We start from the raw sequence: 72,089 nt of genomic DNA, 5'->3' as shown, positions 1-72,089 counted from the left end.
AACCAGCCGTGAACTCAGCCTTGGACTTGTCTCGCTGTTGGATTATGGCAATAATAATTGTGTTTGTATTATTGCAACTCGTCAGGGGTTGGGGGGGGGGCTATATGCAGGCAGGCAGTCCGGCCGGCGCGCGGGCCGTGTTCACCCATCCGATGCTGCTCGCGAGGAGCGGAATTGATTTTCCCTTTGTAACAGCCGCGACAACAATCGGCCCGATGACAAAACACTATCCAAACAAGCATGTCGATACGGGGACAAGTGCTGCCAACTTAAGAGAGCGAGATCGCTTTTGCCACTCACTCTCCATCCCCACATTTAGCAAACATAAGACGGGGAGGATCCCGCATTGCTTCACTAATCCTGCCTCAAGTTTTCGTAAGGGGACCCGGCTGTTAAAACGGCGGATTATACGCGTTTATAAAATGTTATTGTATCTAATGAAAATATTTACATAATATTATCAAACTTCGGATTCATACGAGTACATAGTGTCAGAGACTCTGATGTTGGTATTAAACTGAGATTTTTTTCTATAGTTTTCACAATACGGACGTAACGAAATTACTAATAGAATTTCAAAAGTAAGTACAAAAAGTACATAAATAATAATAATAATAATAATAATAATAATAATAATAATAATAATAATAATAATAAGATATATACAAATTAACAGACACTTTAAATTGGATTCAATTTCTTTGCAGATGATTTGTTATTATTAGCACTTTCAGAAGACGACCTCCAAACGTCAATATATAATTTGCAGCAAGAAGCAGCCACATACAATATGGAAATTTCAACAGATAAAACAAAAATTATGGCATTCTGTGGGAAATACCCAATACAAAGTAAAATTTGTCTCGATAATAAAATATTAGAAAGATGTAATTGTTTCCCATATTTAGGTTACAATCTTTCCATTTTTGAAGAATTGGACATATCACAGAAAATTAATAAATACACAAGAGCTATGGGCATTATAAATAGTGTGATGAAACCATCCTTGGTTCAGAAACACACCTGCATAAGTCTCTACAACACATTGGCACGACCGATGCTCAGCTATGGCAGCGAAGCATGGACACTGAGGAAAGCAGATAAAAGCAGAATAACGGCTTGTGAAATGCGAAGAACAGCGGGCTATACTAGATGGGATCTGAAGAGAAATTGTGAAATTTTAAAGGAACTAAAAACTCAACCAGTTTTAGATTACATTGTTCAATATCAGTCTAATTGGAAACATCATTTGGAAAGAATGAGTAATAGTAGACTCCCAAAGGCAATTTATGATTATGTACCACATGGCCAAAGATCTGTGGGTCGTCCTGCTAAGAGAGGCGTGAAAATTTTATGCGAGACCGTAACAGGCCTTGTGGCCTAACACTTGTCAGGCAGAGAAGAAGAAGAAGAAGAAGAAGAAGAAGAAGAAAAAGAAGAAGAAGAAGAAGAAGGAGAAGGAGAAGGAGAAGGAGAAGGAGAAGAATAATAATGATTTATTTTAGCTGGCAGAGTTAAGGCCGTAAGGCCTTCTCTTCCACTCAACCAGCAAAAAGTATACATACATATGAATGAACTTACAAGCTACAGTACAATGAATAGCCTACAATTTGATTTAGATAAGAGACAAGAGTTATTTATGAATTAAACAGCAAAATACTATGAACGATTAATTAAACAATGAAATATAAACTGTGTACCAGAATTGAGCTAAAATACATAGAATTTTAATATATTTCAAATAATGTTAGATCACAGTCTATTATATACAGTCGCGAAGCTTGAGGTGTTTTTTTGCAAATCTCGTGATAAAGCGCTCCAAGCGGTTAGCAACTAGAAACAATAGACTGTACATGGTCGACTTTGGACTGTGTCGTATTTCTATCGAGTGCTAGCTCGTTGCGTATTTCACATTGATGCTTGTGAAATGTTCGTTATTGGTTATAATGAAAATGTTAATGGCTAAAATATAATAATTGGAATAATAATATGGGACAAGGAGGAGACGTTTGTAGTGCTATAAATTGTAGCAACAGTAAGAGAAAGAGGCCAGAGTTATCCTTTTTCCGATTTCCGAAAGATTCAGAAAGGTTTCTGGGTTTCCACAAGAATACTGTGCAGAAACAAAACTGTTAATTTGAAGTTCTTTGTGACTGTTAGAATACATTATATCCTTAAATTTCACTACGAAATGTTTCAGTCTAACCGAAAGGACATTAGATATCGGTTAAAGTTCTGTCACTTAGGCTGCTAAATTTCCAGAGAAATAAAGGTTAGGTCTACTTTTTTTTTCAGAGGATATATTTTTAATTGTAGCGATTAATTTTGTTATTATTTTTATGTGTTATTTTACTAATGATGTAGAAAAATTAAGTCTGTTTTAATGAAATTTATAGATCACGTTTTATTTTCAATTCTAGTGGGATTATTATTGCTTAGGCCTACTTTTTTTTTTCAAAGGATATGTTTTTAATTATAGCTGTTAATTTTGTTGTTATTTTTATTTGTTGCTTTACTAGAGACGTAGAAAAAGTCTGTTAGAATAAAATTTATTGATCACGTTTTATTTCCAATTCCGGTGTGATTATTATTGTTTAACCTCATCCCACTTTGTTAACTACGTAAGCCTACACTACAAGTACCGGTACACGTAAGTTACTCCATTAATTCATATTTCCATTATTATTGTTGTAAAGAGAAATGCAAATTAATATTTATTGGTTTCATAGTTAATTATCGCTATAATCTTGAATGAGTGAAGCTATTATAGTTAATTTCAGTTCGTTTTGCACAAACAAAAATAATATTAACCTATTTCTTGCAGGTATCTTCGAGTTTATGGTGGAATTTAATATACTTCATTAAAATAATAATAAATTAACTTTATGCATTTAATATTTCAATAATGGAAGGAAGGTATTAATTTTTCCAAAAGAACACGACAACGAAAGTGTAACATATTTTGTCGGCTGCTAGGAGAGATCTGCGATGATGAGGCGATAGTAGCGATCCTAGTGGTGGGCAACTACCCAAGTTTGCATTTTTACTACATATTGAGCTTCGCGACTGTATATAGTAGACTGTGGTTAGATAACAGAAAGAGATTTACGTTTCCAATTCACTGTGGGCTAAAGCAAGGAGATGCACTATCACCTTTACTTTTTAACTTTGCTTTAGAGTATGCCATTAAGAAAGTCCAGGATAACAGAGAGGGTTTGGAATTGAAGGGTTACATCAGCATCTCGTCTATGCGGATGACGTGAATATGTTAGGAGAAAATCCACAAACGATTAGGGAAAATACGGGAATTTTACTTGAAGCAAGTAAAGGAATAGGTTTGGAAGTAAATCCCGAAAAGATAAAAAGTATATGATTATGTCTCGTGACCAGAATATTGTACGAAATGGAAATATAAAAATTGGAAATTTATCCTTTGAAGAGGTGGAAAAATTGAAATATCTGGGAGCAACAGTAACAAATATAAATGATACTCGGGAGGAAATTAAACACAGAATAAATATGGGAAATGCCTGTTATTATTCGGTTGAGAAGCTTTTATCATCCAGTCTGTTGTCAAAAAATCAGAAAGTTAGGATTTATAAAACAGTTATATTACCAGTTGTTATTTATGGTTGTGAAACTTGGACTCTTACTTTGAGAGAGGAACATAGCTTAAGGGTGTTTCAGAATAAGGTGTTTAGGAAAATATTTTGGGCTAACAGGAAAATGGAGAAAGTTACACAACACAGAACTGCACGCATTGTATTCTCCACCTGATATAATAATTAGGAACATTAAATCCAGACGTTTGAGATGGACAGGGCATGTAGCACGTATGGGCGAGTCCAGAAATGCATATAGAGTGTTAGTTGGGAGGCCGGAGGGAAAAAGAACTTTGGAGAGGCCGAGACGTAGATGGGAAGATAATATTAAAATTGATTTGAGGGAGGTAGGATATGATGACAGAGACTGGATTAATCTTGCTCAGGACAGGGACCGATGGCGGGCTTATGTGAGGGCGGCAATGAACCTCCGGGTTTCTTAAAAGCCAGTAAGTAAGTAAGTACTCCTTACATCTATTTTTCATGATAGTGATATTATGTTGTATTATACATTTTTAAAAGCCTAAAATATTATTTTTACAATCTATTTTATAGTTTTTGAAGCATATTTTAAGTGCCTAAATCTACATTTTAGAGCCTAAAAATCCGAAGCCTACTCATGAGGCAACTAAGCCAGGAGATAATGGGGTAGTGTGGCCAGTTCCTTTCCCCCTCCATTGCATACATCGGTAACTAGTAACATATTACACTAATCAGACTTCAGGTTATACAAACAATAATTGTTCTTCCTCCGACACTTATAAAGTTAGTCAAGTGAGATTGCTGATGTAACAATGAAATTAATGTTCAGTTCATTAAATTTGTCAAACTATTATTTAGGAACTGTAGTCTGGACTTCACAGAACAAATCGCATCTAACGCACTCCGCTGTTCTTAGACAATAGCAGAGCAGTCAGTTATCTCCGACAGGTTGGAATTTGGTATGGCTTACTCTAAAAAAATCGGGGTGGGCTCTATCAGAGAATAGGCTACAACACTGGTACAATTGTTTCCAGATAATCTCAAAAACTAGATAGGCCTATATCTTCACTGTGCTGGGACTTCTGGGGCTAGCCATCTTATACCCACAGAGAATAAACATGTCGGTTGCTATAGTAACCGTCGTTCTCTATCGTTTGCTACACGTTACTTATACAACCGTCCTCATTTGCGTTGCATACCTTTGTCTCGATAGCTATTGTGAATTTTCTCTCTTCACTCAAATTCACTCGCGAATTTTTCCAATTTAACTTGTCGACTGCTGATCGTTGCTCAATTGGGTTTGTAGTCTGGTTCGTTACGAATACTTTGACACCAATTCGAAAGTTCTGTCGCTGCGCATTCTATAATTACACTGCCTCGGCTGTCGCGCGACCTGCTAATTTGAGACTTATTACTCCTCCCGCGTAACGTTAGATGACGTCATCCGTCCCAACTCAAGGTCACGTTGGATACATTGATCCTTCGTCTGTGGCTCGCAGTTTACTTCATTGGAATATGTCACGTAGTTTAGAAATTATAGGCGGTACTAAACTGACTTGAAAATGTGTCGATCGACTTTCTGGGATGGCGCCCTAGAACTGGACCAAACTTAAAGACGTAATCATGTCAAAAGGTAAGTAGGCTACACAGACTGTGATCGGTGGATCGTGCACAACACAGGTCTCGGTAAATCTGAACAAGAAACATGGCACGCTATACAGGGGCGGACGCAGGATTTTTTTTCGGGGAGGGATTTGAGGAGATAGTAAAAATGGAGTAATGAGAAATAAGTTTATATACTCACAATTTGTTTCTGAGTCACAAACATTTACAAGTTGGCCTGAGTAGCGTAGTCGGTATAGCCTTCTGTGCTCGAAGTTGCGGGTTCTACCCCAACCCAGCTCGATGGCATTTAAGTGTGTTTAAATGCGACAGGCCTCATAGCAGTCGATTTACTGGCATGTAAAAGAAGTCCTCTGGGAAAAAATTCCGGCATAACGGCGACGCTGATAGAAGTTAACCTCGGCAATTGCGAGCGTTGTTAAATAAACCACAATTTTTTTAATTTTAACATTTACAATGACTGCAATGCAAAACCAATGACAGAATATTTACAGAAGAAGCCGACGAGGCTTCTTAGACATTTCATCCAGTACTTCATGAGCTTTTACTTCTACATTTATATATATATATATATATATATATATATATATATATATATATATATATATATACATCAAGGCCAGTCCATTTAATCTGTCTGTTCCCATCGTGCTCCTCAAGTAAGTCTTCAAACACCGCAATGTTGAGAACGACCGTTCTGGTGTTGCTGTAGTTACAGGCAACGTGCAGAAAAGTTTCAGCGCCTTGCGAGTGCAGGGAAAAATAATTTCATTGCGCCTGTTCAAGATGATATAAAATCAGTAGGTATTAGGTGAAGATTTTTCTAATCGAGGAAATTTCTTCTCCACATCTTCAATTCATTGAAGAAAGACTCTGGTGATGCATCAACATCATTGGGCCACTGATTTACTATAGCCTCAACAGCAGTTTCTAAATCTTCATCTGATGCTCGCACTATGTTTTTAGGCAGCAAAGTTTGTAGGATTTCCTTATGATTTAAAAACCTGTCCTTGAGCTGACTAATGAAATAGTCTAATAAGAGAAGGAAAATTAAAAGCCTAAAATATTCTTCATGACTCTCTGACTTGAAGTAAGAACGCTGTGTTTGTCTTCCTGCAGTTCTTGGAATTTAACACTTTAGCAAAGAGAATTTAGGTGGAAAACTCTCTAATTCCTCTGTACATTCACGAATTAAAATTAATATTATTTTTGTTTCTTGTTTCGTATTTTTCTCAAAATTTCGGGAGGGGATATATCCCCTTAATCCCCCCCCCCTTGCATCCGCCCCTGACGCTATATTACAATCTAATTTTTGCGTCTTACAGTTTGTGTCAACAGGTCAGTTTTATTCGTAAATTTTTAAAGACAGTTTCAGTTTGTAATTCTTTAAATCTACCTACTATTTAACAATGCTATATCAACTTCATAGCTATCTAGCGTTGCTGGAATTAATGACGGCAACATTATATTTTCGAGATGTGGTTGAAGACTCGCCATTCCCCTTACAGCTGGGGAAAATCTCAGAGCGAATTTTCATTGCGCAAACGCAATAGCTTGCTTATAGCGCGTACGATACAACGAAGCTGGGTTAATAGTGCGTTCTGTATGCGAATCATCCCTCGTCTCCTTCTATCTATCTCTTTCTTTCTTTGGTAGGACTAATCACTTTCTTGTACCTCGTCTCTATCATTGACGCATTACAAACATACATACATACAGTATTATGGAAATGTAAATGTACTTTGCCACTGGAGTCAGTAGAATTGGACCGCTTCTGTTGTAACGCACTGGACTTCCGTCAAGGCGACCCGGTTTCGATTCCCGGCCAGGTCGTGGTGGACAAAGCAGACGTTACAGATAGTTTTCCTTGGGGCAGGCTGTATTCTCCACTTCTCCCTCATTTGATCTATCATCTGCAATAGTTTAAAATAAGCAAAGATGAATTCTGGGGAGTCATACGGGGTTTCAACGCTGATATAAGAAGGGCATAGAGATCCGAACCCTCGGATTTATGGGGTACTCTTCTGGGGATAGATCCTGCCTTTCTTTTATCCTTCATTTTTACGACGCTGTATCAACATCTCAGGTTATTTAGTGTCTGAATGAAATGAAGGTGATAATGCCGGTGAAATGAGTCCGCGGTCGAGCACCGATAGTTACCCAGCATTTGCTCGTATTGGGTTGAGGGAAAACCCCGGAAAAAACCTCAACCAGGTAACTTGCCCCGATCGGGAATCGAACCCGGGCCACCTGGTTTCGCGGCCAGATCCGCTAGCCGTAACTCCACAGTGTGGACCTTCATCCTTTATTTGCAGCACGTTCCATTACATCTTAAGTGTATAATATTGCAAGCTAAGTAGGCTATTACATTTATTTATTCATTTTAGTAATCTTCAGACTAATACATTAGTTGCACGACTTATATTTTTCTTACTTTTTAAAGTGGCATTGGATTTTCGTGTGTTTATTTTGTAGACTCCTATTAATAAAACTGTATTATAAGCATCTGTATTCCAATGAATATAGCCTATATTTTTCACTTGGTTATTTTATGACGCTGTATCAACTACTGGGTTACTTAACGTCGATAGAATATGGCGAGATGAGGCCTAGGATTCGCCATAGATTATCTGACATTCGCCTTACGATTGGAGAAAGCCTAAAAAAAAAAAAACCCAACCATGTAATCAGCCCAAGCGGGAATCGAACCCACACCCGAGCGCAATCCCGGATCAGAAGGCAAACGCAGAACCGCCTGAGCTATGACGGTGGATTGCTATGGATATTGCCATGTTTATTATTATTATTATTATTATTATTATTATTATTATTATTATTATTATTATTATTATTATTATTAAATGTACCGCCCAAGGTTGCGGGTTCGATCCCGGGCCAGGTCGATGGCATTTAAGTGTGCTTAAATGTGACAGGCTCATGTCAGTAGATTTACTGGCATATAAAAGAACTCCTGTGGGACAAAATTCCGGCACATCCGGCGACGCTGATATAACCTCTGCAGTTGCGAGCGTCGTTAAATAAAACATAACATTTAAATGTACCATTAGTATTAACTACATTGGCTTTCATATTAAAAGTTTAGGCTTTTGGTATATCTTGGAAGAAAGGGCACATTCTTAGACAATTGTGAGCATATGCAACGCGTAACAAAAGCCTAAACTAACCTAACCTAATCCGTCACTGATTCCACCAAAGAGCGTTTTTATGAGGTTGAATCACTGTCAAGTTTTGTTAGGTTAGTTTAGGCTTTTGGTGTATCTACCTTGGAAGAAATTGTACATTCTTAGACAGTTGTGAGTATATGCAAGGTACGGAAAAAAACCTAAACTAATGTAACCTAATCTTTCATTGATTCGATCTTCAAAAACTCGCTTTTTCTCTGCGATTAGTAGGGAAATGCAAGGAAATGAGATATAGGCCTACGTATGTGCTGCCCCTCACTGCTTCCTGCCCCATTCCACCTGGAAGGAGTGATCCCTCCTGCCCGCATTTCTCTGTACCTCCCCCAACCTTCACAGCATCTTTCGACCTTTATTTTCAATGTAAAATTTTTGTCGGCATTCAATTTTTTTCGGTGAATCTAGCGCTGAGATAGTTCCGGTGATTTCGGAAGTGAAAATTCTTGACTTTATAAGGGATTTTTTTTTTGTGAAGATGTAGTTGATCGTATATCCAAGGCATAAAAAATCCTATACTAACCAAATCTAAACTGTCACAGATTCGTATACGCAAGATGTATAAGCTGGGCCGGTGCGTCGCGTCGTACCGTCTAAAATAAAAACTCGTTGTTACCGTACCGGAAAAAATATAGGCCTACTTGTAGACTCGAAAACATTCATTATGTTCAACTATTCTTTACTACACTTTGAAATGGAGGATGTAAAGACCCTCTTCCACTTAGTGGAATCGAATCGAACAGACTTTCTCTTCGCGAAAGAAGATAGCAGAAAGCGGCCCGTCGAATTGAACCGAATCGAATAGAATATTTATTCCACTGATGGAACAGAACTTTTTGTTTCGGCTAAGATCGTATGTTCTTGTGAAGCATTAATGGAAAAGCAAATGAGTCATATCCATATTTGATAGTGCAATTTATTTATTGAAAGTTATTGCCAAAATAGTATGTATACAGAAAATTAAAATTCATCCTGCCTAAGGTTTTTCCGTGGTTTTCCTAAGGCGCTAAGACAAATGTCGGGATGAGCCCTAAAAGTAATGGGCCACGGACCTGCACTCATATCCCCATTAATCTCCCTAATTACTTAAATTAATCAACTAATTACATCTCTCCCCCTCTTCGTAATTGAGCCATCATATAGCCAAATGGCTTGTCTCAAAATTGAGACGATTCAACAAGGCTCATGACAACAATCACCTCCTACATAATAGCCAAATTGGCTAGTCTCTTATACATGAGACAACTCATCTCGCCTAAGGTATTCCGTGGTTTTCCTCAGGCGTAAGACAAATGTCGGGATGAGCCCTATAAGAAATGGGCCACGGACCTATATGCCCTTCCCCATACATATTCCACCCTTATTATAAACGATGTATGCCCTAGTTCAGATACTATAAATAGTCTATTAAATATACGAGGTCACTTAATAAGTCGCAAATTGAAAGGACAGGGACCTCTCAAATTGCAGATTAGATATCACGGCGCTTCTTCCGACGGCCTTCACATGCTTTGTCATCGAACAACAGATGACGGCGTCTTGCCATTCTAACGGCAAACACCAGCCAACTCCTCCTCGCCCCGTTCCGTGATCAATTGATCAATGTCAGCCCCCTCGCGTATGTGGTACCTAAGAGGTAACGTCCAATTTCGGCTTCCCCTTCAAAATTTTCTAGAGCTCCTTCAGGGGAGCAGCGTAACCCGGAGTGAGACTAGTGGCCAACAGGCTTGGAGCTCACATATTTAGTTTTGTACAGCTCCCAAACCCACTTGCAAGGACGCGTTTTGCGTATCTTTTAAATTTTCCTCCCAATTCTCCTTCGATTTTTCGATTCAATAATATGAACGAAGAACAATTGAAGCGTCGGCTGGAACAAGGTTGTAAGTTTCAAAATTTTCATTCGGCGTATTTCCGTGTAATAATGTTGTATGTCATGTTACCTTGCTATACTCCTTGGCTTGCAACTGTCCGTTAATGCAGTACGTGAAATTTGTCCACTCAAAAGTTTGCTACCCTATAAGAACAACGTTGTACGTGTACACATTTTTGCAGCTCCTGTAAATTTTACCTAATGTAACTTATAACGTTGTTCCAGCCGACGCTTCAATTAATAAATGTTTTTCAAAATTATTCTCTATTTTATGACAAAACACAAAAGTATTACCGCAATAATCATTCCCGTGATAATGCTTAAACCGAAATAGTAAATTATTAACGGGAATATCAGGTAAAAATTAAAATCCAAAGCAGCGCTAAAGAACGAAATTTTGCTTCACCTCTCATGATATAGTCAAAGAAAGTGAGCATTCTCCATGTATCCAGTATTTACTTTTCTTGTTTTGGATATTTATTTCTTTTCTTTCCGCGTTTTCACATAACTATACTAAAGCCATTATGCGATACATTTTAATCTGTACAAGCTTCAGTTCGATTCGATTCGATTCCACTAGATGTGAGCCGGCAGACGTTTCATTTCGATTCTGTTCGATTCCACTAAGTGGGAGCGAGCCTTAAGATGTCTGAAAACATTTTATTTTATATCTGGCATAAAAGTAACGGCTGGCATCTAATATTCTCTGCTTAAACGCTTGTAAATTCGTTGTTTTATCGAAAACCATGGTCCGACACCTCAAGAATAGTTATGATCTGCTAATTTCAAGCTTGCAGACCGTCGTGGTATTTCTAATTATTAGGCTTACTAACCTGATGACACGGCGCCTCAAGACTGAAGCCTCCAATTATAAATAAAGACCTAAATAGCCTACGCAAGTTTAGCTAAAATTACGATATCTGTTGATTTTGTTCGGTATATGGTAGTAGTCTGTGATGACCTTATTATGAGAGATCTAATAATTCCAGAAGTTTAAAAGCATACTGTATTGTTAAGGTCTTTGAATCTATGGTACATTCGCCAGGATCTTATGTTGAGGAAGTATTCTCTGCTTCAAAACAGAAAGTTTTCAAAGATGTCAGCTACACAGCAGGACAAAGATAGGTAGTTGAAATAATCCCTAGTCAATTTTACAGAAGCCTGGCAGAAAATTTCAAGCACAAACATCCTCCTTACATTGACAACCTAAGATTAGTAGCTAATACAAAATGGAAGACAGGTAAAAAAAAGAGACTGTTGAAAGATTTTAATTGTAAATACAAACATACAACTTGTAGTGATACATGCATCTCAAACTTGTATGAACATTTCCATCTTGAAGACAACTGAAAGTAGCCTACATTCAGGTCTTCAGGAAATATACTAACTTCAATGTGAAACCACCAGAGCTTTGTAGTTTGTTACATATAATAGATTATACTCAAATTTCAACGTCAGAATGCAAAAGCACATTAGTGTAATGAACTGTATCTGGATTAAGAAAAGGAATACTCTTCTAGTAAAATTTCTAGGCTTTGTTCCCAAAAATGTGTTGGGTCACCAGTGTCAGCATTTAACCCCATCCCTTATGTGAAATTGTGGCTGCGATCTAGAATGACGTCTGCAGAGGAGACTGCATGCCGATTAATTAACCTTAAAAAAGAAGTGCAGTACGAGCCCGTATGGAGTCTATTCTAGCCAAGGAGATATCAACAGTACCTCCTAAAATATTTTTCCGACTACAGCACTATGTATAAGCGGAGTACGAAGGGAACTACCTCAGCGCTAGTTTAGCCTTTTTTGTTCTTTAAGATATCTATGTCTCGGCTAGAACCCACCAATGTAATACATTTATACCTTAACGTAGTAACGATATAGTAAAGAAATACCATGATTTTTTTTGTTTTAGTTTTTCTTTTCTCAGACCTATAATTTAATTTATTATTGATTTTAACTATTTATAATAGTTGGTAGAGCAGCTGGCTACGGACTGGAAGGTCCGGGGTTCGATCTCAGGTGGTGATAGGATTTTTTCTCGTTGCCAAACTTTCAGAATGGCCCCGAGGTTCACTCAGCCTCCTATAAAATTGAGTACCGGGTCTTTCCCGGGGGTAAAAGGCGGTTAGAGCGTGGTGCCGACCACACCACCTCATTCTAGTGCCGAGGTCATGGAAAGCATGGGGCTCTACCTCCATGCCCCCCCCCCCCAAGTGCTTTCATGGCACGTTACGGGGATACCTTTAGCTTTTTTATCTTTACTCAACCTGCTTTATTTCTGCCCTGCATCCTATAATAGATTTAATTTTCCAATGCTATTAATTGCCAAATATTCTGATTTTTTAAATTAACTGTGAAGCCACGTGATTCATATAGGTCTACATGTTTCAATCTCTTTACCATGAACTCTAAACCAAAATAACCTTGTACAATTACCATTCGGTCATCTGTGAAATTTATGGTAAACAGAAAAAAATGTCATCTTTCTTACCTGTAATACTTATTTCTGTACATTCCAGAAATTACAACGCAGCAACTTCATCTCAGACTTTTGTTTCAAAACTTCTGTCATGTTATTTTCCACTGTTTATGTCATCAAAAAGAATCACTTTCCCACTTCACATAATTCACTACCTACATAAAATAGATCTATGACACTGCCAACTACAGAAACAAAACAATACACATCACGTAACTCTTCTGGATTATAAAAAAAAAAAAAAAAAAAAAACACTGAAGTAAACTGCACCAATTTGCGTTTTAGAACGGGTGATCTTGACTAAGCATGGCCGGAAACAGCATGTCCATCTTATTCATGTCCACATGGCCAGGTCCATTAATTTTCGTATTCAATGCATTTCCCAACCTTCCGAACATGTAGTTGTATTTAGAATGGACCAAAAATGTCGGTTTATTATGCTAGGATTTATGTGATTATAGGTGGAGCTGAGGAATCGGAATGAGTGGTTTTATGCGATCCTGGTGACGTGATTAATTACGCCATCTCCCTGTCTCTACATGCCTAGCCACGGTGGCTCAGTGCAAGCGCGTACGGCTTATAAGCCAGTGCGTCCGGGTTCAAAACCCGATCTATCCTAAATTTATAATTTGTGTTGAGCAAGCCGTGGTCCAGGCAACTCAGAGTCTTTCTCCAGGTACTCCGATTCCCCTGTGACTTCTAAAAAATTCTCCATCATCTTCATCCATTGTTACTAGAAAAAAGATGGCGTAATTTAGATAAACAAATGGTTTCATAAGGGTGAATGACGAATAGTTAAGTAGCCGCTATTAGTAAAAAAATAATTATTGAAAGAGAATAAATAAATAAATAAATAAATAAATAAATAAATAAATAAATAAATAAATAAATAAATAAATAAATAAATAAATAAATGAATAAATAAATATTAATAATTGTAATTTGTATTCTTCACCTGCCATAATTAGGAACATTAAATCCAGACGTTTGAGATGGGCAGGGCATGTAGCACGTATGGGCGAATCCAGAAATCCATATAGAGTGTTAGTTGGGAGGCCGGAGGGAAAAAGACCTTTAGGGAGGCCGAGACGTAGATGGGAAGATAATATTAAAATGGATTTGAGGGAGGTGGGATATGATGATAGAGACTGGATTAATCTTGCTCAGGATAGGGACCGATGGCGGGCTTATGTGAGGGTGGCAATGAACCTCCGGGTTCCTTAAAAGCCAGTAAGTAAGTAAGTAAGTAAGTAAGTAAGTAAGTAAGTAAGTAAGTAATAATTGTAATATATATTTTTTTATTTATATAGGTTATTTTACGACGCTTTTCCAACATCTTAGGTTATTCAGCGTCTGAATGAGATGAAGGTGATAATGCCGATGAAATGAGTCCGGGGTCCAGCACCGAAAGTTACCAAGCATTTGCTCATATTGGGTTGAGGGAAAACCCTGGAAAAAACTTCAACCAGGTAACTTGCCCCGACCGGCAATGGAACCCGGGCCACCTGGTTTCGCGGCCATACGCGCTGGCCGTTACTCCACAGGTGTGGACTTAATTATAATATAACCACAGTCTAGTATATACAGTCGCGAAGCAATACGTAGTAAATATGCAAACATTAGATAGTTGCTCACCACTAGGATCGCTAATATCGCCTCATTACTGGCAATGCGAAATAGAACCGTCACAGTCTATTGTTTCTAGCACCCTCAAAACTCAAGCTTCGTGACTGTATATAGTAGACTGTGATATAACTATGAACGTTTGCAAGATACATATTATAATCCTATCTTTCCAATCTAGGTACGACACGTCATGATAATTAAAAACAGCTGTTACTTGGAATCAATCAATAACTGATTTTACTTATATCAAGTAAAGCCAATGCGGTCTAGTGGCTAGAGCGCTGAACTCTTAACTCTGTAGACCCAGATTCGATCCCCGGTGTACCCCGAATTTATAACATGTGTTGGGCAATCCCGTGGTCCACATAACACAGGGGTTTCCTCTGGGAGCTCCAGATCCCCTGTGGCATCCCAACAAATCTCAATCATCATCTCATCTTTTTTTTATTAGGTTATTTTACGACGCTTTAACAACATCTTAGGTTATTCAGCGTCTGAATGAGATGAAGGTGATAATGTCGGTGAAAAGAGTCCGGGGTCCAGCATCGATAGTTATCCAGCATTTGCTCATATTGGGTTGAGGGGAAAACCCCGGAAAAAACCTCAACCAGGTAACTTACCCCGATCGGGAATCGAACCCGGTCCACCTGGTTTCGCGACCAGACGCCCTAACCGTTACTCCACAGGTGTGGACTCATCTCATCTCTTCGCGAGGATAACGTACAACAGCCTTCTATGATGCACCCTGGGCAACGACTCTGTCGGTAAATTGGTAAATTTCTTAGCAATTGAAAAAATTTCAGACACCCATTACCATGGTGCATTAGTTTGTTTAATAGCATCGGTTATCGTGAAAATAATGAAACTGATTTTCTCAGCACCGTCTATCTACCTATTAGTTCCCCTAGAGAAGAGGGCATGAACTGGAGACTGTCCTCGCACATAGGCCGCTTGGGTAGGTACATTGTACTATCTGGAATTAAATGATGTGCCTTTCCTAATGTCCCCCGCGTTACATGTTCCCTGAGGGCCGTCCCCGAGCTCCCCCTACAGCTTACATGATAGCTATGACCGCGGTCCCTTAACTCCGGTCCCACGAGTTACAATGTACATAGCACTACCACCAGCAACTAATTGCCACATACCACGCGGTCCAAGTTCGGCGGCTGCCCGCAAGCGACTCTACATCGGAGGAAACCAGACGAAATATGGGAAAGAAACGGAGATGCTGATGAGGAGAAGTGTAGGCTTAATTATGGTCACGAAATGAGTCCGAGGTCCAACGCTGAAAGTTATCTAGAAATTCTGCTTCAATTGGTAGAAAGAAAACCTCGAAAAAAAAAACTTGAATCAGGTACCTTGTCCCAACCAGGATTTGAACCCGTGCCCGCTCGTTTCATGATCAGGTATGCTAACCGTTGCTCCAGCATCATAGAACGAATCTCATCTTTTGTAAAATCTATATATATAATTTGAACTGGTAATGGAAATTACGGGAAAACGGCTGAACGGATTTTAATAAATGACCCCTCATTTTTAATCTTGGAACCCAAAGTTTTTCAGAAAAATAGTAGTTTTCAGTGAAATGTCAATTTTTCAACATAATTTTCCTATTTTCCAAAATCCATCTGTCGTCACTAACTGCATTTAGAATAAAACAAAACACACACTACAGTAAACAATATTACACGAAGGCCATGATCTGCAAGAATGCTGACATATTAAAGCTCAAATTAAATTGGTTATTAAAAACTTCAAGACTAAAAATAATTTACAGGTCTGATTCTGTGGTGTGTAATTTTCTGAGTACAGCTGTGTATTGGATATTAAAAACTACAAAACTTGAGGTGGTTTGATGACATTATTACCATTAGACATGAAATATTATTGTAGTTAATGCCATGATGTGACTATTTTTCATTAATTATACATATTAATGCTATATTGATATGAAAGTGAAATGTTTTAGGGTTATATAAGTAGATGTAGAGAATATCTTAAATTAGATCTTGATTTCTATAGTTTACTGAGTGGCGGCTATATAGTGTATGTTACTGAAAACTATAAAACTTACGTAAGATAATATTTTTTATTAAAAATCAAATAATTTTATAGTTATTAATCAAGTGGGGTTGGGTCTTTTTCATATATTTAATGGCGGTGTGGTGTAAATATTTTTATATGAGCAAAAATTAGAGTTCCTAAGGAAAGACCAAGAGGTATTACTTAATGATAAAATAAGAGGCCTACAAGATTTTGTAGTCTCCCGATCATTTCTGCAAGACCTCTTAGCAGGATAAAATGATTCTACCCTCTACATTTCAACGTAGTTCACGAAACATGCAGCAGCTATACAAAGATGCTATGTCTATTGTTTGAAAGCATAGCAAACCTGACATTTTTTTTTAACTTTCACCTACAATCCACAATGACTTGAAATAGCTACTGATTTACTCTCATATGAAAAACCCACTGATCATCCTGACATTGTTACTTGCGTTTTCGCTTTGAAACTGAAAAACTGAAGGTAGATACATTCAAGAAAAAGTATTTGGCATAAAAAGACCACTGAGAGGGAGTAAGTTTCATTATTATGGAAGTAAATAACTTTCAAAATGTCTGGTATTTTTCATTGAAAATAAATCTGAAAAATTTTTATTTGAAGGTCTAATGAACTCAGTTTGCAGCATTTGCTGGACAAGCCACTAGTCAATTAGGCCTATATAAGAGTGTTTCAAATTCCTTTCAGCACGACTTTTTAAGAGTAACTGCAGTCTTTTGTTTGTCTTGCAGTTGGCGTAGCAACGGTAGCCGAGTGCTTGTTAATTGGACGTGTAATTGAGATGCTTGCAAATGCCTTCAGCCGGGGTTAAGTGGGGCCGCTCTCCAGGGGCGCGGCCTAACTCGATTTGCAGGCCGTGGTAATCTCGTTAAAGCCCTCCGTATTTAATTCAAGCCTCCCCAGCACCAGCCCATTTGCATCGAACCTCAATCAAACAACCAGACGTATCCGTCAACTCAGAGAAGATTTTGATGTGACTCTCAACTCTGAGAACATTTTTGTAAGACTCTCAACTCTGAGAACATTTTTGTAAGACTCTCAACTCTGAGAACATTTTTGTAAGACTCTCAACTCTGAGAACATTTTTGTAAGACTCTCAACTCTGAGAACATTTTTGTAAGACTCTCAACTCTGAGAACATTTTTGTAAGACTCTCAACTCTGAGAACATTTTTGTAAGACTCTCAACTCTGAGAACATTTTTGTAAGACTCTCAACTCTGAGAACATTTTTGTAAAACTCTCAACTCTGAGAACAATTTTGTAAAACTCTCAACTCTGAGAACAATTTTGTAAGACTCTCAACTCTGAGAACATTTTTGTAAGAATCTCAACTCTGAGAACATTTTTGTAAGACTCTCAACTCTGAGAACAATTTTGTAAAACTCTCAACTCTGAGAACATTTTTGTAAGAATCTCAACTCTGAGAACATTTTTGTAAAACTCTCAACTCTGAGAACAATTTTGTAAAACTCTCAACTCTGAGAACAATTTTGTAAGACTCTCAACTCTGAGAACATTTTTGTAAGAATCTCAACTCTGAGAACATTTTTGTAAGACTCTCAACTCTGAGAACATTTTTGTAAGACTCTCAACTCTGAGAACATTTTTGTAAGACTCTCAACTCTGAGAACATTTTTGTAAGACTCTCAACTCTGACAACATTTTTACAAACTCTCAACTCTGACAACATTTTTGTAAGACTCTCGACTCTGAGAACATTTTTGTAAGACTCTCAACTCTGAGAACATTTTTGTAAGACTCTCAACTCTGAGAACATTTTTGTAAGACTCTCAACTCTGAGAACATTTTTGTAAGACTCTCAACTCAGAAAAGTTGCTGTTGTAACTCCCAGCTCAGCAAAGTTTTACTTACGATTTCTGACTCAAAATCAACGAAGTTCCTGACTACGACTTCCAAATAAGTCAAGTTTTTATTATTTCCGAGACAGCAAAGATTTTTATAGGTGCGACTCACAACTTAGTAAAGATGACCGCAAGTTTAGCAAAGTTTTCAAGTAACTCAATAAAGTTTGTTACTTTCAAATCAGTGAAGTTTTTATGGCGTCCAACTGAGCAATATTTTAACGTGAAAAGTTTATGCTCGAGGGCCGAAGGCTAAATGAATAAAATGTTACGGAAATTTCAATATCTGACGTCGGTTCATTAGCAACGGACATGAGTTAGTGACACTAATCTGATGTCATGTTAGTAACAAATATAAATGATACTCGAGAGGAAATTAAACATAAATATGGGAAATGACTGTTATTATTCGGTTGAGAAGCTTTTATCATCTAGTCTGCTGTCAAAAAAATCTGAAAGTTAGAATTCATAAAACAGTTATATTACCGGTTGTTCTGTATGGTTGTGAAACTTGGACTCTCACTTTGAGAGAGGAACAGAGATTAAGGGTGTTTGAGAATAAGGTGCTTAGGAAAATATTTGGGGCTAAGAGGGATGAAGTTACAGGAGAATGGAGAAAGTTACACAACACAGAACTGCACGCATTCTATTCTTCACCTGACATAATTAGGAACATTAAATCCAGACGTTTGAGATGGGCAGGGTATGTAGCACGTATAAGCGAATCCAGAAATGCATATAGAGTGTTAGTTGGGAGGCCGGAGGGAAAAAGACCTTTGGGGAGGCCGAGACGTAGGTGGGAAGATAATATTAAAATGGATTTGAGGGAAATGGGATATGATGATAGAGACTGGATTAATCTTGCTCAAGATAGGGACCAATGGCGGGCTTATGTGAGGGCGGCAATGAACCTCCGGGTTCCTTAAAAGCCAGTAAGTAAGTAATCTGATGTCATTTGCTTAGTAATACATGAAACTGTTGCATTGATATGGTATTTTCTACAGGAACAGAGTTATTTATCTTATCATAGACACAAACTAACACAGTAATTCCATTATAAATACTTGTAAAGATGTATGGCATAACTTATATTTAATGAAGAAATAAAGAAAAATAATTAATAATAAAACACATACATTTTATTTAATTTATTTCACTCTCAATCCTCACAAATATAAACCATTTTTTTTAATCTAACATCTAATCGAGCCAACGGCGTAGCTCAGGCGGTAGCGCGTTTTCCTGCTGATCCGGAGTTGCGCTCGGGCGTGTGTTCGATTCCCGCTTAGGTTGATTATTTGGTTGAGTTTTTTCCGATGTTTTTCCCAACCATAAGGTGAATGTCAGGTAATCTATGGCGAATCCTCTGCCTCATCTCCCCAAATAATATCTCGCTATCACCAATTCCATCGAAGCTAAATAACCCAGTAGTTGATACAGCGTCGTTAAATAATCACGTAAGAAATCCAATCGAGAGTAAAACCGTTTCACACAATTACATGGTCCCATCACTTTTTAATACGATTCCAGATAAAACACTTTTTCTCTATTCTCAGTTCAGTAATATTTTACTTCAGATTTGCACTTCAGCGAAGTTTAAATTACTAATTTCCTAACGCCGCGAAGTTCCTGTTGTGAAGTTCTTGCAAAGTTTTAGGTACGACATTCAACTCAGGAATTCTTTTGTTATTTCCACGTCAGTAACATTTCACTTGCGGTTTTCAACCCAGTAAAGTTTTGTTGCTGATTTCTAACTCAACGAAGCTTCTGTTAATGTCTTCCAACCGGTGACGTTTCTCGTGCGACTCCTGAGCAAAGTTTCTGTTACAACTTCCAACTCAGCGAAGTTTAATTAAGACTTCAACGCAGTCAAATTTACTATAATTTCGTAATTCGGCGTAGGTATTGTTGCGACTTCTAAATCAATTAATTTTTATTATTTCCAAATCAGCAAAATTTTTATACAACTCACAATACAACAATGATTTTTAAGACCACTATTTCAGTAAACTTTTACTTACAACTTCGTAACTCAACAACTTCCAAATCGGTTAATTTTTATTATTTCCAAATCATCAACATTTTTATACAGTTCACAGTACAACAATGATTTTTAAGACCACTATTTCAGTAAAGTTTTACTTACAACTTCGTAACTCAACAACTTCCAAATCAGTTAATTTTTATTATTTCCAAATCATCAACATTTTTATACAGTTCACAGTACAACAATGATTTTTAAGACCACTATTTCAGTAAACTTTTACTTACAACTTCGTAACTCAACAACTTCCAAATCGGTTAATTTTTATTATTTCCAAATCATCAACATTTTTATACAGTTCACAGTACAACAATGATTTTTAAGACCACTGTTTCAGTAAACTTTTACTTACAACTTCGTAACTCAACAACTTCCAAATCGGTTAATTTTTATTATTTCCAAATCATCAACATTTTTATACAGTTCACAGTACAACAATGATTTTTAAGACCACTGTTTCAGTAAACTTTTACTTACAACTTCGTAACTCAACAACTTCCAAATCGGTTAATTTTTATTATTTCCAAATCATCAACATTTTTATACAGTTCACAGTACAACAATGATTTTTAAGACCACTATTTCAGTAAAGTTTTACTTACAACTTCGTAACTCAACAACTTCCAAATCAGTTAATTTTTATTGCTTCCAAATCATCAACATTTTTATATAACTCACAACACAAGAATGATTTTTAAGACCACTATTTCAGTAAAGGTTTACTTACAACTTCGTAACTCAACAACTTCCAAATCGGTTAATTTTTGCTGCTGCTGCTATGGCACTACAGCCCAATTTGAGCCTTGGCCTCCTCAATGCGTCTCTTCCAATATTCTCTATCTCTGGCCTTCGTTTTCCATGCTCTTATCCCTAGAATATTCACGGCGTCCTTTCTGACTTCATCCTTCCATATTTTCCTGGGCTTTCCAACTATTCTTTTCCCATGCATTTGTTGGGTGAGGGTTAATTTTTATTACTTCCAAATCAGCAACATTTTTATACAGCTCACAACACAACAATGCTTTTTAAGACCACTATTTCAGTGATATTTTACTTTTACATTACTGTTGAAACTTCCAAGTTGACGAAGTTTTTGTTACAATTGCCATATTAGCCAAGTTTTTATTTAGTTGTAATCAATCCAGTGATTAAGTTTCCAAGGCAGTGGAAAGCACTTAAATTCTCTTCCTTCTTCTTATTAGGTATGTCCCTTAAGTTGCAATGGGTTTATTTAAGTTAAGGCTAGGTTATGAATATATAACTTCATATTCATTTATTTATAAATATATTTCTTAGTTCTTGACGATATAAAATTCTGTTTCGGAGTGATTGAGAAAATGTAACGCCAAAACGCGGGTAAGACCATCAGTACATTTTCTCAAATCTCCCTTTTCATCTCCAGAACTCCTCAGTTTTGTCACGCAATATCTGTACCAGGCGTGGGATCTTCATAACAACTGAGCAGATGGCGATACACACGGGCTGCGAATCAATTGAGAGATGACACTGATGCCAGTTGCGGAATGACGTCATAACTGACAACTGAAGGTAAATGTCAACTCTCGCCAGTCATAAAACGAGATCTAATTTGTATTACGGAATTATAAAGCAATATAATACAATAATTTTGAATATAGGGACATTTGTTAAAGACTTGGACGCCAATATTTCGCGGAGTGCCGGAGGTAAGACTGAATTGCTAATGCTCCTTGTGCCGGTGTTGCGCTCAGCAGCCCTCGCTGGCGCCGGCCGGGTTGATGGGGTCGGGGGGGCCAAAAAGACGAATGTGGCTCCAAAACTCGGCGCCGGGCGGGCGCCTACTTAAAGCGTGTCCGAAATTCAGGGGCTTGGGGCGCAACTGGCGTCACACGGTGCCGAGTTCCAAATCTGAAATATTGTTTTCTCTGAGGTCCGGAACAAGACTAAATTGCTATCTAAATCTGAGGATTACATATTATTCAATAAATTGCATAATTTATTAATTCATAGTTTTCTGTCCAAGGGGAAATAAATAAACTACTACTTCACAGGGCTTCAGCAGCTGGGTACCTGGTTCTAATGAGAGCACTGATGTATAATTAACATGGAGGCATGAGATAATTACTCTGCCTGTCATAATTCACGCTGGCTCTTCACCTATTTGATTTCATTTTTTACAAGAATAAATGATTCGATATGGTATAGAAGTGAAGAAATTTGCCATTAGTTTCTAAAACATGCTAGTCCTCATAAAGAGTTTCTATTTATAATTCTTTGTGAGAGATTTCCAGAAACGAGACGTCTGATACGTGATTTTGTAATTAGTTATTTGAATGGATGAATGAATGAATGAATGAATGAATAGACAAATGAACGAATGGACGAATGAATGAACGAATGGACAAATGAACGAATGAACGAATGTGCGAATGAACGAACGAAGGAATTAACGAATGGACGAATGAGCGAATGAATGAACGAACGAACGAATGAAGGAATGGGCGAATGAATGAACGAACGAATGAATGAATGAATTTATGAACGAACGAATGGACAAAAGAACGAATGTGCGAATGAACGAACGAAGGAATTAACGAATAGACGAATGAGCGAATGAATGAACGAACGAACAAATGAAGGAATGGACGAATGGGCGAATGAATGAACGAACGAATGAATGAATGAATTTATGAACGAACGAATGGACAAATGAACGAATGAACGAATGTGCGAATGAACGAACGAAGGAATTAACGAATGGACGAATGAGCGAATGAATGAACGAACGAACAAATGAAGGAATGGGTGAATGAATGAACGAACGAATGAATGAATTTATGAACGAACGAATGGACAAAAAAACGAATGGACAAATGAACGAATGAACGAATATGCGAATGAACGAACGAAGGAATTAACGAATGGACGAATGAGCGAATGAATGAACGAACGAATGAATGAATGAATGAATTTATGAACGAACGAATGGACAAATGAACGAATGAACGAATGAACGAATGTGCGAATGAACGAACGAAGGAATTAACGAATGGACGAATGAGCGAATGAATGAACGAACGAATGAATGAATGAATTTATGAACGAACGAATGGACAAATGAACGAATGAACGAATGTGCGAATGAACGAACGAAGGAATTAACGAATGGACGAATGAGCGAATGAATGAACGAACGAATGAATGAATGAATTTATGAACGAACGAATGGACAAATGAACGAATGAACGAATGTGCGAATGAACGAACGAAGGAATTAACGAATGGACGAATGAGCGAATGAATGAACGAACGAACAAATGAAGGAATGGGTGAATGAATGAACGAACGAATGAATGAATTTATGAACGAACGAATGGACAAAAAAACGAATGGACAAATGAACGAATGAACGAATATGCGAATGAACGAACGAAGGAATTAACGAATGGACGAATGAGCGAATGAATGAACGAACGAATGAATGAATGAATTTATGAACGAACGAATGGACAAATGAACGAATGAACGAATGTGCGAATGAACGAACGAAGGAATTAACGAATGGACGAATGAGCGAATGAATGAACGAACGAACAAATGAAGGAATGGGTGAATGAATGAACGAACGAATGAATGAATTTATGAACGAACGAATGGACAAAAAAACGAATGGACAAATGAACGAATGAACGAATATGCGAATGAACGAACGAAGGAATTAACGAATGGACGAATGAGCGAATGAATGAACGAACGAACAAATGAAGGAATGGACGAATGGGCGAATGAATGAACGAACGAATGAATGAATGAATTTATGAACGAACGAATGGACAAAAAAAAACGAATGGACAAATGAACGAAGGAACGAACAAATGAAGGAATGGACGAATGGGCGAATGAATGAACGAACGAATGAATGAATGAATTTATGAACGAACGAATGGACGAACGAATGGACAAATGAACGAATGAACGAATATGCGAATGAACGAACGAAGGAATTAACGAATGGACGAATGAGCGAATGAATGAACGAAAGAACAAATGAAGGAATGGGCGAATGAATGAACGAACGAATGAATGAATGAATGAATTTATGAACGAACGAATGGACGAACGAACGAATGAATGAATGAAAGAATGTACGAATCGAGGAATGAACGAACGAATGAATTAATGAACGAATGGATGAACGAAAATGAACGAACGATGATGACAATAATTATGATGATAATAATATTCGTATAGTAATGTATTATTATTATTATTATTATTATTATTATTATTATTATCATTATTATTATTATTATCATTTCAGATTTTTGGGCAGCTTCGTCTTTGGGGTGAAGTAATCAATAGAATTGTTGAATTGTCAGTTGTTTAGTCACCTGTCCGAAGTCGGGATTGAACCTCATAAGTGACACCAATAAGGAATCAGTCATAAGGCAACTAAGCCAGGAGATAATGGGTAGGGTGGCCAGTTCCTTTCCCCCTCCATTGCATACAGCGCCGATTAGCTACATATTACACTAGTATACAAACAATTTTGTTCTTCCTCCGACACATATTGTCACGTGAGATGTACTGCCTGATAATAGATGTAGGCATATCAGCCAGAACCTCAATCAGAGGAAGCTATTACAGAAAAAAGGATCTTTGAATAAACTATGAAATTGCCCAATTTTAATGTATATAGGGTAATTGAAAAATGAAATATATAGGCTATAGACATTATTTTGTTACAAATTTGATCAGACTTTTGAGGAGACAGTTTATATTCTTCGACGGTAAAGCTGGTCTCCTCAAGGAGACTGTACAAGCGAAATTTTGAATTTAGATAACGTTTCTGTTGTCTAAGAGATAAGTTTCTGTTAAGTCAATCGGCTGAATGGACACTGTAAACCTAGTTCCGCGAGTCCGTAAATTTTAACGGCTCTGCACGAGTCTTCAGAACCTTTGCAACAGTGCAAGGATATGATTTATATTTGAATGATTTAAGAGTGCAGCAGATTCATGGAAATGAAAATACATCTTTCCGAAAAGAGCGGAAAATTTAGCAAGAAACGGCAATTGCTAATTTTGCCCGGACTTCATTCAGGAACAGGCATCTTTCAAATGTCGTTAATCTATGACATGAGACTCCCGGTTTTACTTTCTGTTCGAAGATAGGTCTGCTAAATATTATATCGTCCTTAAAAATACATCGATCTTGGTCGGAACTAAAGCCGAGACCTTAAGCAAGCACGGCAACAATCAGACGGTTGCCTCCTCGTTTTGTTGACTCAATTCAGCCAATATAGTGAAGTAGAATTGGACAAAGTAAATACTGTATTTCAATATTATAATATACAAATAATTACATTTGGGAAAATATTAATGTTGAAAAACGTTAGATTCGCATTACTTTTAATTGTCTCTACGTAATGTTTACCTTCCCATCTAAGAAAAACAACGGAACTTCGGAAGTTTCATACATTGTCTGTATTACTTGTTAATTATGCGAATGATTTCAATTTAGTCTATTTTTTTTCAGCTAAAAATTAAGTAGAAATCAGTTCAAAGATGTAGAGATTCAGCTCTCACAGATGCTAAATGTTCACTGTCTTCAGATTGCTTTCCGCCATGCTGACTGTGACCAAGGAGATGTTAACATATTTTTGAGGGAAGGAAAAGAGAAAGAATAAAAATTAAAAGCAGAAAAAGCAGAGCCTGTATCTCCACGAGGGTACAAATATTTGAGAAGAGTAAAATAGAAGGGTAATCCTATGCTACATCCAAGTGGGTTGAAAATATATGGAAGGGCAAGGTATAGGAGAAAGGAAAGATGGAAAACCAGAGAAAGAAAAAGAAATAAAAAATTGAACCTATATGTTCATGAGAAATGAGGATATTTTATAGGTAGAAGGATAGACGAAAGAAGAACGAGAAGAAAAGAATCAAAGGAAAAATTCAGCCTATATTTAAGAGAAGGATGGAAATATTTGAAAAGACTATGAGAAGACAAAAAAAAATTTAAAAATTGTTTTATTTAACGACGCTCGCAACTGCCGAGGTTATATCAGCGTCGCCGGTGTGCCGGAATTTTGTCCCGCAGGAGTTCTTTTACATGCCAGTAAATCTACTGACATGAGCCTGTCATATTTAAATGCCGCCGACCTGGGCCGGGATAGAAGCCGCAACCTCGGGCACACTCTACCGACTGCGACACCCAAGTCGACTAAGAGACAAAGAAGAACCAGGGAAAAAAAAAAAAAAAAAAAAAAAAAAAAAAAAAAAAAAAAAAAAAAAAAAAAAAGGAAAGTTGGGTCTGTATCTTCAAGAATAGTGGAGATATTTGACCAAGATTAGAACAGAAAGAAGAAATAGCTAAAGAAGTAGAGAAAGAAATAAAAATGTTGGCTTTATTGTATATCTGGTAGGGATGAAAATATTTAAAAGAGATTGTAGGAGAGAAATAAGAACTATAAAAAGAAAAAATTGAAAAAAAAAAAAGAAATTGTCAGTTTATATATTTATAAGAGGTGGAAAATATGAGTCCCTTGGGCTGATTACCTGGTTGGGTTTCTTTCGAGGTTTACCCCAACTGTAATGCGAATGTCAAGTAATTTCTGAAAAATCCTCGGACTCATCTCGCCAAATACCATCTCGCTCTCCAATGCCATCGAAGCCAAATACCATACTAGTTGATACAGCGTCGTTAAAAATAACAATAAAAATATATTAGAGTGAAGAGAATTGAAAGAAGAAAACCAGAAGAAGAAAAATAAAAAGGTGCTCCTATAAAAGGGTTGGAAATTGTTGAAAGATATTGGAGAAAAGAAAGTAGAAGAAGAAAAAAGGGAAGAAGAAGAAAAGGCGAGCCTATATGTCTAAGAAGAAAGAGGATATCTGAGAGGGAGTACGAGAAAAGAAATATCAAGAGGACAAAAAAGTGACAGGCGATTCAGAGGTTTGCTGTAGTTTCGTGAAAAGTTTATGATCTCGGTTGGATATTATTGTGATACTGTATTTAGACTTTTAACGAATTCGCTCTTATTGATAAGGATTGTGTATATAATTGAGAATGAAATGAATTTAATGCAGTTTATGAGTTGCACTATTAGAAATAATTATTTCTTTATTTCTTTATTGATTAGGCTATCATATATCTATACAAGTATTTACAATGGAATTAGGCCTACTGTGTTTTATCTGAATGACCCGTTGCTAAGCAACTGACGTAAGAATAGTGTGATGCAGCTCATTGCCGTTGCTAAGCAACTGAAGTCAGAATAGTGTGACATAACTCATTGCCGTAGGTAAGCAACTGAAGTCAGATTTAAAATTTTCGTAATATTTTGTTAATTTGATAATCGAGCGTAAACGTTTCACGTTAGAAAGATGGCGCTATATCTCCACGAAGGATGAATGTATTTGGAAGGAAGAAAAGGGGAGAAAGAATAAAAAAGAAGAAAAGAGTTTAACAAATGTCAAATAACATCATATCCGACCTTTATTCACTTTTACTGTAATATTAATTTCTACTAAGATAGCGGATTAACTCAAGTTAATTTCGAAACATTTCCGGGTGTTGTTTCCGTGGTTGGATGTCGCCATGGGGAGGGGGGGGGCCAAAGAGTGATTAAGATGAAGAACGCGAACATCACAAGATGAAACTCGTGACGTAATGGTCATTATGCTCCTCTTCGCTAGGATGCGAGGGCTCGGCAGAGGTTAGTGTGTTGCGGGATGTACTATATCGCAGGGGCAGGAAGCGCCAGGCGTCTCGGGTCTTACAGGAAATGACGTCCGCACAAACACATAAAATGGAGTACGCATTTCTTTTTTTTCAAATTCAAAGTGGAAACTTTCATTGTGCCTGCCATAGGACTAGGATCGCGTAGCCACTGCGGTTTGCGCAACTTACAATTTTATTTTAGACCCTTTAGTTGTATATACAACCCTTTCACCAAATTCTAAACAGACCTATTGTAATTTTAATTTAAAAGTGGATAATTTAAAGAATTATCAAGACCAAAATCGTAGTCTTCTTTGCAAACGTATGTAGTCCTTGAAACTGGTACGTTATAATAATAATAACAATAATAATAATAATAATAATAATAATAATAATAATAATAATAATAATAATAATAATTTATTTAACCTGGCAGAGTTAAGGCCATACCGCCTTGTCTAACACCCAACCAGGAGTAAAACTGCGTTACAAAAAAACACTACAAATTTACAAAGTACACTACAATTTTACACACAAAACTGAATAAGATAATAATAATAATAATAAAATGTAAGCAACAAGTAAGTAGAAATCAGACATAATATATAACATACAGAAAGAGAGGAAAAAGCACAATAAAATGTGAAGAGCAGGTCAAAAATAAATGAGGCATACAAAGTATAAAAAAATAAGACAATTATTGATAATAATAATAATAATAATAATAATAATAAAATAATAATAATAATAATAATAATAATAATAATAATAATAATAATAATAATAATAATAATAATAATAGTAGTAGTAGGGAAAACACGGAAATTTTACTTGAAGCAAGTTAAGCGATCGGTTTGGCAGTAAATCCTGAAAAGACGAAGTATATGATTATGTCTCGTGACCAGAATATTGTACGAAATGGAAATATAAAAATTGGAGATTTATCCTTCGAAGAGGTGGAAAAATTCAAATATCTTGGAGCAACAGTAACAAATACAAATGACACTCGGGAGGAACTTAAACGCAGAATAAATATGGGAAATGCCTGTTATTATTCGGTTGAGAAGCTCTTATCATCCAGTCTGCTGTCCAAAAATCTGAAAGTTAGAATTTATAAAACAGCTATATTACCGGTTGTTCTGTATGGTTGTGAAACTTGGACTCTCACTCTGAGAGAGGAACATAGGTTAGGGTGTTTGAGAATAAGGTGCTTAGGAAAATATTTGGGGCTAAGCGGGATGAAGTTACAGGAGAATGGAGAAAGTTACACAACACAGAACTGCACGCATTGTATTCTTCACCTGACATAATTAGGAACATTAAATCCAGACGTTTGAGATGGGCAGAGCATGTAGCACATATGGGCGAATCCAGAAATGCATATAGAGTGTTAGTTGGGAGACCGGAGGGAAAAAGACCTTTAGGGAGGCCGAGACGTAGATGGGAGGATAATATTAAATTGGATTTGGGGGAGGTGGGGTATGATGATAGAGACTGGATTAATCTTGCACAGGATAGGGACCGATGGCGGGCTTATGTGAGGGCGGCAATGAACCTTAGGGTTCCTTAAAAGCCATTTGTAAGTAAGTAAGTAAGTATTAAAATAGTGCAGTACAAAGCATACAATGAATACAATATTTTTAAGTACACACAGTAAGGAAAATTATGATTATATATAGCTCAACGTATCACATTATAGATATACCATTATCGGAAAATATGGAAACAAATATATAAAATAGGTTAAATATCACTAGAACATAAAAAAAAATGTGAATACGTGGAAACATGCAATACAACACTTGTCATAATAGTAAGTTAGTTTGGCAACTCGTCATAAGATAATTTTCTAACTTGGATTTGAAAGATTTCAATGTTCGGCAGCCCTTGACTTCAGGCGGCAGAGAGTTCCAGTGACGAGACCATTATTATGGTTATAAAACACTTCATATTCGCATACCTTATCATTAATCTAAACATAACTCTATTCCCTTCTCCAACACAAAGATTTACTGTTAGTTTTACTGAGGAAAGGAATGATAATAGAGGGTTTTTGCCACAACTTGTTTCTTGTTACCGTAAATTATGTCACGTGACCGAATACGGTAAGTATGTACAACAGCGGGCTTTGCCATAAAAATAGTTTTTGACAAGCCATCTGTCAATGAATACAATAACGACAAGGAAAGTGGAAGAAACACATACATTTCGCATTTTGTATTCAATTTCAGATTTTATTTATTATTTATTTATTTAATCTGACAGGATTAAGTCCATTAGGCCTTCTCTTCCATCCCACCAGATAGCACATATAGATGCAAAAAAGAAATACAGACGCTGATGAAAAAATACAAATAAAATTAAAGCCCTATAGAGGGTCAGCAGGGTCAAAAGAACACTACGTCGCTTATCTGTCGAAGTGACGTAAGCGCCAAAACAAAAAATTTGGAGATACTTCGCCAGCACACTTCGTTGGACCATATCTATATTCTGACGAACTGGCGTACATCCATCTCTAATGGTTACTTGGCAGTGAACATCGTGTTTTCGTCGTAAACGCCATTGCTCTTTCATTCTTTTTCAGACGAACTGGCGTATCAGACTCGCAAGTCGCTTACGTCTCTTCGTTAGGTATTACCATTTTTAAAATTGGTCGTTACGTCTATGTGTGCAGTGTATTGCTAGGCTCCCTATAATCCATGGATTGCCACGTGATGCCAAAAATGAACATTTATTTATAAATTCGAGCAAACTAACTATTTCAACATTATTAAGATGTCTAGAGTATGAAATTGGCACAAAAAGAAACAGATTGAATGGACTACAGTCAGAGAAGTCAGAGTGACCAAAGACGACCCTAACTGCGTTTTTGTAAAAACCAGTCATTTGGACGAACATTATGAGCAGCTATCTCTGAAATCACGGAATATTTCTGAAATTTTGAAGCTTCCTCTGCCTCTTCTTAATGTCATCTCTCCAAAGATTTCGGTTGAGAAGTACAACGATTTGCAGCAGCTATGCAAAGGGTCAACACCAGTAATAAGAGATGTTGTTTATAAAACGTTCTACAAGGAACTCCACATTAATTCTAGGGTACAATAATTATTATTAACCCATGAACATTTTCAATACTTGTTTGTGTTTCTTAATATTGTTTTTAAACAAATAAATACATTGAATAATTTCAAGGGAAAAATTGTTCCGGGGCCGGGTATCAATCCGGGGATCTCTGTTCAACGTACCAGCGCTCTGCCAACTGAGCTACCCGGGAACTCCACCCGACACCGTCTCAACTTTTCCCTTTATATCCACATAACTCGCGTGGGCTGACGAAACGCCAGAGATCCACATCGAGTGCACACAATCTCTGTGTGACTTGGAATTGTGGTTTTCTGTTAACGTACACAGTAACGTATATATTATGCAAATCTAATCTTTCAGGTAAAGCTCGCTGTAAAGCCGATTTGAATAATTTCAAGGGAAAAATTGTTCCGGGGCCGGGTATCGATCCCGGGACCTCTGGTTGAACGTACCAGCGCTCTGCCAACTGAGCTACCCGGGAACCCCACCCGACACCGTCTCAACTTCTCCCTTTATATCCATATCGAGTCCACACAATCTCTGTGATTGTGTGCACTCGATGTGGGTCTCTGGCGTTTCGTCAGCCCATGCGAGTTATGTGGATATAAAGGGAAAAGTTGAGACGGTGTCGGGTGGAGTTCCCGGGTAGCTCAGTTGGCAGAGCGCTGGTACGTTCAACAGAGGTCCCGGGATCGATACCTGGCCCCGGAACAATTTTTCCCTTGAAATTATTCAAATCGGCTTTACAGGGAGCTTTACCTGAAAGATTAGTTTTGCAAATAAATACATTATTCATTAATTTTATGTAATTTAAAAAAAAATCTTGATTTTGCTTTATTAAAATAAGTTTATAATCCTCTTTATTTCCTAGACTTTCAAATAATTATAATGTATAATAAAAATAAAATAAATAAATAAAATTAGTCAAAAAATAAATAAAGAATAATAAAACTCAAAGAATAGCATAAATTAGTATTATACGATCAGTCATGTGTATGGCGTAAGTGCCTTCCTATTATGAGTGAAATCTTTCGAACAGACTTATCTCCAATTAAGGCCTTCTTGGCCTATAAGGTATCAAAGTTTTAGAGTTTGCCATTAGTCCTTATTAAGAGAAACAATAAACGAACTGAATCAATGTATTATCTTTGACGTGTCAATTTATTACTTTGAGTTGTAGGTCCGCATATAAATACACTTTTCTTTCAACCGCTCTCCTGTAAAATTACACATTTGTCGCTTACGCCACTTCGTCTTTTTAGCGACGACTATAGAGCTCTCATCGAGCTAATACAAGAAAAAGAGAAAGAAAAGCAGAGGTAGCAATGATGATAGTGATAACTGATAACTGATAACTGACAATAATAATAATAATAATAATAATAATAATAATAATAATAATAATAATAATAATAACAACAATAATAATAATAAATGCATTACATGTTAATTGTCAATTTTACAACAGCATAGTCATACTTTCGAGCAGTCAGTGGACGCAAGCCATTAAGATGAACTGTAATACAATACCTGTACGTACTCTCCCTGGTAGAACTCTTGACTCAACCCGTTGCAGAAGATGCGACGAGCAAGAAACGCTTCCTCATGTCTTGGGTTCCTGCCATCATGGAGAATTGCTCCGAATCAACAGACATAATACGGTTCGTTCTCTCATCGCAGCTTCAATCCGTCAGAATGCTTCCTATGAGGTTTATGAGGAGGTTGGTTGCGTCTCTTCTGATGGCTCTACTAGACGTGCTGATATCATCATAATTGATCGGCAGAAGGATAAGGGTGTCATTCTTGATCCCACAATCCGTTTCGAGATGCATGAGCAACAGCCACAAGAGGTGTGTCGTGAAAAACAAGTCATATATGAGCCTTGTTGTCAGCATCTTGGAGCACAATACCACATCACACATTGGACAGTTTTTGGGCTCATGTTCGGTGCCCGTGGCACGATCCCACGAGAAACTTTAAATCAACTTAAACAATTTAAAATTTCTGATGCAACGATTGATGCCATAGGATCTCACGTGTTAAAATCATCCTTAGCTATAATTAGTAATCATTTGTACCCAACAAAATTTTTATTGTAAATGATTTCCTACGTTTTCTTATCTTAATGTTTTTTTTTTCCTTTCCAAGTGTCAAAATTGTTTTGTTTACTTATTATTCTTTATGAATTGATTAGTAGGCCGATCTATCGAACCCTTATTTAGGGCGGCTTTTGTTTATACAAATTATCTCTTATTTACTATATGTCATGGGTTAAGCCGAAGTTGCGCAACCTGACAGGTGTTCAACAAGCAATTCCATGAACCAGAATGTGATTTTTTATCGCGGGATTTAAAACTACACTAATATACTTAACGTGCTTTTAAACATAAATTACTTATTTTGGCAGAATTTGAGTACACTTCGCATTAATTCAGTTCCTATTTTGTTTTATTTTATTTATTTATTTTTTATTATTTTCTATATTGCTCTTATATTGTTATTGTATTATATAATTTCTGTAACTGTGATTTTTTAAATTTTATTTCCTATTTTATTTTATTTTATATTCTCTTATAGGCCTATTAATATTATATCTGAACTGCGACCGAACACGAGCGCTGCTCATTCGATCTCAAATTTCGTTAATACTACTGTATCTCCTTTTTTATGTTGATTGTATTATTTTATTTCTATTTCTCTTGTTTGTAATTATATTCTTTATTCTGTATATTTAAATTTAAATAAATAAATAAATATTGCGAAAATCTACCATCCCTGATAATAAAATTATGCAAGTCGATACGAATAAGCTCGCTCGTGTAACAAGTGAGGTGTTCGAAAGCTAGGCAAGACCGTCGGGATGGTAAGTTTTTACAGTGAAAGGTACCCCGGTTAAAATCGCTGGTAGGCCCTACTTATGAAACAAGCTATATTGGCTATCTTAGAACCCTACTAGGAGGTGCGTTTGAAAAGTTCGTGGCCTGATACATAGATGACATTGAAAACGTGTCAACAACAGAGTCCGTGATATCCTCGGATGATCAACAATACCACTACTGTTAGTGGCCATTTTACATTAGTTCAAGCACGAAAAATTATAATTTTCTGTTGACTATATTTTGTGTAGTTTCATTTTGAAGTTAGTGCGCTGATCAGATTGGCAACAATGGAAAATATCGAGCTTCGTGCTGACATTACATATTTCGTAAAAAAGGAATGAGTCCTACAAAAATTAAAACAGACATGGATGCTCACTGGGGGAATCCCCTCCAGTGTTTTCGAGCGTAAAAATGAGTGGAATTATTTAAAACACATGGTCGAGAGAGTGTGCAAGACGCCCCAATAGTTGACGTCCTGCAACAACAATAAGTGAAGAAATCCACAATATGGTATTGAATGACCGTCGAATGAAAGTGAGGGAAATTAGCGAGGTTATGCGTATCTCAACTGAACGGGTGCGCCACATCTTAGTCAATGTCTTGGGCATGTCCAAGGTCTCCGCAATGTGAGTTCCGCGTTTATTAACACTGGAACAAAAGCACGTTCGATGTCAAATTTCGAGGGATTGTCTGGCCCGATTCGAGAAAAATACGCCCGATTTTTGGGGTGGTTTGTGACCACTGATGAAACCTGGAGCCACTACTACATACCAGAGGCAAAACAGCAATCGAAACAATGGAAGCACAGTGATTCTCCGCCTCCAAAGAAAGCAAAAACTGTTAAATCGGCTGGGAAAGTCCCATGACTTTTCGTGTTCTGGGATTCTAAGGGAATAATCATGATTGACTGTCTAGCAAAGGGGAGAACAATAACCGGAGAATATTATTTAGATCTTCTGCAGCAACTGAAAGGGAAAATTCTCAAGAAGAGGCCGGGTATGGCCAAGAGGAAAGTTGTTTCATTACAATTTAACCTGCTCTCACGTCTGCAATCGCGGTTGCTGAACTACACAGACTACGGTTCGAATTGCTGCCTCCCCTACTCACCAGATCTCACCCTAAGACTTCTTTTTCCAAAGCTCAAAACTCACTTGGCTGGAAAGAAATTTTCGTCAAATGAAGAAGTTCTCAAATAGTACAATAGTTTCCAGTGGTAATTGTACGAGTGCTGTTTCATTTTATTGATAATTTCACGAGCCCGGACCCCGAAGGGCGAATGAAATTATGCTAGCCTAAGATGAAACCACGAATGTAATTTAATAATAAAAATAAAATTATTCAACGAATAAAATTAAATAACTTGCAAAACCGAATTACTTACGTAAATAATAATAATTATTATGAAACACAGCAACAAGACATTATTACGTTTCCTTGTAATGAAGTTCAAAAACAAACGCTATCTATCACGGCATACTAAATACTATTGCTAACTATTCAGAGCGGAAATACGAAACAACAATACTTAACCTCAAAAGTTGTTGTTATCTAATTCCGGGCTTTGGCAACGAAGAGTTCTTGCTCTCCAATATTTCTCTGTGGTGGATCCATCAGGTAGAACTTCACAGGTTATGAGCTGATCTTCAGTCATTTCTTCTTCTTTGTTGCATAGAGGGCAATTTGGATTTGTGTAAATTCCTATTTTATTCAAGTGTTTGGCCAAATAATCGTGTTCTGTAAGCAGTCTGAATTTTGCTACCTCAAAAGTAAGATAAGCTGAAATGTTACATTAACAGAATAAAAACACGAAAAGTTTTTACAGACATTTATTACTTAGTTATTGAAAACACAATTTTCGAAGTCAAATTTTGTTGACATTTCTTGATTTCCTGCTATTGAAACTGAAGTATTGTACGAGGCGTCTTATCATATAAGATACTTCCTTACAAAGCGTGTTATCAAGAAACACAACTGTGATTGGTTGATTTTAAGATGATTCTGAAACGTTATTGGCCAATATCTCAAATTCATCCTACAAGTTAAGGCTGGTTCACAGTAAACCGGGAACGTAAATGGAAATATTGTTAAAATAAATGTATTTAAATGTGAGCATTCACAGTTAACGAGAAGCTTGCCGGAGCCCGGGAACGGGAACGTGAAAGTTAATTATGAATGCTCACATTTAAATACATTTTTAACAATATTTCCGTTCCCGGTTTATTGTGAAACAGTCTTTAATCTTAACAGAGGGAAGGGGTGTTTAGTGTTGTTGTTGTTGTTTTCTAATGCCAGGCGTTTGACAATAAAGTCATTTGACCTCTTGCACTCCAATATTTTTCAAAGATATTATCATGGTCAGCCACTGAAGTACAGATTTTGAGGTGTTCCGAATCCATTTCTTGGTTTGAGGGGATGTTTAGTGTATACATACTCTTTATCGAATTTAAACTAAGCCTACCAGAAATTATTAAGAGCAAATATAATTTGAATCCAAGGAAAAAAATAATAAGTCCGAATCAAACTTGAACCACCCAGGTATGTCACATAAATTGTAAATCAATTTGCATTCCTCCATCCATATTTCAAGCCTGTCAATTCCGCCGCCTTGTATGGGAGTCACTCGCATTTTAAATAAGTCGCCTGCCAGCAGCGGCGCCGGCGTTTTCAATGTGGTCGGACCATTCGCTTGGGCACGACGTATCCAAAGCAGGCAAGACTCCATTAGTTTGCCTCATACCAACGAAACAGTTATGCGAGGGGATTGTTACTAATAGAGGACAATACTAATAATAAATCTGTAAGCGAAATTTTTCTGGTAATTTTCGCTTTTCAAAAAATAATTGGTGTTAACATGTATAATTAATCATCCTGAAACCGAAAATCGCTTTTTTGAAATTTTTGTTTGTATGTCTGTCTGTCTGGATGTTTGTTACCTTTTCACGCGATAATGGCTGAACGGATTTCGATGAAAATTGGAACATACATTAAGTTCGTTGTAACTTAGATTTTAGGCTATATAGCATTCAAAATACTTTATTTAAAAGGGGGGTTATAAGGGGGTCTGAATGAAATAAACCGAAATATCTCGCTTATTATTGATTTTTGTGAAAAATGTTAAATAACAAACGTCTCTTTAAAAACGATTTCCGATAAATTTTATTCCAGGCAAAATTTTGATAGGACTGATATTTAAGGATATACAAGAGTTTTAAAATAACAATGCAATACATTTCCACCGCCGCCTCAGATTATAGTGTCGTTGTTCCGTAACTGCTATGTGCAAAATATTAAATTTTTTAGTAGGAAGAAAAACAAATTTATTCATTCTAGGGCAGTAGTGCATAGGAGATCGTGAATTCTTACATTTTTACACAATCAACTCTATTAATTTGGAGTGATTTATTAAAGGATGCATTCAAGACTAATTTAGTAAAGTGTTAAACGAATTATATTTGCACCAAATGAGTGGTCTCTGGACCAAAATGATAGCATTTAAATACAATTTAAATTAAGTAGCATATTAAACGATTTATTCTTCTATCAAACACGAATGTTCCCTGGACTCAATGTTCTATTTTAATTAGGAATTACTTTATATTTATTTCTAATAAGTGCAGCGGAGCGCACGGGTACAGCTAGTATTAAATATTAGTACTGATTACATAGATTCATTTTCATTTATGCGCCACATAAACGTAAAAAAGTATGGTGAATAAAATTAGGCCTACGCTAAAATTCAAAGAAGAACTGATAAATTAAAATGTGCACATTGTTATACTCAGCGGTAAGAGGACGTGTGAAGTAATTATAATAATTATATTTTATTATTAATGAGCTCATAACTTCCCCTCAAGCTGCATGCAAATATACAAAGAATTAGCTGCCCAAAATAACTGTGAAAACTTACTTTGAATGTTGTATCTATTAGTCTCCCTTAATGGGCCGAACTCGGAACTACCCTCGCAAGTAGGCCGCTTGAGTGGGCCACTGAACTACCCGGAAAGGAATAGTGTGCATGCCCTATGGATTCCCGGGAGGGCCGCGTCGCAACTCCCTTACAGCCTACAGAACCCTTTTACCTTTCCGCGTAGGCATCAACCCCGGGTCCATGAGCACAGGGGAGAGCCCACGGTTCATAGCACTACCACCAGTAACTAATGACCACATACCACGGAGTAAAAGTTCAGTGGCGGCCCGCAGCCGACTCTACACCGGAGCGAGTCCGAAATAAGAGAAAGAAACGGAGATGATGATGAAAGAGGGGAAGTGTAATGTGATAGCGAAATGACTTTAAAGTTCAACGCCGAAAGTTACCCAGCAATTCTGCTTCAATTGGTTGAGGAAAAATCTCGGAAAAAACCGCAACCAGGTAACTTATCCCAAGGTCACGGCCAGACATGCTGTTACTCCACAGCCGTGGACCAATGTTACATTAAGAAACAACGACGCGCACTTGAAAAGTTTGGCTTCTGATCAAGAGCTGCGCTCGGACGTAGTTTCGATTCTCGCTTATGCTGATTACCTGTTTGGGATTTTTCCGAAGTCTTGCCCAACCGTAAGGCGAATGTTAGATAATCTATGACGAATCTTGGGCCTCATCTCGCCAAATACCATCTCGCTATCACCTATTCCATCCAAAAATAATCTAGTACTTGATACAGCGTCGTTAAATAGAAATAAACTTGGAGAAAGAAATTTGGTTGTCATCCCCGTACGCCCAACCGGTCACATAACATTCGAGATAAGCGAGTGCACTCAATACGTTTGGCCAGCTGAGTGAGCACTATCCATTCAAGGCTGGGGCTACTCAAATTTTCTGTAATGTTTTTTTTTACTAGGTTATTTTATGACGCTTTATCAACATCTTGGGTTATTTAGCGTCTGAATGATATGAAGGTGATAATGACGGTGAAATAAGTCCGGGGTCCAGCACCGAAAATTACCCAGCATTTGCTCATATTGGGTTGAGGGAAAACTCCGGAAAAAACCTCAACCAGGTAACTTGTCCCGACCGGGAATCGAACCCGGGCCACCTGGTTTCGCGGCCAGACGTGCTAGCCGTTACTCCACAGGTGTGGACTTCTGTAATGTTTTACTTAACGCTGGCAACAAGAGTTCGAATCCCGGCAAGTCCAAATGGAATTTCTGGTGGACGAAGAAGGTGCTTGGTGATAGATTTTCTCGGGGCACTTCCGTTTGCCCTACCAGTATTTCACTACTGTTCCATTAATATACGAGGGGGATCCAGGAAATAACGACCGTTTTGTTGTAATAATTAAAAATATATATATATTTATTTGAAAAAACAAAGTCTGTTACATAACTGAAGCTTCCTTTACTTCTCTACATAATCACCACCTACATTTAAACATTTGTCGTATCTGTTCACTAGCTTTAGAATTCCCGTGTTACACTCCTCTGCCGCCAGTTCATTAAGCCAGGTGTTCACTGTCTTCTTCAACTCTTCATCACTTCCAAAACGCGTACCACCCAGAAAGTCTTTCAGCTTAGTGAAAAGGTGAAAATCGCTAGGAGCAAGGTCTGGACTATAGGGCGGATGATCAAAGATTTCCCAACCGAATTGATCCAGCAATTCTCGAGTTGAAGCAGCAGTGTGCGGGCGGGCACAGATTTTGTGGTAGCCAAGATGTTGCGACACAATTTCACCAAGCAAAGAACGAGAAATGTCAGGAAAGGCAATATGCAATTCGTCGAGTGATGTGCGCCTGTCTTGCAAGATTCTGTCGTTCACTTTAGTCTTCAGGCCTTCTGTGATGAGTGATGGGCGTCCGGGTCGAGTTTCATCGTGGACATTTGTTCGCCCATTGTTGAACATTTCGCACCATTTTCTCACATTTCTTTCATTCATTACAGTATCACCATACACTTCTTTCAATTGCTGGTAAATTTCTGCAGGTTTCAAATGTCGGGCATTCAAAAATCGAATCACACTCCTCACCTCACAGTCGGCGGGATTATCAATCACGTCGTTCATTTTGAAGTAACACAAAATGCACAATGGCGACTTGTTGCAACCAGTACTCACAACATTATGAGAACACATGTTAAGGAAGCCAGTTGACCTTCAAACAAGGAAGGGGAGTCAGCTGCGCTGCGGGTATGCGCGAACGGTCGTTATTTCCTGGATCCCCCTCGTATGTGGTGCTATGTAGTTTGATGGCAACGTCTATGGCGGCAAAAAAAGCTGCAGCTTCAGTACCGCTTACATGCAGATTGAGACGCTTGGATGAATCATGCAATGTCAAGTACCTGCCACTGGATAGAAACATAATCTCGAATACTTCACTATGTTTATTTTTATTTTATGAGGTAAATTTTATGTAACTACCTCTTTTGATCTCATTATGTATCAGTATGTAATTGCTTAATTCCGATCAAATTTTATGTTCAACTGTGTAAGCACGTTTTAATCCTGGTTGAGTGTAAGAGAAGGCCTTACGGCCTTAACTCTGCCAGGTTAAATAAAGCCATTATTATTATTATTATTATTACTTCCAATCAGCAATCAGTGACGTGAAAAGACCGATCAACTAACTGACTGTACATGTCTCAGCAAAGGTGAACGATCATCCAGCCAGACCGGAGGTATAGAATTGTGTGGTTAGCACTATGATCCCCCAGTCCCCCAGCTGTTATGGCTGGTTTTCGTAACCGGATTTCGCTACCTATTGCAGCTCTTCAAATTCATCATGATGCTGGGTGAATAGCCTACTGGTCTCATACACTGACCGAAATTTCATGAGAAAATTCCTTTCTCCATGAGGATTCGAACCAGCGTGCATTCCAGAACGCAAGTCCAGGCATGCTGTCTCAGACCACGATGCCACGGTGCGGGTCCTTCCAGTTAGTGGGGACAGCTAATTTTTGGTATTCATCTCTCTGCTGTGGAGATCTAACAATGTGTGAAGTTTGAGCGGAGGTTTCGACTTGAAGCTATTAAAAGTTCCCTTGTATGGAAAAACAAATCAAGGAAATTATTTTGTGTGGTTATGGTAGGGCAGTGAAACGGGGAACTACAAAGAAACGTTAGGTACTGGGCCAGTTGAAGACAGTCGCAGGGAATAATTGTCCCAACCCATCTGGGGTGAGCAGCACATTCCTTTTAGGCATCAGAAATCGAGTGCCATAGCAACATGAGTGACAGTTCTGATCTGGTAACAACTTTTACTACAAAGTCTGCTGTACAGTGGCGGCTTTCGAAGAGGGGCTGCGGAGCTGCAGCACCCCCAGATATTTGTGGCTCGTCTCGTTTTATGTTGTGAAATACATTTATTATACAGTCTCTATTTAGCGGCTCGAATTTTTTTAAAATTTCGCTCTCATTGACGTGCACGCAATCGTTAGTGAAGTCATTTCCTCCCCTGGTGCTGCCAGAGCGAAGACAGAGACAAGGACTATGGGTGAAGCCACTTCCTCCCCTGGAGCTGCCAGTCTCATCTCGGATGCTTTGCGCGTTAGTTTTACCCCTCCCCGCGAAACCAGAGTTTCCAGGCGCTGCAAAATTTGCAGCAGTTTGTCAGTAGCGCGCAGTTTTAAATACATTTTCTTTAACGTTGTGAGTATAACAAGTGCGACAATGTTTAATTCTGTACAATATTTACAGTCTATTCAGTTCAGTGCCTTAACAATTCAGGAGAAATGTGAAATTAAGTGCCCATCAGTTGAATTTCATAATGGAAAGTGCCCCTAAACAAAATACAAAGGCTCGCATATTTTTTGCTAATTTATCCAGTATCCCTGCTTTCTTCTCTCGATCTCCACACAGTCTGTATTAAATTAATGTGTTTCAAAGACAATTCCATCAGCTGGGGCAACAAGATGGAGTTTTAAAATAAGAACAGTAAATGTTGTTCATGAGAAGGAGCCATTGCTAGAATGTTTTCAAACCATAATGGAATCTGAAACATCTAACAACATCTCAATAAATGAGGCAAGCACGGAACAGTGCATAGTTGAGCAGCGAGATCTGTGAAGATGAAAACCCTAAAAAGCGTCGTAAGGTGGAAGGGATTCAGATAAGGGTTGCGGCAGGCAAGGAAGTGTGTGACCTCATTATCACACAAGCTAACACCCGATTCCAGTTCATAGATCATCTGATATTATCTTCTCTTCTGTGTCAAGAAAAATTTGAATGCTACAAAAGCTCATTTCCTGAAAATGACCTAAATGTATGTGTGAAGCTTTTTCCAATGTTCGATAAAGACAAACTAAAAACGGAACTCACTGTGTTGTATCAGAGACAAGAATTCAGAAATATCAATGACGCAGTCAAGCTCTTGCAGTTTCTTCTATCTGAGAACTTGCAGGCCTCATTTTCACAAGTTGTGAAACTACTACGCATAGCTATCACCATAACAATGACAACTTCCGAACCAGGACGTTGCTTTTCGAGTTTGAAGAGAGTAAAATCCTATCTTAGAAATATGATGAAGCAGAGAGACTGACCGCATTAGCTATGTTTTCCATTGTAAAGATTATGTTAAACAACATACCGGATTTTAATAAGATGATGATTCAAAAGTTTGCAACCTACAAGACAAGGCGCATGGAACTAATCTTTAAATAAAATAAGTTGCTTGGTTTGTTTTTGTATGCAGCCTCCCTTAATTCAATACCCACGAACCGCCACTGCTGCTGTACCAAAACAATGGAGCCAGCCGAAGTTCACACTACACTGAAATGAAACAAGGGGAACACAAGGATAACAAGGGAAATACAAGGAGAACAAGGAAGACACAAACAGAACAAGGGAATAAAATGTAGGTATGGAATGAATGATTATGATTAAGATGAGGAAGAGAGAAGGGGAAACCCAGTGCCGGGACGTAGCCTACTCCTGTCGAATAGCACCAAGGGGGGCCGCCGGGTTTAAAGTCCCCAACAGACTGACGAATCGCTATCAACAGTGACATATACCTTCTCTTCATATGCACTGCGGAGAGATTTGGGGTTTAACCAGGCATATTGGTGCACAATCTAGTGACTAAAAGTTGTGCACCGCCATCTCTCCTAGTCCCGAGGTAGAAATTTTACATGAAAATTTCTGATCTCGCAGGGCATCGAACCTGGGCTGGCTGTCTAGAGGCAGACACTTACCACAGAGCTAACTCGGTGGACTCCATTTGCAAAGTTTCACTTATAACCCAAGTAAGACTCAAGCTATAATTATTGGACATAAGCGTTTACTTAACTCCCTTAATAACAGTAATCTTTCAGTTGTTACCCTTAACAACACGCTAATCCCTTATTCATCTGTCGTAAAAAATCTTGGCTTCTTTTTTGATAATAATCTAAGTTGGAATTTTCAAGTTAAAGAAACGATAAAAAAAATCTGTTCCTCCATTCACTGTTTGAGTCGCTTGAGAAACTTCTTGCCCCAGCAACTAAAACTTACCCTAGTGCAAACCCTAGTAACGCCACACTTCGATTATTGTGACGTTTTGTTAAGTGACCTAAGTTCTGAATTGTCAGTCAAGTTACAGCGAGCTCAGAATATGTGCGTCAGATACGTGTGCAACATCCGACGATATGATCACATATCACCGTCCTTCACAAGTCTTTCGTGGCTCCGACTTAAAGAACGCAGAACTTTACACTCTTTGTCTTTACTCATTCGAATTCTGCACTCCTCAACACCAAATTACCTTTCTTCTCGTTTCTCTTATTTATACTCTAACCACGACGCAAATACCAGATCACTTATCTGTGGCACGCTAAGTATACCTCTTCATAGAACATCTCGTTATTCATCATCTTTTACAGTATCCACCTCGCGTCAATGGAATTCCTTGTCACAAAGTATTAGGGGCTGCAAGACAATAAACACCTTTAAGAACAGCTTAAAAGATAACCTTATTAGCATTTCACTCCAATCATATTGATTTAAACTATCACTGACTACATTCTTACTTCTTTCTTTAGACATCATCCTGATAGTGCTGTATTTTCAAAATTGTCTCATAATAATCTCTTTCTATTATCTAATATTATTTAAAATATATTAACATTCTATGTATTTTAGTTTAATTCTGCTACACAGTTTATTTCAGTGTTTAATTAATAGTTCATAGTATTTTGTTGTTTAATTCGTATATAACTCTTGTATACATGTAACTCTCACTTAATCAAATTGTTGAATTCTTTGTAAGTTCATGCATATGTATATACACTTTCTGCTGGTTGAGTGGAAGAGAAGGCCTTACGGCCTTAACTCTGCCAGCTAAAATAAATCATTATTATTATTATTATTATTATTATTATTATTATTATTATTATTATTATACTGAAGTTGGCTGGGGTTACTGTCAAGTCAGGGGCTAGCAACCCCTAGTCAGGAGAAAGGGTTAATAAATATTAAAATTCAACAGCAACATGGAGTATTTAATCTTTCAGCAATTGTAACAAGGTAACAATCACAGCGTTCAGACACATGCCGTGTTGCACATGGCCTGGAAGATCAGGAGAGGGCCCGTGCGCTCGGCAGCATACAGCTGCAGGGGCTGGTGGGCGGGCAGGAACACCACGCTGCCCCGTCGCAGATGTAGGTCATTTGAGGTTTTGGCATGCCCGTTCACCATCAGGACAATTGATGCGCTGTCTCGTGGCTTCAGCAAGTAGTCTTCCACTGAATTTGGCACCTTTGACAAAGAAACAACTTGCTTTCACTGTACATGATTCTTTACTAACATGTGTATGTTCAAATGAAACTTAGAAAAATTAGTGCCTTCTCCCACCCCATGGTAGGTAATAATTTTTGTGCGAGATCGTGCATATTTGCTTGTTTTCCGCACAGAACCAATACGCGGTAAGTGTGAAATACCACATTCAGTATTCCCAACGTAACACACATAACAATTTCCCTCATCTTATCGCTTAAGCGCGACATTCATTTTACTGCTTTAGGCTTTTAACATATTATTTTTAGAGACGTTTAACATAGTAATAATTATAAATTGGAAACTTACCACTGCAATTTCACCTAAATTGCAATGTTAATTATTGTTTTTAAATATTTGCAAAAATTAAGTAAACTTATTGCATTCCTGATACAAGTAACATTAAGAAAGCCGTGAAAAAATCAACAAGATTCCAGATGCCGATGTTATTACTGCAATATGTTATATAAATAATATTGTTAAAATATTAAAATGAAAAATAAATCATTACATAACCTTACCGTTTGTTTTAAGTTCGCATTTATAGACTGGAGGAAAAAAAAGACAGACGTATATCACGGCCTGCTGGAATATAGTAAACACAGAAAACATTTTATAGCAACAATGTTGAAGATAGATATTTTAGTTTTTAAAAGTTGCCGTCATTGAACAGAAACCAAGATGGAGATTTCATTGCAACTAATTAGAAATTCCTCTTTCAGGTATGTAATAAACGATCTTCGCACAAAATAATGTACGATACACGAGCGGTATGTTTGTTTTCATGTTCTCGGAAATTAAAAAAGCTCAACTACGTTTCGCTTTTTCAATCTTTTCCTCGACCATGAAAACATCAACATAACGCTCTTGTAACGCATATTACAATTATGATACTAATGTTGTAACATTTCATTTTACAATGCAAGATTGGAAATTTGTCAAACGAAGCCGGAGGCCAAGTTTCATAACCAATTGAGTATTATAATTAAGGAGCAGATTTCTATGTAATTAAATATTATTTTTGCGTGTGATAAAACACAATTAACAAAGTTAAAAATTCCGAACATGAAGTTTCAAGTTTAAAACCCGAATTTTATATGACATAAAAACATATATTTTCACAAAAAAATTATGTAAATACATATTTTCAGGAAATCTATTATAAACACATAAATCTTGGAGTTTTTTTACTTAAATAATTTTTTTACAAGAACTTTTAAACATTTTAAAACTAAATCAATTATGTTACTCAGAAGTGCATTATCTTTTTAAGAATTCTTGGTTGCTTCGTGTTTCTAAGCGCTGTGTGGTGTATCCGTGATCCATTTTTGTAATAGTATCGCCTCAAGTTCTGAGAACTGCTAGGCAGCATATCAGTGTTATTATATGAGAATAAATTAACATGGACAAGGAGGAGAGATCTTGCAACACATAATTATGAATGTTTATTGTTGCAGAAGATGATTTAATTCCACACTTTGTTTGTGAAACACAACAGATAAGAGCTCGGGTATGAACATTATTTAATTTAAACAAATCTCTCGACTCTTGCTCATGTCCATCAAGTAAGGCAATTCGTCATGTTGTAATCCCCTGTTATCGGGCTTCATCAATCGATATCCTTCAAGATATATTGAAAGATGGTTGTTTAAAAAACGATTTGGCCTTCCTATTAGCAAATCTAAGCTTTTTGTGTGACACCATAAAAAAAACTCGAAACATCCAAAAGCCTGTTGTCTGAAACAGGGAGGTGCGTGCCGTGAAAATTAAACTAGACTCGCTACCAGGTTCAGAAGCACAATTACTAAGGGACAAATTCCAGAATGTGTTTGGGAAAGAACAGTGGATATAAAAAAATATGTAAAGTTGCTCAAGTATTGGAGGGTGTGACTGTAGGTGAAATTGACGGTGTTTGTGTTTGTGACATGCCTCTCTTTAAATATGCACGTCTGACGTCCTGTGATGTGGAAAGATCGTTTTCACAGTATAAGTCGTTGTTCAGAGATAATCAGCATGCATTTGTGATGGAGAATTTGGAGATGACCTTTGTTGTTCACTGCAATTCTCGGCCAACTACTAGCACTCAAGTGTGATTGGTGAATACCTAGTAACATTTTTTTTCCAAGCTAAGTAAGGTATTTTTGTCATATTTAAAAAAAAAAAAAATTTTTATTTTTAGCAAATATTTTCGTACTTTTAGCACATAAAAATAAATATATTTAAATTTTTTAGCACATAAAAATCCGCTCCCTAATTATAATATGAAGTGACAACATGTATATCGTACAAATTTTTATCCACTCTGATAAAAAAAATTAATATAAAATTAAATATTGTCTAAATGTACATTTTTATGGCTGGCTGTATACATCTGCTTTTGTAGCTGTTTGATTCATGTAGAAGGCCTTGTACGACAATCATTTGGAGAATGTTATTATTGTCGGTATTGTTACCGTGGCTAGAGCCGACGGCAATTGGGAAGGTGGTCATCTGCTAGCGTTGCGTCAAGACAGCAACACAGTGTACAACATTGCCACATCGTACTTCACGCACAAGGGAAAATAACAGTTCACAACCTGCCTGAAAAGCTATCCAACACAGAATTAGTGCTCTGCAATCTCTCTAAACTACACAATACACTTACATTGATCCTGGCCACAGCGAAGTCTGGAACAGGAGGTCGGAATATGTGCGTGTATGCATTTTCACGAATGCCTGGGAAGCGCTTGGCTGACGCAGACTCACAGATGTACGTCAGCATGTTGCACAGTGTGGAGACGTCTTTAGGCTTAGGAGTCAAACCAGCACGCACAACGTTGTCAGAGCAGGCCATGCATTCTACGCAGTCTGCAATAACAGACAGACAGAAATACTAACTAAGTTGCTGTTATGTTACCCCAGTTTTAGAAATATAATATGTCTTTTTCAGCTGCAGTACATGAACTCCTCTAGAATAGGTAGAAAATATGGAGTCAAACTAGTCTAGAGCATACCTGCACAAACAGTGCTCAATGAGCGCGGCGCTCCTTTGGAGCGGGAGAGCCATGTTTACCACTCACCGAAACGGAAAGGAAGATACGTCAGAATGACATAGACTTGCTATTGGTAGAGGAGAGGGAAACGACCACTCAGCTATCTAGTGGAGTGCAGTGTGTAGGCCTATTCTCAGTAACTGTTTCACGTTGCTTACCTACTGCTACAGTACAGTATGGAGGAATCTAAAAGACGGAACATAATATTTAACATTTAACGTTTTACAGCTCGAACTTATTGATCTTCAATGTGACCTAAGAGCTGAAGATCGTTTGAATAATACTACTAGCCTGGTTGAGTTTTACAAGACTAAACATTAGCAATAATATCCACGACTATACAGGCTGGCTGTGAAAATGATTGCTATGTTTGGCTCAACATTTATATTTGTGAGCAACTGTTTTCTATAATCAATTTTAATAAAGGCAGGCATCGAACATCTGTAACTGATGTTTCATTACGACCAGTAGGCTACTGTTCCTTTCAGCTGCCAACAGTATAAAACCTCGTTTTGATGTACTGATAAATAAAAATATAACAAAATGATATTGTACATTTAAGTAGCTATAGAATTTCTATTATTTCTGTAAAATAAATATTTCTTTATTAATTAATAATAGTCCAAGGTAGGTTTGCAAATACTGAACGGGAATTCATTTCATTAACACTCTTACTAGTACTGTATTTCCTTTTGTGTATATTTTGTACGAGATCACCCCTTCTTCCAGTCCACCCTTATACAGAGTGCAGCCAATATCTGCCTCCGCTCATGAGCTGTGGGCCGGCTTGGAGAGCGCAAACCTTGTGCAGGCCTGGTCTAGAGCGTGACTCATAAATATCACTAGTGCCGAGAAGTGTAGACCATTTAGTTCGTCAGAGACTTTCCAGAGTGCAACACAGGCAGTGGGCCTACATTGCACTCGTAATGGATGATTATGATGATGAACTGTAGGAATGTCAGAGGAAACAGGAGTACCTGGAGAGAACCCCTGTGTTGTCTGGACCACTGACTTACTAGTTGTAAATTCAGGGGCGGTCAAATGCGATTTGAACCTGAGCCCTCTGCATTAAGTCACTATGGCGGTTATGTTGTGATATAAAAATAAAAATGATTTATTGATTTATTTTAGCTGGCAGAGTTAAAACCATAAGGCCTTCTCTTCCACTCAAGCAGCAAGAAGCATATATATATATATATATACACCCTTTATCACCTACCCTGTTCAACATCTACTTGGAGGATTTACTACAGAACTGTTTTCAGAACATGGGAGGTGTGATAGAAGGTGGAAGAAGAATAAAATGTATAAGATTTGCTGATGATATGACGTTGTTAGCAGAAGAGGAAATGATACTACAGGATATGCTACTGGAGCTAAATGACAGCTGTGAGCAGTATAGGATGAAGATAAATGCAAACAAGACGAAGATCATGGTCATAGGAAGAAAAATAAAGAAGGTAAACTTGCGAATTCTAAATGAGGCAGTAGAGCAACTGGACAGCTTCAAATACTTGGCGTGTACTATAAACACGGGAATTTTACTGGAAGCAAGTAAAGAGATATGTTTGGAAGTAAATCCCGAAAAGACAAAGTATACGATTATGTCTCGCGACGAGAATATTGTACGAAATGGAAATATAAAAATTGGAAATTTATCTTTTGAAGAGGTGGAGAAGTTCAAATACCTGGGAGCAACAGTAACAAATACAAATGATACTCGGGAGGAAATTAAACACAGAATAAATATGGGAAATGCCTGTTATTATTCGGTTGAGAAGCTTTTATCATCCAGTCTGCTGTCAAAAAATCTGAAAGTTAGAATTTATAAAACAGTTATATTACCGGTTGTTCTTTATGGTTGTGAAACTTGGACTCTCACTTTGAGAGAGGAACATAGGTTAAGGGTGTTTGAGAATAAGGTGCTTAGGAAAATATTTGGGGCTAAAAGGGATGAAGTTACAGGAGAATGGAGAAAGTTACACAACCCAGAACTGCAAGCATTGTATTCTTCACCTGACATAATTAGGAACATTAAATCCAGACGTTTGAGATGGACACGGCATGTAGCACGTATGGGCGAATCCAGAAATGCATATAGAGTGTTAGTTGGGAGGCCGGAGGGAAAAAGAGGCCGAGACGTAGATGGGAAGATAATATTAAAAAGGATTTGAGGGAGGTGGGATATGATGATAGAGAATAGATTAATCTTGCTCAGGATAGGGACCAATGGCGGGCTTATGTGAGGGCGGCAATGAACCTCCGGGTTCCTTAAAAGCCAGTAAGTAAGTAAGTACTATAAGCAGTAACATGAGCTGCTGCCAGGAAGTCAAAGGGAGGATAGCAATGGCAAAGGAAGCTTTTAATAGAGAAAGAAGCATCTTCTGCTGACCTCTGTAGAAAGAAGTAAGGAAGAGACTAGTGAAGTGCTTTGTATAGAATGTAGCATTGTATGGGACAGAAACATGGACACTACGACGAAGAGAAGTGACTAGAAGGACTTGAAATGTGGATATGGAGAAGAATGGAGTGTGTGAAGCTGTGTTGGAAATAGTGGGTGAAGAAAGAATGATGCTGAAACTGATCAGGAAGAGGAAAAGGAATTGGCTGTTCACTCTAGTACTGAACCGAACTTACAGTCATATTCATGTCAAAAACAAATTGTTATTGGTCATAAGTGAAAGGGTGTTTACATGCTGTGGTACGCACCTCCTTTCAAGTAGGCATGGGGCTCATTCGGTGCCAGGTACAGGGCCTCGCCAGGCTGCAGGGTCAAGTGGTTCAGGAAGTAGATGCAGAAGCACCCCACATCACCTGGATATGTCTGGTATAGAGACTGCAGAAGCGTTGTGTCCTGATCGGCCAATGAGCTCTCATCTGCAGCACACACAAAACTGTGCACTTCAACGCACAAAAATCTGCCTGGTCTAAACAGCACAAACACTTTGCAGTATCAGAATGCTGAAAGCGCATGTATTCTGAGAAAATGTAGAAACAGGTATTTACAGCATCACAAAATGTCTTTAACTTTATACTTTGTGCAGCGAGGAAGTAAAAATTATTAACCAATGAGTAAAGACCTGAAAATTTCCCATTTCCGAAATCCGCGAATTTTTAGATTGTGGGGTAGAAAGTATTTTTATTCATTTGCAAGGTGATTTAGCATGATTTTCTAGCAGAATTTACGGTGCGAAAAATACGATTTTCCTATCAAACTGCGAAATGACGAGAAAATGCTATTTAATAGCGATTTATCAGTAAAATGCTTCTTTTTCAGGCAAAAAGTGCATTATACAGGGTGTAACTAAATTCAATACCCAAATTTCTAGGGATGATAGAAGAGACCAAAACAAACGTTTTTTGTTAAATGACCATGGGTCTGAAACTAATTACTGAATGACAAAACCAGAAACTGTACTGTACTGTAAGGAATAAGGATTATAGTTGGAATGTTACTTATGACACTCATGCTTCAAAACCATCAATATTTACATTAATCAATAAACACGCCATGATGTCAAAGTGCAATGTTTGTGCTGTGACCACACAGTACGTTATGTCCACTGAGAGCAGAGAGAACAGTTCACTTCCTCCAAGACGTTCCTCTTGACTGTGGTTTCAACATGAAGGTGCAACTCCTCATTTCTCTCATGAAGTCTGAGAACATTTGAACCACAGATTCAGTGTGCAGTGAATTGGCTGCAGTGGGCCCATTGGCTGCTCGTTCTCCCGACCTCACCCCACTTGACTTTTGTGTGGGGAGGCACTTGAAGGGCCTGGTGTATGAGACTCCAATTGAATCAGTCATTGCAGAAAGGGGATAAGTCATGAAAAACGCGAAAATGAGTTAAGAGTGCCATTGCTTTCTCCAGACCTAGACACACATTTCCATACAGAAATGGGACAAATTTGCTCATTCTCAACGCAAAGCAGAGTACCATAAGCAGCGCAGTCATTGCAGAAAGGGGACAAGTCAGCGACTTACCTTCTTTCTGCACTGACTGACTGGACGTGACGCAACTGAGTGCCGCGCGCATAAGTTACGCGCCATCAGCTGATAAGAAAAATGACAGATAAGCTAGAAGTAGTAAGTGAACCAAGGGAAGAAAACTGTGTTATTAGTGGTAAACATAAACGCAATGAAATTAACTACCGCAGAAATGTAAATAAGAAAAATAAACTGAAGGCATTGGAACGTCAATTCCATTGGGAACTCTGTAGCAGCCCGTACGATTGGAGAACAATGTGGGTAAGAAACTACTCTTTGTTTGTTTAGACACAACTTTGGGTCATCAATTTTCAACATTCACAATTTCAAAGACCATACGGTGCACTTCTATTCCTATCATGAAGGTATAGGGCACAAATCTTCAAATGAAGTGTGTTCCTTCTGAGCTACATTGAAAGTAATGTCCCTTCTTCTGTCAAGGAATTGTATCTTTTCTCTGATAACTGTGAAGGGCAAAATAAAAATCATATCTTAATTCGATTGTTGCTTGTACTGACCCAAATGGGAGATTTAACAAAATCATTCATTATTTTCCACAACGAGGCCATTCATTTCTTCCCTGTGACCGCAAATTTGGTGTAGTGAAGCGCAAACTAAGGAAGACAGACAGGGTATATGTGCCAGACCAATACAATACCTTCATCCACCAGGCAAACACAACAGATTTTCTGTAGAATCAGTTACTACTGATGATATTTTGAATTTTAAATACTGGTGGCCAGATTATTAGGCCTACTAGAAAACCACCTGTCATTAGACACACTGAGGAAGAAAGGGAAAGATAAGAATATGTTTTCTTCAGCACAATTCAGTGAATTAGTTTACTCTAAACATGATCCAGGATGTGTGACTGCCAGTTTGTTCATTGGTAGTGAAATGAGGAAACACAGATTCTGTATGAAAAAACCAGGTTCTGGACGCATAGTTATGCCTACACAAAAGCATACAATGGGAAAATTCCCATTAATACGAAAAAAACTTTGAGACGTATCGAAAGTGAGGCAATACATTCCATTGGAACACACACTCTTTTACGAAGAGATACTGAACTGGCCACCTTGTGACAAGGAATCTACAAATGACATGGTTTCCAACGTCTAACAATACACTCTATAACAATTGAAACAAATGATTTTGTGTAGTACTTTAGTGTATTTTTATTGTGCTCTCGTATATGCAGTTTTAAGTATTAGTTTAAAAGTAGAGCTTTGATTTAAAACTGTGATATAAAGTCACATATTCGTACATTTCTGTAATACGAATAATGATTAAAATGCAAAAATAAGTATGTAAATGGTGATAGTAATGTAGTAATTACACACAAAACATCGTTATCATTGTAATTATTACCATTTAGTTCGATTTCAAATATTACATTAGCCAAAATTGTAAATTATATATTTTTTTCTTTTATATTTAACAATTCCTTGCAGAAAGGGGATAAGTCATGGTTCGATTAAACAACTTTAAAGAAAAGTGTTTGAGATGTCAGATGTCTAACATGATGTATTATACTTCACTATTCATAAACAAAGTAAGAAAAAATAGTTATAATGATTACTCCAGTATTGGAAGAAGAAAACAGTTTTTATTGATTATCTCAAAAGTAAGATTTTATGACTTATCCCCTTTCTGCAATGACCGATTCAATTATATTGAATCGAAGAGCTCATCGCTCAGGTGCTTGGAGCTGCTGACTCTCTACAGCACATGCCTGGAGTCTTTGAACATATACGACACGTCGTTGCAGAGTTTGTATTGAAGCAGGAGGCCACACTTTTGAACAGTTTTTGTAAAGGATTACAAATTGAAATGGTTTTGAAGCATGAGTGTCATAAGTAACATTACAACTGTAATATGTTAATTCTTTAGGGTTTTTGGTTTTGTAATTCAATAATTAGTTTCAGATCCGTGGTCACTTAACAAAAAAGTTTGTTTTGGTCTCTTCTATGATCCCTAGAAGTTTGGGTACTGAATCTAGTTACACCCTGTATACATATACAAAAATTGAAGGCCCTTTTTAAATACTCAAAACATGTCGATCGATTATCTCTTTATCAATTATTGTCTGCTCAATTCTTTTGAGAAATTAAAGGTAGAATGCATAAAATTTCCTTTGGAAAAAAAAAGTAGATGCTTTTGGGAAAAAAATAAATGCTAATTTTGATGAAAATAGGTGCTAAAATTCAGGTCTGTACTAATAAGGACTAGGTATGCTGCACACCACAGCAACGCCATACCTAGGGATGCCAGTCTGGTCAGTAAAGCCGTCAGCTGCGTCTCTATCTCCTCCTTGGAGCACGTCATCAGGGAGTGGAAGCAGTTCTTGAGCGCGTCTTGCATGCCTGCTTCATCACTCATCAGCAGCTCGTTCACAGTGTGCGACCCCACCACAGCCCGCAGCTCTGGCACCACTGCAAGCACACGGGTGTTCAGCTTATCCACGGCTCAGAATGGACATTTTCACGAAATGGAATGCTCTGTTACTTTCGTGGACATAGTGCTGTTGGTGAAAACAACGGAATTAATGACCAATGAGATGACGCCAAGTATTACCACAGTCTAACATAGGCTGTAGTGTTACCAATAAATCTATCTATATATATAATTTGAACTGGTAATGGAAATTACGGGAAAACAGCTGAACGGATTTTAATGAGTGACCCCTCATTTTTATGCCTGGCATCCAAAGTTTTTCGGAAAAGTAGTAGTTTTCAGTGAAAGGTCAATTATCCTACATAATTTTCCTATTTTCCAAAATCCATCTGTTGTCAGTTTTGAGAACTAATTTTACTGAATCACGGCCGACTTGATTGAATTTCAGAACAAAACACAAACTACAATAAACAATAGGCTATTACACGAAGGCCATGGCCTGCAGGATTGCCGACATATTTAGAGCTCAATTCAAATCGTTATTAAAAACTGATTCTGCAGTGTATAATTTTCTGAGGACAGCTGTGTATTGGATATTCAAATCTACGAAACTTGAGGTGGTTTGATGACATTATTACCATTAGAAATTAAATATTATTATAGTTAATATCATGATGCGTCTATTCTTCATTAATTGTACATAATATTGATGCTATATTGATGACATGAAAGTGAAACTTTTGAGGTTATGTAAGTAAATGTAGAGAAAATCTTAATTTAGATCTTCATTTCTATAATTTACTGAGTGACTGCTATATATAACTACAAAACTTAAGTAAGATAATAATATTGTTATTAAAAATCAAATATTTTTATACTTATTAAACCAGTGGGGTTGGGTCTTTTTCATATACTTAATGGCGGTGTAGCTCAGGATAGGGGCGGGCTTATGTGAGGGCGGCAATGAACCTCCGGGTTCCTTAAAAGCCAGTAAGTAAGTAAGTAATGGCGGTGTAGTGTAGATATTGATATGTGTCATTGCCTTCAGTATTGGCTCGAGAGAGCGCAAAAATTACAGTTCCTAAGGAAAGATAAAAAGGTATTACTTACTGATAAAATAAGAGGCCTAGAAAATTTTGTAGTCTCCAGATCATTTCAGCAAGATCTCTCAGTAGGATAAAATTATTTTACGCTCTAAATTTCAAGTTCTACATGCAGCAGCTATACGAAAATGCTATTGTTCGAAAGCTTAGCAAACCTGACATTTTTTTAACTTTTGCCTACAATCCACAATGACCTGAAATAACTACTGCTATCGTCCTGACATTGATACTTGCGTTTTCGCGTTGAAACTCAAAAACTGAAGTTGGATAGGTTCAAGAAAAAGTATTTGGCCTAAAAAAATCCATTCAGAGGGAATATGTTTAATTATTATGGAAGCAAATAACTATCAAAAAGACAAGTATTCTTCATTGAAAATAAATCTGAAAAATTTTTTATTTGAACGTCTAACGAACTTAGTTTGCAGCAGCATTTGCTGCACAAGCCACTAGTATATATATAATCTGAACTGGTAATGGAAATTACTGGAAAACAGCTGGACGAATTTTAATAAATGACCCCTCATTTTGAAGCTTGGAACTCAAAGTTTTTCAGAAAAATAGTAGTTTCCAGTGAAATGTCAATTTTTAAACATAATTTTCCCGTTTTCCAAAATCCATCTGTCGTCAGTTTTGAGAACTAGCTAATAGCATTCACGGCCGACTTGACATTCCCTTCACTTTTCTGTAAAGGAGAAGCGAAGCGAGCATCAAGTCGGCCGTGTTGCATTTCAGAATAAAACAAAACACACACTATAGTAAACAATATTACACGAAGGCCATGATCTGCAAGAATGCTGACATATTTAGAGCTCAAATTAAATTGGTTATTAAAAACTTAACTTACTAAAAATAATTTACAGGTTCGATTCTGTGGTGTGTAATTTTCTGGGTACAGGTGTGTATTGGATATTAAAATCTACAAAGCTTGAGGTGGTTTGATGACATTATTACCATTAGAAATGAAATATTATTGTAGTTAACGCCATGATGTGACTATTTTTCATTAATTATACATATTACTGCTATATTGATGATATGAAAGTGAAATGTTTCGGGGTTATATAAATAGATGTAGAGAATAACTTAAATTAGATTTTGATTTCTATATTTTACTGAGTGGCGGCTATATAGTATATATAGTATATGTTACTGAAAGCTATAAAACTTACGTAAGATAATAATATTATTAAAAATCAAATATTTTTATAATTATTAATCAAGTGGGGTTGGGTCTTTTTCATATATTTAATGGCGGTGTGGTGTAGATATTTATATGTGTGGTTCTCTTCAGTATTGGCTCGAGAGAGATTTTCTTTCATTGTTATGGAAGCAAATAACTTTCCGAATGTCTGGTATTCTTCATTGAAAATAAATCTGAAAAATGTTTATTTGAACGTCTAATGAACTTAGTTTGCAGTAAGCCACTAGTAAGTATATATTAAGTATATAATTAACTTTGAAATATTTACAGGTACTTCAAATATTTTGGAGCAACAATAACAAACAGAAATGACACTCGGGAAGAAATTAAGTGCACAATAAATATAGGAAATGCCTGTTATTATTCGATTGAGAAGCTTTTATCATCCAGTTTGTTCTCAAAGAAGCTAAAAGTTTGAATTTACAAAATACTGTAGTTATATTATCGGTTGTTCAGTATGGTTGTGAAACTTAGACTCACACTTTGAGAGAGGAACAGAGGTTATGGGTGTTTGAGAATAAGGTGCTTAGAAAAATATCTGGGGCTAAGAAGGATAAAGTTACAGGAGAATGGGGAAAGTTACACAACACAGAACTGCACAGATTGTATTCTTCACCTGACATAATTAGGAACATGAAATCCAGACGTTTGAGATGAGCAGGGCATGTAGCATGTATGGGCAAATCCAGAAATGCATATATAGACAGAGTGTTAGTTGAGAGGCCAGAGGGGAAAAGACCTTTGGGAAGGCTGAGACGTAGATGGGAGGATATTAAAATAGATTTGAGGGAGGTGGGATATGATGGTAGACTGGATTAATTTTGCTCAGACTAGGGAACAATGGTGGGCTTATGTGAGGGCGGCAATGAACCTCCGGATTCCTTAAAAGTCATAAGTAAGCACACATTAATGAACACAAAAATTTCATTGCACCTCTTAGGGAATATTCATCCTTTCATATTTACACAGATGGAAACCTCGAATGGTAGGCACTTCGTTCAGCCAAAAAAACTGAATAAAATGCACATATTCTTAATAATTTGCTTTGATGCATATATTATTATTATTATTATTATTATTATTATTAGAAGAGACAGCCTCCAGATATGAAGGGTAGCAGAGAATATATTGAATAAGCAGTCGTGGACAGCCGATAAGGGGTGGTCAGGCGAAGGGCTAACAATCCATCACTGTAAAAAAACGAAACCTCAACATAAGCCTCAGAATGGGACTGATTCTCTGGCACGACCACAGCACAGGAATAAGGTTATGGATTTGAGGGAGGTGGGATATGATGTAGTAATATAACTGTTTTATAAACTCTTTCAGCTTTTTCGAGAGCAAGGTGGATGATAAAATCTTTTCAACTGAATAATAATAGGCAATTTCCATATTTATTGTGTGTTTAATTTCCTCTTGAGTGTCATCTCTGTTTGTATTTATATTTTATTACTAGCCGTACCCGTGCGCTTCGCTGCACCAGTTAGAAATAAATATAAAGTAATCACATAACTAAAATAGGACGTTTGATCCAGGAAACATCCGTGTTTGATAGAAGGATAAATCGTTTAATATGTTACTTAATTTAAATTGTATTTAAATAATTAAAATGCGATCATTTTAGTCCAGAGACCACTCATTGGTGCAATGACAATTCCTTTAACCTGTTTCTTATTTGTTATTACATGCAACCATAGTTTAATGAATGTACAAAATAGCCTATTAAGTTTTTTGTTCATAAGAAGTTATTTTAATCTTACCTGTCCTCAATTCACTCAGACGTTACTGTAATAACATTAGGCCTATAGCATTATGTCCATCTAGAGAAACTACACTTTCCAATGGTGAAATAATAATTAATTATACAAATCGGTTAATGTAGCATCCTATATTACTTCATACAAACACAGAAACATTCTCTTTAGGCTATGTTTAATATCTTTCGATTGTTGCTGTCCAAGGCCCCTTATAGACGAAGTCATTTGTTCTTATTTCATTGCATCGCCTTAGATGGCGTTATTTTAATTTTAAAACTCATTTATCTCATTAAATATCAGTTCTATAAGAAGAAGAAATGACTGAAGATCATCTACAAACCTGTGAAGTTATACCTGATGGATCCACCACAGAGAAATATTGGAGAGCAAGAACGCTAATGGCTTTGTTGCCAAAGCCCAGCATTAGATAACAACAACAACAACAACATAATATCACTTCTATCAAAATTTTGCAAAGAATAAAACTTATCAGAAATCATTTTTAAGGAAACCTTCGTTATGTAACATTAAAAAAAAAAAATCAATAATAAGCGAGATATTTCGATTTATTTAATTCAGACCCCCTTATAACCCCCCTTTCAAATAAAGTATTTTGAATGCCATATAGGCTAAAATCTAAGTTACAACGAACTTAATTTATAATCCAATTTTCATATAAATCGGTTTGGCCATTATTGCGTGAAAAGGTAACAAACATCCACACAGACAGACAGACAAACATACAAACAAAAATTTCAAAAAAGCGATTTTCGGTTTGAGGGTGGTTAATTATATATGTTAGGACCAATTATTTTTGGAAAATCGAAAATTACCAGAAAAATTTCGGCTAAGTTACAGATTTATTATTAGTATTAGTATAGATTTTACATGGTGCAAAAAAAAAAAAAAAAAAAAACCGAACATAGGGCTTGGGAGAAAGCACATTGACTGATCTAGGTAAAGCAGCAGCAGCAGTTGGTAACCCTAATAGACGTTCTCTACATTTGCACATTCTATTTACCTTCAAAGAAGCACTATATCTTGTTGATGGACATTATCCTGTCTCTTACCTTCCAGAAAATGTTTTATCTCTTCGATAGGCCTAAATCCACACAAGGCCTCGAATGGGGTAAGTGCAATGGCGAGCTCTGGCTTGTGGTTAGGGTCCTTGTATACATCTGGGTTCTCCATGTGCAATTGCTCAGCATGTTTCTGCAAACACAAGAAACAGGTCTACAAGTAACTTCCACCCGACTAAGTGATACTGCTCATCCTTGTCAACACACTCCTGCTTGTCCTTAGCTGGTCTATCTATCAGGTCATTTACCAAAGTGTCACATGATGAAAGAGTAATGGAACGAAGAAAAATTCTCTCCGGCGCCGGGATTTGAACCCGGGTTTTCAGCTCTACGTGCTGACGCTTTATTCACTAAGCCACACCGGATTCCACCCCGGCGTCGGAAGAATCGTCTCAGTTTTAAGTTCCAACTCTTGGGTTCCCTCTAGTGGCCACCCTCTGCACTACGTCATAGATAACTATGAACGTAAGACCAAAGTCCACACATGTGCTGAGGTGCACTCGTAATGAGTGACTAGTTGGCCGGGATCCGACGAAATAAGCACCGTCTTATCTGCATGGAAATATCATATGTACTTCGGTACATTACAATAGTATATAAAGTATCACAGTTTTAAACGCTGCTAGACGAAAAAAAAACGAAATACGAATTCCTTCTAAAGGAAATATGGGTATTCTTTCAGAACTAAGTTAGTGGCATATACGAGTAAAAGAATAATATGAAATTCCAATGTAATCAATGGCATAAAGAAATTCCCAAAATGCGAATTAAATGTAGATTCAATTACCCAGTACAAGGAACAATACTGGTACAGACGGAACTGGAAAGAACATGTTGCCAGGATGCTCTCCAACCGATTGCCAAAACTGATCTTACGCTATACTTCAAGAGGCCGAAGAAACTTGGGAAGACCTAAAAAGCATTGGATAGAGACCATAACAGGCCCCTAGGTCTAATATGTGAAATGGTTATGATGATGATGATGATCATGATCATGATGATGATTATTATTATTATTACTGCTATTACTACAGACGTGGACAAATTATTAACAAAATTGACGATTTTTATGCTAATTCTGTTTACAAAATTTGACTTTTCAATTTAAACTACAGTTGACAATTTTGCATATTTCCATCATTACAGTAGACAGAAATATGCAAAAATGTCAACTGTAGTTTAAATTGAAGAGTCAAGTTTTGTAAAAATATATAATAAAAATCTTCAATTCAGCTAATAATTTATAAATTAGCAAAAATTTCAACTGCATTGAAGAGCCAAATTTTGTAAAAATATGAAACAAAAATTTTCAGTTTTGCTAATAATTTGGAAATATCCAAAATGTCAGCTGTAGTCCAAATTGAAGAATCGAATTTTGTAAAAATATACAATAAAAACCTTCAGCTTTGCTAATAATTTGTAAATATGCAAAAATATCAAATGTAGTCCAAATTGAAGAGTTAAATTTTGAAAAATATACAATACAAATCTTCAATTTGGCTAATTATTTGGAAATACACAAAAATATGAACTGTAGTCTAAATTGAAGAATCATATTTTGTAAAAATATATAATAAAAATCTTCAATTTTGCTAATAATTTGTCCACGTCTGTATTTTAAAATACCATCCAACAGGGAAATAGAGTCAATCACACTATTAGACGAATACTGGAACAGCCACTAAGCCTAGATCAGTGGTGTGCTGTACATGGAAGGCATGGGAAGCAATAATTCATAAAGCAAAAAAGAAGAAATTTATTGCAGAAATTATATTTTAATCGTGAGAACTATAAATTCTCTGATCTCAAAATGTCACAAAATTCTTTCTCTAAGCGCCTGTCCTGGTCGAGGCGGATTCGTTATTCATATTCTACAGAGAAGAAATTACTGGAAATCATTCACAGCAATGAGAACTTCTATGTATTAGTATTTAGTATTTATTTATTTATTTAACCTGGTAGAGATAAGGCCGTCAGGCCTTCTCTGCCCCTCTACCAGGAGATTCCAACTACAATATCAACAATAAAATTACAATTAGTATTAAATTTACAATTACAATTACAAATAATATTACAGGTAGTATTAAATTTACAATTACAATAAAATCAAAGTACGAAAAGATTACCTGAATAATTAAAGCTAGATAATTTATCATAGAGAAACAAAGAATATTTTATATTTACTGAATTACAAATTAAATCTAGAATAACAAAATTGTATAGTGATGAAATTACTGAATATTGAAATATTTTGTCATAGATTAAAGAAACTATTTACAAGTAATCAATTACTGACCAAGTGCCTAGTAAGTTTTCGTTTGAATTCAATTTTATTTCGACAGTCCCTGATGCTAGCAGGTAGCGAATTCCAGAGTCTTGGCAGGGCTATTGTGAAAGAAGATGAGTATGAGGAGGTGCGATGGGATGGTATTGTTAGTATTGTTTCATGACGAGAGCGTGTGTTCAGGTTATGGTGGGAAGAAAGGTAAGTGAAGCGAGACGACAGGTACGAAGGAATAGAAGAGTTCAAGATTTCGAAGAGAAAGAGAAGAGAATGTAAATTTCTTTTCTTATCTAGTTTAAGCCAACCTATTGCTTCCAGGGATGGGTAATATGATCATATTTACGAACATTGCTTACAAAACGTACACACAAATTATGAGCACGTTGAAGTTTCAGGTCATCGATGATTTTGCTGCTAAAGAGAGGAGAATTGCTTTGGTCTTCAGAAATATTTAGTTGAGTTGGCTGCTGTAAGTTTTGTACTATACATATACAAATTTGCTCCGCATGCTACTAGCCTAGAGCCTTGACTGTTTGTTGATATTATCATTGTGATTATCATTACCATCATTATTATAATGATTATGATGATGATGATGATGATTATTATTATTATATACTAGCCTTACCCGTGCACTCCGCTGCACCAGTTAGAAATAAATATAAAGTAATTACATAATTAAAATAGGACATTTGATCCAGGGAACATTCGTGTTTGATAGATGGATAAATCGTTTATTACGTTACTTAATTTAAATTGAATTAAAAAAAATTAAAATGCGATGATTTTGATCCAGAGACCACTCATTTGGTCATAAAAATTAGTTTAGGAAATACAGGAAACGAATGTACAGAATAGCCTATCAAGTTTTCTGTGCATAAGAATCTGTTTTAATCTTATCTGTCCTCGATTCACTCAGAAGTTACTGTAATAACATTATAGCATTATGTCCATCTAGAGAAACTACACTTTTCAATGGTGAATTAATAATTAATTATACAAATCGGTTAATTTAGCTTCCGATATTACTTCATACAAACACAGAAACATTCTCTGTAGGCTATGTTTCATAGTTTTCGATTGTTGTTGTCCAAGGCCCCTTATAGACGTCATTTGTTTTTTATTTCATTACACCGCCTTGGATGGCGTTGTTATTGTAATTTTGAAAATCATTTAGCTCATTAAATATCAGTCCTATCAAAATTTTGCATAGAATAAAACTTATAGGAAATGATTTTTAAAGAAGCTTTTGTTATGTTAATATTTTTCATGAAAATTAATAATAAGGGAGATATTTCGATTTATTTAATTCAAACCCCCTTATAAACCCCCTTTTAAATAAAATATTTTGAATGCCATACAGCCTAAATTCTAAGTTACAACGAACTTAATTCATATTCCAATTTTCATATTAATCGGTTCAGCCGTTATCGCGTGAAAAGGTAACAAACATCCAGACAGACAGACATACAAACAAAAATTTCAAAAAAGCGATTTTCGGTTTCAGGGAGGTTAATTATATATGTTAGGAACAATTATTTTTGGAAAATCGAAAATTACCAGAAAAATTTCGGCTACAGATTTATTATTAGTATAGATGTACCGATATGTATCTAATGTCTATTTGATTTTAGTAGGTTATTTTACGACACTTTATCAACATCTCAGGTTATTTAGCGTCTGAATGAAATGAAGGTGATAATGCCGGTGAAATGAGTCCGGGGTCCAGCACCGAAAGTTACCAGCATTTGCTCATATTTGGTTGAGGAAAAACCCCAGGAAAAACCTCAACCAGGTAAGTTTCCCCGACCGGGAATCGAACCCGGACCACCTGGTTTCGCGGCCAGACCTGCTAACCATTACTCCACAGGTGTGGACTCTAATGTCTACCCACTTCACTTTACGTGATTCGGGTTTAGAGGAGAATTAGGTAGTTTATAACATTTACTAGTGACTGGTAATGAAAAAGGAATAACTATACTTCCAGCAGTATTAAGAGAAAGAATATTCGAATCAAACCACGGCCGCATGTTTCAAAATATGAGCTATTACGAGCGAATTAGGAAAGCCATAGGTCATTTGCTTTAAATATCAACCTATCCCTTACTAACCAGGATGTCCCACAACCCTATTTATAAAAAATTACGTTACCTTATCTGGGTGAGCCTGGATGGACAATGCTTGATTCACAGATAGCACTTTGAACAAGAATGGTAAATTTATTCCGAATTTCTGAATGACAAATTCTCCAAGAGATTCGGGATGTGCTTTTATCCATTCAGAGAGTTTCTGACTGGAGCCTTTGAGTACCGACGGTCCGTTAGAGTGAGTTCCCATCCACAGCTCTGCATAATACATGTCGTCATCGATCAGGAAGTCCGGGTCCCCGCTGCTGTTGAGCAGGGCCGCCTCGCTCTGTCGTCCTTGTTTCCCCCACGCATACTGCTGCACAGCACACCTCAGCTCCATGGCCTGCACGGGAACATTCACTGGTTAACTGAACACACTGAGGAAAGCAATCCTCTGTTCCAAATGTGGTATAAAGACGTGTACAATGCAAACGAATATTGTGCAGTGTGGACGATGAGAGTTGCAATTTGGTAACATGTGCAGATTTAAGGAGACAATAGAATATATCGAAACAAAGAAACAGTCCCAGTATTTTTTTCTATGGTCATGGTCAATAATTAATTATTAATAAATTTGGTTTAAAGATTTGTTCAATGTGATAATCAGGCTTCGAGACTTTGGATCCGATACAATAAGTTTACTGTGCTTGTACTATAGGTTGTTGACTCGCTGCAGGTAGTGAAAGGTAGAGATGTGTTGAGGTAACAACGTTGCTATTTATAGTAGAGTATGGTAGTATGGGGAAACACACACATGTGTGCATTCTGAAAGTAAATATACATTACACAATGACAATGTCAAAAGAATGTGAAAAACATTTATTCTCCTGTCTTTTATAAGCATTTGTGTTTAATTATACACAAGGTTAATGGTGGAAATAAACATGTAGCAATTTTAATTTCTTCATTTATCCTATTGGTCGTCTTTAGGAAGTGCAGTTACAGTACAGAATTGTAATGTACTACAAGATACATTTTCAATATCTCAAACGTAAATCTTTTTCAGTTGTCTACCACAGTTTGTACTGTGAAAAGATGTGCTCTACGTTGCATGATAGGAGCAAAACGAAAAAACCTAACATCATTGCAGTCTCTAAGAGACAGTCCTTCATTCTCGGGTGTCTCTATGTCCACTAATTTGCTGTTTATATTACACAATGCTCCATATCCGTTATTTTTATATAAAATTGATTTCCACTTCTGTTTTACACGTTCAGTAACCGGTGTACTTGGTGTCTCATTAATTCTCTGTGTCATTTCCTCAACTAATTTGAGGGCTTCCGGCTCTCTTGCTCTGACTTTTCTAACCGTGCAATAGTTTCAGACATAACTCAGTTTGACAATGGGTTTGTATGAAAACCAAATTATTCGTCAGAACCTTCAAACCCAGAGCGTTTTCCTTTGCGTATTTGTCGGCATCCATTCTACAGTACCCCCAGCCACTGTACGCTTTACCACTATACTCAGTACGTCGGTATGCAGATTTCTCACTGAACTGCTCTATCGGGTCCGAAGTCTCGAAGCCTAGTGATAATATAGAGAATAGAAGAGGGGCAAAGGTTAATTGGAATTTCCCGGTCTCTGATCATGTCAAAAACAGTAACAGAACTCATATTTAATCCTTGCAGTGAATTTCGGTGGTTCTAATTAGTCAAATACACTCTCCTCACCTCCACGCATGGGCCCTCTGGAATATTTTAAGATGCAAAAGAGAAAGTACTGTGAGGAGAGCAACTGGAAGCTACCGCATTTATCTTTTCCAATAAAAACTGCAAACATGGCATGTCTTTCCACAGAAGCAGTAGAGCAAGTGGACAGCTTCAAATACTTGGGGTGTACTATAAGCAGTAACATGAGCTGCTGCCAGGAAGTCAAAAGGAGGGTAGCAATGGCAAAGGAAGCTTTTAATAGAAAAAGGAGCATCTTCTGCGGACCTCTGGAAAAAGGACTAAGAAAGAGACTGCACCTTGTCAGCCCACTTGAGGTGTGTGGATATAAAGGGAAAAATTGAGACTGTGTCGGGTGTAGTTCATGAGTAGCTCAGTCGGTAAAGCATTCATGGGCTAAGCAAAGGGTCCCGGGATCTATACCCGGAACAATTTTTCCTTTGAAATTATTCAATCCTTGGTAACTTTTTATAGTCAAGAGAAAGAGAGATTTAACAAAAAGTTATCGCTGCCCTTTCGAAGAGTTACCATGAAGATTGAGCTTACTGATCAATCCAAACAAGATAATATTTGAATAATTTCGAAGGAAAAATTGTTCTGGAGCTGGATATTGAACCCAGGACCTTGGTTAAACGTGCCAACGCTCTACCAACTGAGTTACCCGGGAACTCTACCAGACACCGATCCAATTTTTCCCTCTATATCCACAGACCTCAAAGTGGGCTGACAACCGTCAAGCAACCAACATTGAGTGCACACTAACTCTGTGTGACTTAAATTGTGGTTTTCTGTTAACGAACAGTGACGTGTATTATGCAAATCAAGCTTTCAGGTATAACTCCCTGTAAAGTTGATTTGAATAATTTCGAAGGAAAAATTGTTCCGGGGCCGGGTATCGAACCCGGGACCTATGGTTAAACGTACCAACGCTCTACCAACTGAGCTACCCAGGAACTCTACCCCGGGTTCGATACCCGGCCCTGGAACAATTTTTCCTTCGAAATTATTCAAATCAACTTTACAGGGAGTTATACCTGAAAACTTGATTTGCAAGATAATATTTAATTATGTAGGCTAATAATTTTTAAAAATACATTAGTATAACGACTGGTTTCGTTTTATTTATGTAACTTCTGAATGGACAGCTACCACTTTCAATAAGTCAGTTCAGTTTAATTTTAGGAATATAAATGATTATGTACTAGAGCTAAGGAGATTCTTAAGATTTCCAGTCCTATGTCCTCGAGACTGTAACTGTGTAGGCCGAAACAGTTGAAAAGTTAACTGAAAATTTTGTAATTAATAAATTCGGTCTAAAGATTTGTTGCAATTTGGTAATATACACAGTGGCCTTCATTTCAGATAATTTCAAGAGATTCAGCAAATTATGTTCTACCTTGTGTACTGTAGTTCACCAACAAGTTCAAGGAATGTGTCAATGATGAGGGAGGAGATCTGAAGCATCTGTGTGATTTGACTGGGACACGTAAACAAGGACTGAACATAATTGTCTACACTTTTCTATAATACTGTTTTTCATGAAAAAATACTTATTGATTTCGAACTGTAGGCTGTATCTACTTTTGGGTCATGTAACATTCTTAATGGTTTCAAAGTCATTCTGAAAATGATGAAACACAGCTGTGATACGATAGATTTACAGAACATTTCAGCGATAAGTACTGGTTTATTCATTGGCTGCTGGGTGGTGGCGGTGGCAGTGGTTGAGCAACTGCCAGCCAGCTAGCTCCTCCTCTCTCGGCATTCAATACCTCATGTAATGGTTCAATGACTAGTCAGTCTGAGATTGCAATATGTAGAGAGGAGTTATGTTGCGTTGTGTCATGCCACTCATTTAGTTACCACGTGGAGATTGCATAAGAGTGAGATATTCTGTGCTTGAACATACATACGTTGTGAAAAATTATTATACAAAAGAAGGCGAAAATTTAGAAAACGTTTTCCAGACTGCTTGATTCCGATCATGAGGGCAATAAAACAATTGAATCAGTCGGAGCTAAAAGGAACTAAGTCACTTTTCACAACTTTTCAGGAGAAGCAAAAAACATTCCACAAATGTGTATATTTTTATGTTATAGAAGACCAAAGAACATTTAAAAGTCTGACTTGTTCCTTCTTCCACCGTTCGATGCGCATGATTTCCGTTGTTCAAATTGTTGCCATAACCCAAAACCTGTGTATTTTGACTTAGTTCCTTTTAGCTCCGTCCGATTCAATTAGCGAGAAAGTTTATTGAAACAGGTTGTGTAATTGACAGAAAAAAAAAACCATAATCTTCAGAAGAAAAAATTGACAAAGTTGGAGCTCTTTTAGAATGTACATCCGAAAAGTCTCTGAGATATGTAGCATAGGAGACCAGAATTTCAAAAACATCTATCCATTGAGTAACAAAAAATTACAATTAAAGCCCTTTATAATAACTGTAGTTCATCAGTTACAACCTTTGATTTTAACAGAAGACTTCATTTTTTGTTAACTGGATGATAGAAAAAGTTCATAATGACGAAACTGATCCGAGATCGATAATTTTTTGTGAGGAAGCATAATTTTTTGGTAATGGACATATATTATCGCGTAATAACAAGCACTGGACAATAGGAAAACCTCAACATGTGATCGGGGTTCCAAAGCCTGGGCAAAAAATAGGAGCGTGATGTACCATCAATGTTCACAGAATTATTGAACCTTTCTTCTATGAAGAAACAATAAACAGTGAAAGGTACAAATGCCTTTATTTTGGGACCATTGTGTGAAGAACTGAAATTCATCAACGGTTAATAGGATACTTTCAACAGGAATATGCGACCACTCATACTGCCAATGCGTCTAAGACAGAGCTCAGCCGTATCTTTGGGCGGAGAATTATCAGTAGGGGGCTATGGCCAGCTCGTTCCCCAGATCTAACACTGTTACATTTTTATTTATGGGGATCATTAAAAAATAGTGTATATACGCACAACTGAACAACTAAAAGATAACATTCGTGACGCAATTAAACAAACCAGTACAGTGGAGCTCATGAATGTGAATGATCGTTTTTTTACGGTGATGTGAACTCTGTACAGTGCAAAATGGTCAAACTTCCAGCACCTACTGTCACAAAGGTAAGTACAAAATTCTGTATGGAATATGTATGGTAAGACTTTCCTGTGTTAAATTTCAACGTACCTCGTTTACATGTTTCGACCTATTTATGGGTCTTCTTCAGAACTGGTCATTGTTGGTCTTGGCGCCACTTGTTCTGTTTCCTGTGGGGGTGTGTTCTTGTGGTATAGTGTAGAGTCAAAGAGTGTGTGTGTTTTGAAGTTGAGTTGTGTGGTGAGAATTTCGTTGGGGTGTGTTTTTGTGTGTTTGTATATTTCATAATGTTCTAGTGTTTAGTTTCTGGCTTTTTGGTTGGATGTGCAGTATTTCCATGTCTGTGTTGATGTCTCTGTGGGTGTGGTTAGCATTTGTGATGTGTTCTGCATATGTGGAGGTGTTTTGTAATTTTGTTATGGCTGTGATGTGTTCTTTGTAACGTATTTGAAACAATCTGCCTGTCTGTCCTATGCAGAAGTTGTTGCAGGTGTTACATTTGAGTTTGTATACGCCTGTGTGGTTGTATTTGTTTGTGTGTTGAGATGTTTTTGTAGAGTGTTATTTGTTCTGTATGCGATGTTGTAGTTTAATTTCTTGAATGAGGTTGCAATTTTGTGTTTGTTTTTGTTTTCGTATGTTAGTGTGATGTATTTTTTGTGTTCTTATGTTTGTGTTGTATTCTTATGTTTTTTGTGATTATGTTTTGTCTTACGTATTATGTTGTCTATTATGTTAGGGTTGTATCTGTTTTCTTGTGCTATGTATTTGATTGTGTTTAGTTCTTCGTTGTAATCCTGTTGGTTCATTGGTATGTTGAGTAGTCTGTGCACCATTGTTTGGAATGCAGCTTGTTTGTGTTGTGTGGGGTGGTTGGATGTTGTGTATGTGTGTTGTTGTTGTTGGAAACAGAACAAGTGGCGCCAAGACCAACAACGACCAGTTCTGAAGATGACCCATAAATAGGTCGAAACATGTAAACGAGATACGTTGAAATTTAGCACAGGAAAGTCTTACCATACATATTCCGAAGTGATACAGTGTTAAAAGTTGTGTAATCAAGATGTAAAATTCTGTAATTAATATAACATATAATAATTAATGTTAAATGTAACATATTATAGTTAGTAAGTATGCATGCAAGTTTTAACTAGATGAAGTGCCGTGAGTTTAAGGGCCCAGTTGCTGACAGTCGCTCAAGCACCATGCCGCCCAGTGGCTGAAGAATAAACCGGTACTTATTGCTGAACCGCTCTATATTATAATTGGAATTACTTGGCATGGCTAGTAGCCTACATATATGTTAATGGTTCTCTGATTCTTTTAGGCTAGATGATGGAAATTAGTTGGCATGCCTAACACACAGGGTTCCTCAGAGATTTTCGACATGCCCATCACACGGGGTTTCTCAACATATTTCATGCTGAATATATGCTTAATACATGCTTTCAAAGTCATTCTGAAAGTGACGAAAGAGGGAGAAATGTGATTTGACAAGTTTAAGCCTATTATAATGGGAATTACTTGGCATTGGCCTATACAGCATTTCTCTGCTTCTTCTGGGCTAGATGGTTGGACTTATTTGGTATTCCTAGCACACAGGAGTTCTCAGATTTTGGGCAAATGGTGGTTATTATTACACATGCCTAGCACAGTGGGGTTCTCAACGAACAGCAACATATTTCATCCATTGCATCCAAGACTTATACTTAATACTGTACATTGTTCCAAAGCCATTCTCAAATTGATGAACGAGAGACAGCTCTGACTTGATAGGTTTATATTTCCCTTCACATATCCGCTCGTTGCCATAACTGAAAAAAATTACAGATCAGTTCATTTCGTTCACAACAACAACTCTATGAATATCTAAATTACTTTTAAAATGTTCTTTTCTTATATACATATTATGAACGTTCTTCGTAACTCTTTCTGTACTGTATTTCACACTCTTTTTTTTTTTTTTGGTAAATTCAGTCCAGTTAACCCTTTGTTGCCGGACATAAGAAAAAATTAAAATAAATCCGTTTTCTTTGCTGAATGTTGTTAGAATATGAATTCTGAACATACAGTAATTTTTTCAGATTTTTTTTTTTTAATTTTAAAAAAGGTCGTATTTCTATGTACAGTACTGTCAGTATCCTTGATGGATTTTATTTATCAGGTTGCACGTAATTTCTGGCGGTTTATTATTCTTCCAGGTCTTCCAGTATGCAAAATAAATCACGGTACTTCTAAGTACCATCAGGCAACTAAGGGTTAATAAGCCATTCAGTCCTGGTATGCAAAGAATTATTCCGTTTATATAGCATAGATTACACATTTCTTGGATTTATTTGAAAATTGCGGTACCGGTATACAAAAAATTTCGTTACCATATTCAACTTCATACCAATCCCTAAAATGTAGACCTATAAATAATTTATTAAAACTGCTGTTGTGTATTTATGCATTTACTTTCTATTTAATTGATATCATAACTGATTTTACATAATTTCTAACAGTACCGGTATATATCAAGTTAATATTTATGCATATTCGCGGAAAAAGACATAAAATATACCAATATGGTCACACTGATGACCTTTCAAAATAAATAAATAGGTCGAAGTACCCCACCAGTATTCGTTTAACGCCAGTCATTAAAGAATAAATTACACTACTGCTAATTTATACAAAATTCACCTCGGCTAATTTACCCTAATTTTTATTGTTGTTAAGCTCTGAAAAATAGTTCTGAAAAGGAAAATGAAAATTAAACAGACCAACATAACCTAACACAGAAAAATACCTTGAAAGTCAAGTCAATACACGTAATAATTATACAGAATGCATTAACGTTTATTAAATGGACAGTCTTTCTCAATGTTTACTTTTACTTTTGATAAACGTAAGTCATTGACACATAACACTATGTGACGAAACTCCAAATACTTTAACCTTCAGCCAACATTGTCACATGTACGCCACCAAAACCGGCCACGTCGCACGTCTGACATCTTGCGGGATAAATAATTATTATATTATCAACACATACTGATTTGGGCCAATCCAAGCAGCAGCAGCAGCAGCATTCTGCGTGCAGTCCGGGACCTTCAAACTCACGAAGACTTGCGCAGTTTATGAACTTTGTGTCTTTGTGTTTAGTTCAAATAACAGAAATGTTTACGTAAAGATTAATTTTTGGTCTTACAGAATATATCTGTTATGGTAATAATGATTATTAGAGAAGAAAAATTCACTCTGGTGCCGGGGATCGAACCCGGGTCCTTGGTTGTACGTACCAAGTGCTCTAATCACTGAGCTACGCTGAAGTTCAATCCACAGCACAGGATCGGAAACACAAGAGAGGGATTCGATCCAGTGCTGTAAATTGAACATTGGCGTAGCTCAGTGATTAGAGCACTTGGTGTGTAGAACCAAGGACCCGGGTTCGATCCCCGGCGCCGGAGCGAATTTTTCTCCTCTAATAATCAACAGCAATGTTGCCACGAAAATCAAACTATCACAAATTACTGTTTGCTACATTACAAATTGACATTTCGCGTAGCGATTAAAATCTCCTTATGTAAAGCTTGTGAGAAATTTTTGTTACATTCAAACATATTATGTATATATATATATTCTAATGCGGGTTCTTGACTGTTCGTCTTTCACCCATATGAAGCCAGTT

The 72,089-nt window shown here is 37.0% G+C and overlaps 1 protein-coding gene across 2 annotated transcripts; it reads right to left on the bottom strand.

Annotated features, from left to right (window-relative positions):
* Nucleotides 1–44,384: 44,384 nt before the first annotated feature.
* Mpi (mannose phosphate isomerase) lies at nucleotides 44,385–71,421 on the bottom strand. 2 transcript variants are annotated; one of them, XM_069836351.1, is made up of 8 exons: nucleotides 71,208–71,421; nucleotides 70,138–70,230; nucleotides 63,673–63,993; nucleotides 59,229–59,370; nucleotides 53,962–54,135; nucleotides 50,422–50,589; nucleotides 47,325–47,527; nucleotides 44,385–44,662 (listed from the first exon to the last, which is right to left on the bottom strand). In XM_069836351.1, the coding sequence occupies exons 3-8, from the start codon at nucleotides 63,988–63,990 to the stop codon at nucleotides 44,447–44,449; spliced, it is 1,221 nt and encodes a 406-aa protein (XP_069692452.1). In that variant the 5' UTR covers nucleotides 63,991–63,993; nucleotides 70,138–70,230; nucleotides 71,208–71,421; the 3' UTR covers nucleotides 44,385–44,446. The 2 variants fall into 2 exon arrangements, with proteins under 2 accessions (XP_069692452.1, XP_069692451.1); XM_069836350.1 differs by lacking the exon at nucleotides 70,138–70,230 and having other exon boundaries at nucleotides 71,208–71,420.
* Between the last annotated feature and the right edge of the window lie 668 nt (nucleotides 71,422–72,089).

The sequence above is a fragment of the Periplaneta americana genome, chromosome 9 (genome assembly GCF_040183065.1).
Source record: "Periplaneta americana isolate PAMFEO1 chromosome 9, P.americana_PAMFEO1_priV1, whole genome shotgun sequence".
Taxonomy (NCBI): domain Eukaryota; kingdom Metazoa; phylum Arthropoda; class Insecta; order Blattodea; family Blattidae; genus Periplaneta; species Periplaneta americana.
Note: the sequence above shows the minus strand (reverse complement) of the source record. Positions and strands in the feature narration are given on the sequence as shown.

Excerpts from the sequence above, each read along its gene's own strand:
- Mpi (XM_069836351.1), bottom strand. The coding sequence starts at position 63,990 with ATGGAGCTGAGGTGTGCTGTGCAGCAGTATGCGTGGGGGAAACAAGGA. Across the intron at positions 54,136-59,228 it reads GATAAAACATTTTCTGGAAG|TGGTGCCAGAGCTGCGGGCT; the intron begins GTAAGAGACAGG and ends GTGTGCTTGCAG. Across the intron at positions 47,528-50,421 it reads CCATGCCTACTTGAAAGGAG|ACTGCGTAGAATGCATGGCC; the intron begins GTGCGTACCACA and ends CTGTTATTGCAG.